At 40.6% G+C, this 71,603-nt stretch overlaps 3 protein-coding genes across 4 annotated transcripts; 1 reads left to right on the plus strand and 2 right to left on the minus strand.

The window, feature by feature from the left end:
• Window positions 1-1,485: 1,485 nt before the first annotated feature.
• On the minus strand, window positions 1,486-2,989 carry Utp3 (UTP3, small subunit (SSU) processome component, homolog (S. cerevisiae)). Its single transcript, XM_005392784.2, has one exon. It carries the CDS (start codon window positions 2,973-2,975, stop codon window positions 1,551-1,553), a length of 1,425 nt encoding a protein of 474 aa, XP_005392841.1. The 5' UTR covers window positions 2,976-2,989; the 3' UTR covers window positions 1,486-1,550.
• On the plus strand, window positions 2,957-32,166 carry Jchain (joining chain of multimeric IgA and IgM). 2 transcript variants are annotated; one of them, XM_005392783.2, is made up of 5 exons: window positions 2,957-3,156; window positions 7,777-7,855; window positions 27,648-27,774; window positions 29,855-29,935; window positions 30,592-32,166. In XM_005392783.2, exons 1-5 carry the CDS (start codon window positions 3,052-3,054, stop codon window positions 30,800-30,802), a joined length of 603 nt encoding a protein of 200 aa, XP_005392840.1. In that variant the 5' UTR covers window positions 2,957-3,051; the 3' UTR covers window positions 30,803-32,166. The 2 variants fall into 2 exon arrangements, with proteins under 2 accessions (XP_005392840.1, XP_005392838.2); XM_005392781.2 differs by lacking the exons at window positions 2,957-3,156; window positions 7,777-7,855 and adding an exon at window positions 24,239-24,465.
• A 9,654-nt stretch (window positions 32,167-41,820) lies between these two features.
• On the minus strand, window positions 41,821-56,029 carry Enam (enamelin). Its single transcript, XM_013518491.1, has 8 exons — window positions 55,961-56,029; window positions 54,716-54,784; window positions 54,549-54,593; window positions 53,830-53,871; window positions 52,102-52,362; window positions 50,502-50,564; window positions 47,806-47,859; window positions 41,821-44,640 (listed from the first exon to the last, which is right to left on the minus strand). The coding sequence occupies exons 1-8, from the start codon at window positions 56,012-56,014 to the stop codon at window positions 41,821-41,823; spliced, it is 3,408 nt and encodes a 1,135-aa protein (XP_013373945.1). The 5' UTR covers window positions 56,015-56,029.
• Window positions 56,030-71,603: the final 15,574 nt, after the last annotated feature.

A 71,603-nucleotide genomic window follows, 5' to 3' on the forward strand; every position in this document is an offset into this window, starting at 1 on the left:
GCCTCTCAAGGGTAAAAGACAATGCAACTCAGAGTAACTCAAAAACACCCTGGTATCTGGGCATGGTGACGCATGCATGCAATCCCAGCACTTGGGAGCCCGAGGCAGGATGGTTGCAGGTTCAAGACCAGCCTGGGCTACATAGTGAGCTCAAGCCCTGTCTCAAAAAAACCCGAAAACACCCTGGTGAGTAACTCTGAAATCTGTGTTTTTTCTACTTTTATCAGAAAAGGAAGTATGGGATTGGACTCTAAAGTTAGAAAGGCTGGGTTGAGATTCTCCCTCTGTTACTTAATAGCTAGGTGACTGGTCAAGTTCATTCTCTTTGCCACAATTTCCTCATCTTCAAAATGTGGACAATAGAATACCACATAGGGTTGTCAGGAATAAGGAAACAAGTAGAAACAAGGTACTCAGAGTAGTAAGCACTTGAGGCTTTCACTTCCAACCTACTTCTTTAAGAAAACCAAAAACAACTGGCCACATGTGCTACTCTGAGGAAGCAGCTGTACACCAGGGATGAAGAGAATAGATGCTCTTCATTTATTAAGTCAGTTTGGGTTCAAATCCCAAGCAGGTGTCCCTCAGAAAGTTAACCTCCTAGAGCTTCACCTCATCTGTGACACACAGAACAGTTCCAGCTCATATTACAGGTGAGATGACGTGACTTGGAGCTGGTACATGGCGAGTGTTGGTAACTGTTAACTACTGATCATCCTGCATCGCTAGCAGTTACAGCACATTTAATGAGCAAGCAGTGGCAGAGCTAAGAGTCTTGTTCTTTCCTTCACCAGTCCTCTTGTTTTTCTTCCTTGGCATCATCCTAAATATTTTAAAATTAATTATCAACATTTCCCTCAACATAGGGACTAGACTAACTGCAAGGAAAATGCACTTTTGTTACCTCTTGAAGCTGCCACTTAATCTTTTAAAAGTTCTAGCAAATTGCAAACCACCAGCGCAGAAAGAGAAGCACAATTTTTGCCTTATTTATCACACGCAGGACTGTTAGAAAATATTCACAATTGGTATAATTAAGGCACTATTTTTCCTTTTTCTACTTGTAATCAAAGTTCTTCTTTATTCCTAAACTTTTACCACAAAATATATAAAATCCACCTCAACATTAGACTCATGGATTAGTAAGTATCCTGTCCAAGTAGTAGGTAAATATATGGCAGAACTATTTTTATAGACTATCTTACATATTGCCCAAGGTTAAAAAGTTACTTGTTAACTACTGTTAACCACAAGTGCTTCAGTTCCATTGAAACACTCCACAATTAACTGAGTGGGAAACTTCCCCAGGCTAATACTTAACAAAACAATGCACAACTTTTTCAGCATCATCTTTCCCCAGTCATCTCCACACTGCTCCCACAATTCTTAATGACTTTAATATCAACTAAAGACTTTAATATCAACATAAATTAAGCAGTAACCCCCCCACGTGAATATTTAAACTTAATGTATTAACACAATCACTTTAGTTAAAAACAAAAATTTATTAATCTAACATGATTGACAAAAACCTTAATTAAGCAAATACTTTACTTAAGCTTAATGCTCTTTTTAACTCCTGCACGGATGCCTGATAATTCACCACTATAACGTTGCTCTTCTCTTCGAACTTCACGAACCTGGCCTCTTCTTCGAATTTTGGCTCTTCTGAACTTCTCCCTATGTTTCACTCTGGGATTGCGATCAATCTTTTTTCTCCTAGGTGTGAGTCCCCTATTTTTAGCAATCTGATAGGTAATGGCTCTCTTGGAATTCTGATCTTCAAGAGCCTGTTCTTCAGCGCTGGTTTCTTCTTTCTTTCTCTTTAACTTTTGCCTGTCCTCTGTTTCTTTATAGTATTTCAGCGCAGCTTCTTTATCAAAATCTGAATCATCAGAGAGATTTCCAGAAACAGAAGTCTCTGAAGCAGACTTTGGTTTGGCTTTGGTGAGTTTTGATTTGGGGTTCAGTTCTTTCTTTACAGCACAATTCTTAAGTGTAAGTAGATGTCGAATTTCAGAAGACAGCTTCTGATCCACAACTGACAGCTTGTTGATCAGATTTCGGTAGGTAACAAGCCTTTCTATGACAGGATGTCCATGTGCGGGGACTCTCCTAGCTTTCAGGATCAAATAAAAACTGATGTTGGAACAATAGTTCAAGTACAGATTATACTTGGTCCTCAGGTATTGGCTTCCTTTGCCGGGTGGAATGATTCCTTGCTCAACCAACTCTAAGAGTGGCTCTAGCTCATCTTTCACTTCTCTTAACTTGACTTTTAGATCCTCTATCAGCTCCAAGAGCTCTGGTGATTCCTTTCGCAGCATCTTCAGTTTCTCTTTCACTGAAACTTTTGCCAAATCCTTCACGACCCGTGTCTCAGCCTCTTCTGCCTGAGGCACGGGTTTTGCAAAGGCCTCCACCCAGGCGACTCCAAAGTCCTCCTCTTGCAGGGCTTGGGCTAGGCGCCGCTGAATGATCTGCGCCTCCTCCTCTTCCTCTCGCTCCTCCTCCTCTACTTCTTGTTGAGTCTGCCGGCCTCGGGATTTGGAGCCATAGTCCGTGTCGTAGTAAAGTTTCTTCCTCTGACCCCAAGACAAACTGGGGTCCACAGAGGCCTCAGCCTCACTCTGCACGGAGCTCCCGCCGTCGTCATCATCATCGCCATCCTCCTCCTCCTCCTCCTCCTCCCCCGAACTCTCTCCGTCTTCCTCTTCATCGTCAACATCTAGGGCTAGCACCTCCTCCTCGCCGTCCTCTTCCTCCCCGCTCTCTACCTCGCTCCAGCCCTTGGCCAAGGCTGCCCGGGCTCGTGCCTCATGGAAGTCATCTACCTCATCCTGGTAGTAGCTGGAGTCCCCGGGTGAGGGTGGCCCACCTAAATCGTCTTCATTTTCGTCTGCCGCGGTGCGACCTCCTCCGGCTTGCACAGCTGCCCACCGCGCGGCTCCACGCCGCCGGGATCTGCCCACCATGGCTCACACACCGCCTCGGCTTCTGCAGCGACGCAGGATTCGGCCACTTCTGAACAAACAGTAAGAACCACGCGAGATGGCGAGTGCCCAGGCAGCTACAGAGACTTCCACTTCCTTCCTGGGCGAGGGGCGGGACTTCCGTTTTTGGCTCTTTTCTTTTGGCTGTGCCCCTTTTCTGCTCGTGAGTTCCGGCGAATTAAAATCTCTCCCTGTGGGAACAACAGGATAAGAAATTGGGTTCCGGTAGGGTATGGTGGCGCACGCCTGTCATCCCAGCGCTCGGGAGGTTGAAGCAGGATTACTGCGAGTTCGAGGCTAGTCTGGGCTCCATAGTGAGTGCAAGACCAGCCTGCGCTACGCGGCGAGTCCCTGTCTAAAAAAAAAGAAAAAAAAAAAAAAAAAAAAAAAAAAGAAATTGCGTGCTGCAGAACTCTGTCGCGAGATTTCCGTTCTCTCGCGCGCGAGCCCGGAGGCCGGAAGTGAGTCAGCCCGCGAGGCGAGTCGCTGCACCCACAGAGGGCGCTGTCCGCGCGCTGGGCGTCTGCGCGCGATTGCGTGTGGGCGGCCCGCAGCATGAGGTTGGCGAGCGAGTGAGGGAGCGGCCGTGTTTTCTCTTCGTCTGACGGCGTGGAAGTTAGGTGGTTTGCTCTCTGGTTTCTCCGCCGTAAGCCGCAGACGCCGTGTCCGGAGCAGCCCCGGGGGAGGCCCGGGCCCGGTGGCTCCGTCTGTGGAGTGAGCTCCGGCCGCCCGCGCCCAGGGCTTCCTCCCCGGTCCGGGTCCGAGCGCCAGTCCCTCGGCTCCCCGCAGCGCTGGCGGGCCCCTGCCTGCACGTAGGCTGCGCTGCTGGCGGTCTGTTCAGCCGGATCTGCCGAGTGGACGGGTGTTGCGCGTACCCCATCTGATTGCGTCTTAGGTGCTGTCTCAAGCCCAGTGAGTGGTGACGCCCGAGGCAGCAGCCCTCTCCGCGGGAGATAACCTGGCTAGAGCGGGGTTTAGGAACCGTTAATCACAACTTTGATTTGGGACACAAGGAAGCAGACCGGGGCAATCACGCTAGCGAATCTGGCACGGAAACCAGGGACATCCTCTGGGGACTGAACCGAGGCCCTTTGCACTGCGCTACATCCCCAGTATTTTTTATTTTGTGACGGTCGTACTAAGTTGCCCCAGCTAGCCTTGAACTTGGGAACCTCCTGCCTCAGCCTCCCGGACTTTGCCTCTTTAATGTGAATGAATTTCAGACCTTTTCCAGAGGAGAGAGTGAAAAATCGAAAAGCACAGATTACTACTGTATATTTAAGGAAGAAAAGTGATAATAAGAGAAGAACTAGTTACGCTGGTCTTAACATGTATTAGTAGAGGTTTGAAAGGACTGCCCTGTAATCTTGGTTTAAGTTTTGGTTTCCGGACACTGCATGTAGGTTCAAAGTTAGTGTTATGACACTCAAGTGTAGGAAGTTGGAAGCTGAACTCTTTGCTCAAATTAATGGTGACATGACATCTTTACAGAAGTCAAGAATATAATACACATTTTCAGAAAAGTAATGTGAACTAAGCAGTATTTTAAAAGTGCTTAAAGGTGTCTTAAGCATTTAAAAACCTTTATGAAATTTTAGAGAATACAATTTTCTTTGGAGACAGGGTCTCCCAATGTACTTGAGGCCGACCTCGAACTCACTGTGTAGCCCAGGTTGCCCTTGAACTGGTAGTCCTGCCTCAGCCTCTTGAATGCTGGGATTACAGTTGTGCACCACCACACCCAGCTTTAGCAAATACAGTTCAATGAATAAAAAGGTGTAGGTAAAAATCTACATCCTTACGGTAAGTGTGAAATAATAAAATCATTGCAGTGCTGGGTATTGGACCCAGGGATGCTCTACTGCAGAGTTACAGTGCCTGTCAGCCCAGCACTCAGGAGGTTGAAGTAGGAGATATGAGATATTATTATTTTGAGATACGGTCTTGCCCATTTGCCCAGGCCCATAAGTATGTAAGATTTGCTCATCTCTCTATGGTGTTGGTATTGTAGGCTGGGGTGTAGCTCATAAGCAGAGTATTTTCCTAGCATGAACAAGGCTCTGGGTTCAATCCGCAGCCCTACAGAAAACCCCCAAAACCCTACCAAAACAAACAATGTTTTATCTAGGATGGGACTGTAATTATACTCTTACTTTAACTGTCCTACATTTTTCTTATATCTAAACATGACTTTATTTAGGCATATAAAGCAAATACTAGTTGCTATAGATAAGTTAGGAAACTTTTAAATGGGAGTGATAATAACACAATATCATTAATAATACATAGTTTAAATATTATATTCCCTATTTAGGGTTTCAGTAGTTCGTGAATATTCAGAGTGCTATATTCTAACATTCAAAGATACTTTTAGCTAAAGAATACTTTAAAAGTCAGTTATTCAATTCCAACAGCTTCACCATGCCCTTCCTAAGCCTAATGTTAGAATTATTTACCATTTAGGTAAGGAACTTTTGAAAATTTGTGTTTCTAAACTGAGCACGGTGGTGCACACCTGTAATCCCAGCACTTGGGAGGAGGATCGCTGTGAGTTCAAGGCCAGCCTAGCAAGACCCTGTCTCCATATACGAAAAAAACAAACCCCAAACCATACTGAGTTTGCAGGGAAAAAAAGGAATAAAAACGAACATTTGACATTGAAGTGTTATATTTGTGGCAACTACAGTTTATCATTAATTGAATCTTTAGTACATTATTTTGGTATCTGGCTCATAAGCTAGCAAGCTACACATAATGAGGACCATCAGGCCTTCTTTATACCCTAAGCCATGTAGGGAATTTTCTTTTTCTTCTTCTTTTTTTTTTTGGTAGGGAATTTTCTTACTGTGGAAAACAGTTCTGTGACACACTGGGTGATACTAAGGTACTTCCTCCAGGTGTGTGTTCTGGCGGTTGAAAGTGTCCCACCAGATTTGTTTAAACATCTCTATTTCTTCCTGAAATACTGAAGCAATAATATTTAATGATCGCTAGCATTAAGAGAGGTTTCTTCGTTTGTTTTGGTGTTTTGAGACAGGTTGTTGCTGTGTAGTTGAGGCTGGCTTTAAACTCACTGTGTAGCCCAGGATGGCCTCCAGCTCACAGTGATCCTCCTGCCTCAGCCTCCTATGTATGCCATACCATGTTTGGCAATAGTGGTTATAGGTACCAGGAAATGTCATAAACTCTAGAAAATCTGCCTTTGAAAAAGTTACTAATCTCTGACTGAGGAAACAAGTGCAGAGGCCTTAAAAGAGATGATAAAACTGTTATGTGGTGGAACTCGATTTGAACCCAGTCTCTCTCCAGCATCTATGCTGTGTTATAACTACTGCACTATGCTGGTTTTCGATCATTCCCTTAATGGGTCTCCTTACTTTTGGTGTCTGGCACATTTGATATGGTGTCATCTGGATACATCTTCCAGGATACTATTTCTGTCACCCTATGCTGCTTCAAACTTTCAGTGATTACCATTTCTACCAAAAGCTGTCACAGCATACATCACCCGCTAACTCCTGGCTCCAAACACCCCTCCCAGCCATGCCTTTCATCAGTCCTGCAAAACCAGCATTCCAGTTCGAGTGTTCTACTACTCTTCTTCTTCTTCTGGGTACTGGGAATTGAACTCAGGCCCTTGTACCTGTTAGGCAAATGTTTCAACGCTGAGTTGCTTTCCTGGCTATTTATTTATTTATTATTTTTATGCTATCAGAGATTGAGTCCAGGGGTGCGCTGCTACTGAGCTACATCCCCAGCCCTTTTAATTCTTTTAATTTGGTGGGGAGTTTTTTTGTTTGTATTTTTGGCTGTTATAACAGTAACAAACTGGACTCTTGAATAGCTAGTCATAGCTGGATACCACTTTTAAATATTTTTCTGAAATTTCTCTTCAAGACACACCAAGTCTTGTCAGTCATGTAGACATCAAAAAACATGGCCAGATTTGTACTTTATTAATTTATGCTACCTCAGTGAATATATTTGAATGACTATGTGGACAATTTGATTATAAAGAAATAGATTAAAAAATAGGCTTATTCTAAGAATAGCAATAGATAGGACCACTCATGTCTATATATATATATCAGTTGTTGCTGGGCATGGTGGCACACATCTGTAATGCCAGCACTCGGGAGGCTGAGGCAGGAGGATTGTGGCGAATTTGAGACCAGCCTGGGCCGTAAAGGGAGCTCAAGACTAGCCTGAACTGCATAGTGAGACTGTCTCAAAAAGACAAAAAAAAAGTAGAAATATATATAGATATCTACACATACACACACACATACACACATATCAGTTATGTATAACTGCCTAAGTTATGTTGTTCAGATAGTGATTTTTTTCTCACTCTGGTGCCCACAGTCAATTTCTTACTCAGATTGCAAAGTGTACGGTTTCTAAGACAGGTACTAGGCAGCAATCTAGATGAATGCTGTATGTTGCTATACTCAGTGTAGCATATGTTTCTGTACTACAGCATTTCAAAGCAGTAGCCTTTAACAGTACATTGTCTCTTGAGCTTCTGTACTATTCAACGTAGGGTTTTAAATTTTATGTATGTATATATGTATTTATGTAGGTGTTTTTGAGACAGGGTCTTGCTACATAATTCAGGCTGGTCTTAAACTCACTGTGTATCCTAGTCAAACTTGCAGTGACCTTCCTGCCTCAGCCTCCGAAGTGATAGGATTACAAGTGTGCACTACCACATGTGGCAGGATTTTAAATTTTAAAATTCAAAGTAATGAATGCCTAAAACATGAAATACTTACATTACCAGATCTCGTGGAAGAGAAGAGACAACCACGGGCCTGTGTGCTGGCTCGCCCTCCAGCAGGGTCACGAGGAAGACACTGCAGGTAATTTAACTGGCAGTATTTTCCCTTTTCTTTGTAGCTTGTAAACTCATGGTGTTTCTTAATACAACAAACAAACATGAAATGTTTAATGTACTATTACTGTGAATTTAAACTAATAGTTGAATACATGTTTACTTTTTATTTGAGCATTACAAACTAGGATAACTTGAAAAGAATTATGAAAGGAATAAAATCATAATGTACTGCAAACATGTACTAATAAAGACTTAAAAATACTATAGCTTTTTAATTGCTTAGTGAGTTATAGTAAATAATAATTTGGTATGAAAATAATAATAGGAAAATGTATTTTTAGTGTTAAAACATACTTGGACAATATAATCACAGAAACTCAGTGAACTATTTATTGGTACAAAAACGAAAGATGGATTATTTTTAGATGTAAGAAAGAAAATGGAAGAGATGAAGTATAGTTGCCATCTGCTTTCATTTCTGTTAGAAACCACTTACTCTGAGACCAACACGTATTTAGCTTTTTTTGCAAATAAGGTCCATATCTATTTTAAGCCACACACACACACACAGAAAATCCTAGAAGTGATTTGAAAGCAAGATATGAAACATTTACTGAAATATATTGTAAATATTTGAACCTTTATAAGCATATACTTAAAATATGTCTTGGTTTGGTAGCCTGAATTACAAAAGGAAGAATTTAATGAAAATGGATTGAAACTCTAATCCAAATGAAAACTGTATAATAATTTTCTAGACATTATTTTGATCACAAGACACATGTATAATTATAAATAAAATAGTAACCTGTTGGTAGGCACAGCTTTAGTGGTGAAGGCTCAGGTAAATTGTTTTTCTTTAGTCCTCCCGCATTCTTTATAGAATAAAGTACTTAGCTCTTAGCCCAGTGTTCAGAAGCAGCCTTTATCTAGCTGTAACTTATTTTTCCAGTTGCTTTCCTGCCACTTTTCTTCTTGAAGTCTACATTCTAGCCAAACTGAAATATCATTCTTCATCTCTCCTTTTTTTGAGACAGAGTCTTGCTATGTGTTCTAGGCTGACCTTAAACTCACTATGTAGCCCAGGCTGGCCTTGAACTTGCAGCAGTCACCCTGCCTCAGCCTCTTGAGTGCTGGCATTATAGATGTACACCACCATGTCTGACTTCATCTCTTTCTGAGATTTCTTTCTCTGGCCTAAGCTTGGGCTGCTCCCTCTCTCATTCTTACATGGCTTTCTAGGCCCAGCCGAAAGGACATTTCTCCAGGCTGTTTTCTCTGATACACTTATTCCCATCAATATCTGCTCTCCCTGACCTCCTCCTGGGTTAGGCGTTTCTAAACCTTTTCTCCATCATGTCAAGACTTGCCACCTGATATAAGACCATTCTTTGTAAACCTTAAAATGTCTAATATAGTTACTTATGTATGGTAAATACTGACAGATAACTAATCAAATAATGAATTAAATTGAACCTGGTAAATTTCAATAAGGTATTAGAAGTTACTAAAACAATCTAAGAAAAAAAATAAAAAATAAAACAACCTAAGAATTTAGTGAGCTGTTTGCAAAATAGCATACTGCATTGAGGGATAAATGAAACTTTATGCTAAGAGCAAAGGGGAACCTTTGGAGAGTTTTGGACAGGAAAAGATAGGATAAATAATTGAAGGATGCAGAAGTGTGGGTAGAAAGTTACTGTGAGAAATCCCACATTAAAACCCAATATTTTGTAAAATTAATAGACACTAATAGAAATTTTTTTAAAAAGAGCATGGTGTTACTGTGAGATCATTACAGTCATGAGGGATGAATTTTAATGTGTCAACTAGGACCCTGCAAATAAGGATATGAGAAGCATACAGATTAGGAGCTACTTCTTTTTGTGTGTGTGACTGAACTCAGGACCCTCACACTGACCTACATTCCCAGGCCTGATATTTTATTTTATTTTTTTTTATTTTTTATTTTTTTTGGTTTTTCTCCGGTACCAGGAACTGAACTCACGACCTTGCGCTTGCCAGGCAGGCGCTTTGCCGCTGAGCTAAATCCCCAGCCCCAGGCCTGATATTTTAACTAAAGACAAAGATTTGGGGTTATGTTCCTTAATTAGCTAGTACACATGAACTAGTAGACCAGAAGAATTACATATTTCCTGCTTATAGAACTTAGCTATTTCTGTGTTAGTCAGCTTTTACTACTCTAACAAAACAACCGAGATAACCTAAAAGAGAGAAGTTTTACTGACTCCCAGTTTGTGAGGCTGCAACCCGTGATGGCGTGGACCACTGCATGTGGGCCTGGGGTGAGGCGGCATGTCCTGACAGGAGCATGTGTGGGAGTGCCAGGGGCTGCCCTACCTGGCTGCAAAACTTCCCAGGGCCCACCACCTCCCACAGTGCCTGGGCTAGGGAAGAAGTCTTTAATTGAGTACTTTTGGGGGACATGTAGTCAAACCATAACACTCTCCATGGGCCAGATGAAGATGACTTCATAAGTAAGTGCAACTACATGCAATTAAATACATAAACCCATTCAAGTTTTAGATTTCTAACTCTGTGAAACTAAATGATGGAAAACTGCTGACCAGAAAATACCTCTACATTAAGCCTCCATGTCTACATGAGTCGCAACTTCTCATACCCCAAAGTGTTAATTGAATCTGGGTTTTCTGTACTCCTTACTGCCAGTAGCACTGATGATTTCTGTGGTATTCATCTTGTGCAGGTCCTGTGTTATATCCTCTCAGTCCATTATCGTAGTAACTTCTCACAGCATGCCTATAGGAAAGGCACCATCATTGTCCTGTTTTTACAGGCAAGACTCAAATGTGAAGTGATTGGCCTTAGGCACTTGGAACCGTGAGAGCCCAAGTCAATCTCGCTGTGAGGACGATTTTCTGAATCATTGTATTACACTGTCACCTTGGTTTTATTTTATGAGCAAATTTCTGCTTTGACATGGATTACAAAAACTGAAACCCTTAGATTTACAAACTAAGATTATGTAGAGACATAGTATCAGTTTTAACCAACATGATGGCAGAAGGATAGGTGAATTAATTGGGCATAGTGGCACACACTTATAATCCTAACACTAGCAAGGCTGAAGCAGGATGATTGTGAGTTCGGGGCCAGCCTGGAATGTATAGAGTGACTGTGTCTCAAAAAAAAAGTTAAAGTATATTATGCACAGTTACAGAGTCCCCACAATGAATAGATCATTATGTATGTAGAACATGTACCAATAAAATTAATTTTAAAAATAAGCTTAAAAGAACCCTGAACAAAACAAAAATAGGTGAATTGAGGAGCAATCGGTCATTGCTCCAGTTTTGTTTTGGGGCTAATGCAGTAGGTGTGTTCAGAGTGTAGGCAAAAAACATAAAGCATAGTGAGAGATAGTTATTCAAAGATTGGTCTGTTAGTCCTTCATTGAATAATTTTGGGTGATTTAGTCTTAGCATTTTCTTCTGTGATTTTAATAAAAATTGTTTATTTACTGGAAGTTAACTTCTTTCAGTTCATTTTTGTCTGCCTTGATTGTCATATCAGAGCATTACTTCATGCCACGATTTCAGTGCATAGCATTTAAAATAAGTGACTACATGCATGAGATTTGCTTTCACATACATAGAAATAGTATTCCAATATTATATTGGAAAACTTACATTGCTTATGAGTAGAATTGGATGAAGTTATTAGTAACCAAGTATGTATACCAGTCATTTATAAAAACTCACTACAACAATCTCATATAATAATGCTAAATTTATACCCATGTAACATTTTAGTTTTGCATAGCACACAGTAACTCACTGGGTGTAAAGCTCTGTGTATTGAAACATGCAATGTATGTAGTCTCTGGACGTGCATCAGTGTCCTGAAATTGATCTCACTGATGGTCATATTTTCTCTTAACTGCAAATTGTCAGTGCTGTTGTAGTCTCTACCTAGACCATATCGGTCTTTTTTTGCCTGACTTCTAGTCATCTTTCACTCATAGCCTTGATATCCTTTCCTTGCGGCTTTCCTTGACGCTGCCTCCTCCTACCCCGACCCTGTACATCATACTTCATTGTCAGAAAAATATTATAATTATTAACCTGTGTTTTCATCTGATCAAAGGTCATATGTGTTTCATTCACTTGCATTCCTGTTATGTAGAGTAAGTGCCAATGTGTATTTGTTGAATTAAAAAATAAGTGAGTGAAAAAAACATCTGCGTTGAGGACAAGGAAAGCTGCCTGACCCTTACAGACCATATTACATGTTTGCTATAATGGCAACTTTATTTTGTCTTGAAGAAATACATGGTTGCCCTTATTGTACAAGGAAATTATGAGTCAACAGATGGATGTCTTACTTTCCTTTTGGAGCTGTAATAAATTACCACAAACTTAGTGCTTAAAACACAACATACTGTACTCATTATCCTTAGACATCTGATGTGGTCTTTGAGTTAAAATCAAGGTATCTGCAGGGCCGTGCTCCTTCTGGAGTCTCTGAGGGAGCGTGTTTCCAGGGCCTAGAAGAGGGGCCACATTACCTGCTCATGGCCCCTTCCTTCCCCTCCCAAGCCAGCTGTGCAGGATCTTTGCATCCCTCTCACTGTCTCCCTTTATGTTTAAGGACCTTGGTCGTTAGATTGGACTCCCATGAGTAAACCTGGATAAGCACCAGTGAAAGTCAGTGTGATTCCATCTGCAGCCTTCGTTTTTCCTGGCCATGTGATATAAGATGTTCACAGACTCTGAGGACTGAGACATCTTTATGGGTCGTTATTCTGCCTACCTTCATAGCTCCACTTTCATGTCAGTTTAAATAAACTTGCTATCTTTTCTCCATCTAAAAGGTGCTGAAATAATACTTTGTTTACGTACCAGTACTCATCAGTGTTGTGTATGCATTGTAGTCATGCCATTTTATAAATGAAAGGAAAAGAGATTTTCACTAGCTTTGCGAAGCCCCGTTGACCCCAGGCAGTCCGGGCTCTGGAGGCCTTGCTGTTGGGACCCTGGGAGGACCGAGTCCATGCTGTCTGCAGACGCAGTTACAGTCCTGTCCAGTGCTTAGGAATCACCGAGTATCCAGGACAAGGGGCTTACACTTTCTCCTTTCTCCTTATCATTAAAATGGGGTTTGAATGGCACGTCCTGTGTAAACACTTTAAATAGAAACATTCGAACAAGAACACATTTATTTTCTCACCTGTTTTCCCAAATACATCTTACTAGTTTTGGTCTCTTTTTGTGGTGGCAGTGGGGACAGAACCCTGTGCTCGCCCACTCGCAGCGCAGGCCCCGCTGTGGAGCCGCGCCCCTCAGGCTTACCAGTAGCTCCCCTTCCCGAGTGTCACTCAGTATTCTTTGCAACCCCCTCTGCACTCTACAAAGTGTAGGTTAGAAGTGGGGGGCATACAGGAAGGTGCCGGGCTGTAGATGAGCTTGCCACTCTGTATGGCTGTGGAGAGCCAAAGTGAGCTGGTGGGGCCGAGGGGGCCTGGCGGGGGACTCCACGGGTGACTCAGCACGGCTCACTAGAACCAGTTTTAAAGATTTTAGGATTCTGACAAGAATTGAAGTAAAGAAAGTTAAGTTTATGGTAAGAAAAATAATAAAAAGACTGAAACAGGAATTAGCGAATCATACCTTAAAGGAAAAAGAAAGCAGATATATTTGACTGGAGCAGAGGCCTCTCCCAAAAATAGATCCCAAGTTTCCCTGTATCAGAGAGGGAGCAGACCACTGGGAGTCCGGAGCTCAAGGGCCTGGGTTAAGGCGACAGAGGGGTTTTCTGAGAATCTTGTTTGTTACTGTGTTTCAGAGAAATTTTCCTGCCGTCTAAACAGGTTTCCTTCAGGTGAGGCTTTGGGAGTGGGCCGTGTGTAAATGAGGACCTGACAGAAAGTGTGGTGGGGAGGGCGCTGCGTGTGGGCAAACAACGACAGCAGCATCCCAAATAGCACTTTTGAAAAGGCCGCCGCAGGTGCACGGTTATTTAAAGCAGACCACAGCACAGGTGCGCTTCCCCTGCAAACACCTAACCACGGAAGCCTGCCTGTGAGTCTTCACGGAGAGTTGTGCCAGAGAGAATTCAGCTTTATGTTTGTCTTATTTTTTTAATTTTTAGAAAGACTGTGGGATCTGGTTTCTTCCTCATGTTTTGAATACTTTTTAACTTCAGTGTTGGCCACCTGATATTTCACTTATACTGTACTGTGATTGGGTTAAGATCAACATGACAGGCTGTACGTGCAAGAACCAAAATATGCAGGGTTAAAAAATGCCACTTAGAAGAAATTTGTAACTGGGTGTGGTGGCACATCCCAGCACTCAGGAGGCTGAACCAGGAGGATTGCCTAAAGCTCAAGGCCGGCCTATGCTACATGTGAGTTCAAGGCTGGCTTGAACTACACAGCCAGACCCTGTCTCAAGAACAAAAAAAAAACAAACCAAATTTCTCCATATAGGTGGGGAAGTATAATAGCTTTTAGTGCAGTAAAATGGACTACAACATAGGCCAAGGATCAACATTTAACTTTAGAATGACTAAGATTGACGTAGAATGACAAAAATAGCCTGGTGTGGTGGTACGCACCTGTAATCCCAGCACTCACCTCATTGCCTGGAAGGCCAGCCTGGGCTACAGGATGAGAACCTGTCTCAAAACACACCCTCCAAAAATTTCAAAATAGATTTTAACTTGTACAATTTAAATAGAGAAAAAAGTTCCTCATATATAAGTCCACAGCGTCGTCTACTATGGCTCCCTCTTTCCCTCCTGGGTCCGAGAGTTTTCCACCATGCCATGAGCAGGCCCCACTCTCCCCGCCCTGCCTTTGCTTCGTTCCCTCTCTTAGAACAGTATCTTTGTGGCTTGGGCTCGGCAGACTTCCAAATGAGTTTGGTTTGCTTCACGTGGCCCCTGCCTGGTACCCAGAGCCTGTAGGGCTTTAACTGGGAGGAGGCGCTATTCTCTGAGGGTGCCCAGGGTAAGCATAGCAGCCTGAGAAGCGGAGGACTTCCAAAGCTAGACGAGGGAGGGAGGAAGCAAAATAGAGGGCAGAGAGTCTGAAAACGAGGAGGCCAGTCCCCTGCTGCCGGCTTGGGTGGTGTGGAGCTCAGCTCGCCCGGCCGCGTGCAGGGGCCGGGGCTGCGGCAGTTCAGCGGGGAGAGCGTGGTCTGTTCGAAGCCGCTGCATCTGTGTCAGGTTGGGCCGGGTGGCGTGGACTCTGGCCGCCTGGCCTTCTCCGCCCGTTTCAAGGCCCTTCTCTGTCTCGTGCTCTCAGCACTGTGCTTTGTCTCCCTCCCAGCAGCTGGCCCAGATGTAAAGTATTATCCAGTGTGCTTGCTGGCCTTGCCTCCCATCTAACTGACCTCTGGGAAAGCCGGACCTGGATGGGCATTGCTGTATGGGGCATCAAGAGCGTGATGGTCAGCTAATGAGAGTGCAGCGCCAATACCAAGTCTGCAGTGAACGCCTCCTGAAAAATAGAAAAAGAGAAACCAAATCCCCATTTAGTAAGAGAGACAGGGTCTCATCATGTAGCCCCAGCTGGCCTCAAACTTGCTGCGATCAGATCGTCCTGCCTCAGCCTTCTGAGTGCTGGGATTACAGGAGTACAGCACCATGCCCATTGGGAAATAATTTTTTATATAATAGTACATGAGGTAAACCTAAACAGAGGCTTTATGTCAACCTGTGCCAACATAGTGGACAACTACTTCAAAGATAAAAATTCTATTTCAAATCAGTACATAAGATATACATGTGACCAAAAAGGAACACAAAGTATTGATAGTGACTCAGTTGTTTCTAACTTATTCTGAATATACAAATTGTGGAGGATAACACATCCAACATCCATAGCCTGCTACTGTTTCAGAAGTGAAATGTCACAAATACAGTTGCAGTTGCTTACGTACTCCTTCATGGTATTGGCTCCTCTTTAAGTTTGTGCTGGCTGGTCCTGGCCGAGTCACCCCTGCTGCTGTAGGGCTGGCAGCAGCACCTGCAGGATGAGTGGAGGTTCCGCCAGGGGCAGGATGGTGGGGCGATTGCCAGGCAGGTGGGCCCGTCTCACTCTCCTAGAGGAGCGGCTCTTCTGCCCTTCCTTAGTCTTCCTGTACAGGACTGATTTGTGAAACTGTAGGTAATTTGGGAACTTTTAGTTTGTTTAATACTGAACTTAAATATGTGTCTAGTACACACAATGATTTTTTGCCTTCACATGCTTTGCCTTGTTTAATTTCTCTTGAAGATCATTCTTGATGTGATCGTCTCTTGACAGATCTTCCCTCTAGTGCTAATAGAATATTCTCTCTGTTTATTTCTCAGGGTTGATTCAATAGTTGGCTAGGAATTGTAGCAAAGATATAGGGGCCAGAGCTCGAGTATATCTAGGGAAATTACAAATGCTGTGTTGCTGATGATCCTTTAACATATTTTTTACAAGTGTTGCTTTTTGTATAGAAATCTCTGATACTACATATCTTCCTGTGGGAATGTCAGGGCATTCTGGGTTTCCAAGCTTGTTACATGCTCTTAAGGATAAAAGTAAACATAGAGTTCCACTGTGATAGGCTGGAAATTTGTCAGATACAGAATTTTTATCTTAAATATATATTTTACAGTCTCTGTTAATATTTTTTCCTCCTTGAAATCAAGAGATTGTGGAATTTTTCATATGAAAGAAAGGAAAATGAAAGGAGGTAGCTTACAGAGATGTCAGAACTGTTGCTTCTCTTTTCACATTTTTCTCAATTTTATTTTAAATTTTTAGCGTGTCCCCTTTCAGTTCTAGTTTTCATGAGCACGTTTGCTGTGCGCAGTAAGCACAGTCCTTGTGGGGCTGGTGCTGGTGCACAGTATGTATGAGCTTTTTGTTCCCTTTGCTCCCCTCCCTCCCCACTCCCTGCATCTCTTTGTCCCCTTCTTTTTCACAAAAGATGTGTCTCCCTTTTTCCTGTTATCTGTCTTTTATTTTGCTCTTTGTTCAGAGTTTAGGTTTCTCATATAAGAGGAACCATGTGATATTTAAACTTGTGAGTCTGATTTATTTCGCTTAACATTTGTTCTCAAGGTGCGTCCATTTTCCTAGAAACGACTCAGGTTTATCCTTCTTTATGGCAGAGCAGTGCGCCATTTGGTTTGTACTGGTTATAACGATTAATGGTTCATTTTGGATGGCTCACAACGTGCCTGTAGCATACAGTACTTTGATCATTTCCACCTTCCTGTAACCCCTTGCTCTACCTTCTCCCTAGTTCACATTTTGTTTTACAATATCTTTTTTTTTTTTCCTGGTTCACATTTTGTTTTAATACGTTTATTCAGATCATCTCTCTCCCTATTACCTACCCTCACACCCCACCCTTCTCGGTCGCTCCTCTCCTCTCATCTAACCCTCTGCGTTCTACTTCCCGCCATCTTGCTTAGGGTTCCCGTGTTGGGAGAACGTGTGATGTTTGTCTTTCTGACTCTGGCTTCTTTTGTCCATCACAGGGGTCCACTGTTGTCCTGCACATGACGCAGTGCTGTTCTCCTTCATGGCCAGGCAGGCTCCGCAGTGTGGATCCACACGTTTTCCTCACCCTCTCACCGTCGGTGTGCGTGATTCACTTTCACGTCACTTATCGCTTGTAATGCCAGAGCTTTTTGCTGTGTATAGTTAGAACCTCACGCACAAATGCGTAATTCTCCTTGGGTAGCACTTTTGGGGACATTGAGAAGTTGCTTCTAAAATCTACAGGTTTTTAGATTATTTGGAATTTATAGGTTGACTTTTAATTCAAGGTTTAGCATGAACTTAATTTTTTTTTCCAATTTTTTAAAACTGATTGGGTAAGTCTATTCATTACCTAAACTTGTTTTTGTTTTCAGGTTTAAGGAAAAATGAGAAATATGCATTACTACAGTAAATGGGAAATTTAATCCATTAAAAGCAAGGGCAAAAGATTTCAGCCACATTTTAGATTTAAAGCCAAGAATGCTATTAAAAAATTTCTTCTAAATGTTTACACGGCAAAATGCCAGGCTGCTATTAAGGATCTTTTTTGTATTAGAAGACATTAAATGGAAAAAATCACATGGTATTATAGAGGCTAAATGAGACATTGAGTTATTTATTGTTTATCTTTGTGTGTGGTGCTCCCTGGCCAGGACCTTGTGCATGCTAGGCAGGCCCTCTACCACTGCACTACATCCCCAGCCTGAGAAGTGGATTTTTGTAAGTACTCACGCTAAGGGTGAAATGGAGAATTTCAATCTGTGCAATAGTATGAGTGTTGGGTTAACTTGAAATGAGTTACTGTACCAAAAATGTGCTTACTAATGGGCTGTTGTTAGTTGATACATAGGGCTTCAGATGTGTGGCCCTGAAATCTGTCTTAAACACTAGCCCACTGAACATTTCTCTCAGTGACTTAAAGAGACCAGATGGAACGTGTGTCAAGATGCAGACATTGTGAACCAGAGAGAATAACGAGTGTCTTGAGTTCGAGAATCCAGATTCAAAGAGAACCTGGAAGATTGTGTTGTTGGGCTGAGGTTAACAATCTAAAACTTAGGGACCCAGATTCTGTTTAAGTATGAAATGTGGGGAAGTCATCATTTTATAGAAACACTTTTAAGAAGGGCACTTTAGAATCAAGGGCAATGGCTCATGTGTGTGGTCCCAGCTACTCAGAAGGTTGAGATGAGAAGATCAGAAGCTCAAGGTCAGCGTGGGCAGTTTAGAGATGCTGTCTGAAAGTAAAATATAAAACAAAATTAACAAACTGATGCTATGCCACAGCACTAGAACATTTGCCTAGCATATGTAAGATCCTGTGTTCAACCCCTAATGCTGCAAGAAGAGAAAAAGGGGGGCTTTTTAGTTGATTTTTACATTTAATTGAAGTCAGTTGTGTAGCATAGCTAGTGAAGCATAAATCCTAACCTAACTGCAGTCATTTTGTTCAATAAAGCTGCAGTCATTCAGTTCTCCACCACTGAACTCAGCTAAATCGTATGATTTGTTGTCAAATTGAAACTTCTGTGAATGTGCTAAAAACTTTTTTGCTACATACAACTGTGCTCACCACAAGATACCCATTGTCCCATAACCTTCAGCAAAAGCTTACCTTGTTCTTGTAACTTCTATTTGCCACCTTATAAATAAGATAAGCTCCCTGTAATCAACACCTCCGACTTTGGAGATTACTCCTCTGCGGTCCACTGGCATCGATAAAATTTCCTTTCTTATTCTGAGTTCCTGGCTACTGTTGATTCCATTTTCCCCGCAACACTACCAAAAAAGAGACATTGTCATTTTAGGTGGACAATTTTGCTGTGCTTTGTATTGGTGATTACTGATCGAATAACACGATTTGTATATATATGTGCGTATTATACTTTAAGAGGGACATTGACAAGATAAGCCTATGTAAAGAAGAGACCAATAACTATTAGAGGATTTAAACTCAGAGGCAGTTTTCTTGTAAAAATAAGACAGTGACTAGTGCTGGACTGGTCAGGATGACTGGAACTGCGGAGGCTCTGTCTGAGGCAGTGCTGCTTGACTTGAGCCTTGAAGGTGGTAAGGGGCCGGTCGTGCGAGGGAGTGGAAGGTGTTCCCGGCAGAGAACAGGAAGTAGAAAGCGCAAAGGGCCCAGCGGAAGTAGATGAAGGCTGGTGAGTGAAAGGGAGAATTGTGAGTGACCAGGTAGGATGAGTTTGAGTTGATTCCCTTTTTTTTTCTGAGACAGGGTCTTGTAGTTCATGTTGGTCTTGAACTCACTTTGTAGCCCAGGCTGTCCTCAAACTCACAGAGATCTGCCTGCCTCAGCCTTCTGAGGGCTGGGATTACAGGCACGTGCCCTCACGCCCGGCAAGTTGATTCTCAATGTGATCAAGTGTCATGTGATTTACTTTTTGAACAGATCACTTTGCTAGTAGCAGAAGACTTGATGCAAGGAATAGTTTAATATATTATAAACGTGAAATCGTTTCTCTCCCAATTATTACTTCCAAGTTATTATTACTAAAAATTTTTTCTTCTCGACAAAATTTTAAGGAGGTTCCATATTTTTTCATAATTCCAATTTTAGTATTTTTGCTGCCAAAGTAAGAACTATTTTTTCATAATTAAAAGTCTTGCTTATTTGCTATTATCTTAAAATTGTTATAAAAAGCCTAATTTTGAAAAGTCTAGTTCTGTCTAAAAACTTTTATCTCAAACTTTTAATTTCAAGTGTCTGTCTTCCAGTTCTAAACAAAATAGAATAACAGAGACCAGATTTACCTTCCCATATGAAACAGGATAAAAAACTGACAGGCATCCTGCAATTCTAGCACTCTGAGGCATGGTAGTGCAAGCCTGTAATCCCAGCACTTGGGAGGCTGAGGCGGGAGGATTACCGTGAGTTCTGGCCAGCCTGAGCTAAAGAGGAAGTTCAAGGTCAGCCTAAAGTATACAGCAAGATGCTGTCTCAAAAACCCCAAGAAAAGAAAAAAGAAGAGCAAATAGAAACCAAGCAAGCAAGCCTGGATATATAGCTCAGAGCAAAGGCCCTTGTTCAATCCCCAGTAGTGCAAAAACAAAACTAAACTTGGCCAAATTTATGAAGTAGTAGTTGTTTTCAAGACGTTAGGAACAGAGAACAGTGATTTCTGAGAGACAGGAATGAAACAAGGAGCCAACTACTGTTGGTCCATCTGCTGCCGTAGGGGTTCTAGGTCATAGCATCACTGGTGAATTCCGCCGAGGGTTTAAGGAAAAAATCATATGAATTCCACATAAACTCTCCCAGGAAGTTAGAGAGGAGGAAATACTTCTAAACCATTCTTCTGGGTCAGCATGATTGTAATAAAAAACTGGTCAAAGACGCGACAAGAAAAGAACATTGTAAACCAATATCCCTCAAGAATGCAAAAGCAGAAATTCAAAATAAAGTTTTAGTAAATCATATCCTGCAATTTATCTTCAATATTACATCATGATTAAGTGGAGTTTATCCTGGGAATAAAAGGTCAGTTTAACATTTAAAAATCAATACTGGAAAAGAAAAAATCAATAAAGGAAAAATCAATACTAGCTGGGTATGGTGGCACATGCCTATAATTCCAGCACTTGGGAGGCAGGAAGATTGTCATGAATTCAAGGCCACCCTGGGCTACAGAGTTCAAAGCCAGGCTGAATGAACTGCATAGCAGAACACTGTCTCAAAAAAAAAAAAAAAATTCCAGGAAAAAAAAGGAAAACTATATGGTCGTTTCAAAACAGAGAAAAAGATATGGAAAAATCCAGTATCTGATAAAAACTTCCAGCAGACTAGGAATAAAAGAGAACATCCTCAACTTAAAAAAGGGTATCTTCCTCACTTTACAGACAAGGGGACATAAGCAGAGAAGCTAAGTGGTTTGTCTAGTGTCACACAACTAGAGCAAGACCTGGGAGATAAACCTAGAGTCCTTCCTCTTAATCATTATGTCACAGTGCTTCTCAGTATTTCCTTCTTTCAGAGCCCCTGATCTATTTGAATGATTTTCATAAAATTCTTCCTCTCTTGGTTTGGGAAGGAAAGTACCCTGCCCCTACTCCCGCAAGGGTGAAGGTGGGGCAGCTCTCATTACAATGTCAGCCCTCCTGCTGACACTTCCCTTGCCCTGCTAGTCTCCTGTACTGGAGCTGGGGGTGTCGGAGTGGCGGGTGGTGGTTGATGGAAGTCAGTTCTCTCTTCCCGCTTTTGAAACTGAGGAAGAATTCTCTGGCTCTCTTTAGTTGTTTGGTCAACTCTGTGCCCTGGCCCCCAACTCCGGGGGAAAGGAAGTTACTTTTTATTAGAGACTGTTGTAATCTGGGACAGAGGATGGTGCTTGGGGTGGGGTGGTAGTGAAAAGAGAATCGATGAATTTGGGGTGTATTGTGGAGATAAAGCCAACAGGTTGTGGTGCTGGATTAGATATGGGGGAGAAGAAAAAAGGAGTCAAAGCAGAAGATTTTGGCTTGAGCAGCCAGGTGGATGGAGGTGTCCTTTACTGAGATGGGACAGATTTGAGATGAAGTATGGGAGCGTGAGCATGGGTTGGTCGTCAATGGTACTATTTTACATGGTTAAGTTTTAGTTACCTGTTGACAAGTAGAGATAAAAAATAGAAAGTTGGATATAGGAGTTTAAAGCTCAGTGGGCAAATACAAGGCTAGACCTATGTATTTAAAGCCGTGGGATAAAATAAAATTAAATAGGATGAGAGCAAAGAGAAGGCTGAGTTAAGCCTTCCTTCCTTCAATATTCAGAGAAAGAGTCAGCAAGTCGGAGGACCCCAGGGAGGAGGAGGGAAGCACAGGGAGCATGTTCTCGCTGTCCCGAGAGGTACAGTCCTGTCACGGTTTGAGTGTCCTCAGGGAGTCAGCATCCAGCTGGCTCAGCTGTTTTCAAATAAATGCTGAACTTAGGATGTCTGTTGTATTAAAAATAGAAACAAACTTTCAGCAAACTATAAAGTTGAGACTAAATTATCTCTTTAAGATCTCTTTTATCTAGGTGAGCCTATCACTGAAAATTTTTTTTGTACCTGGAATCAAACTCAGAACTTTGTGCTTGCCAGGCAGGCACTGTGCTGCTGAGCCATATCCCCAGCCCTGTCACTAAAATTCTTATCCCATGAATCTTAAATATGAATGTAGAAAGAGAAACCATTTCTTGGTGAAGAATTTGGAACACATAGCTAAGTTCTCAGTCATACTTACCTCATGTAACTGGAACGGGAGATGAAAAACTGGGATACTCACATGTGCACACACACTTATTCATGCTGAAAAGAATGATAGAATTTACCAATAGCACAGATTTGTAAACATAAGTAGAAACTTCAGCTGACTCTTTAAAAGTAGTGAGCCTACTTTTAAAACATTATTAATGTCTTGCTCTTTCGTAAATAGTTAAGGCTGGTTACCCACCCCCATCCCTTCCCCTGGCTGGTCTGCTGCCTTTGAAACTTGAATGTCCCATGTACATCAGATTCTAATGTCTAGTGTACATGATTATCAGGTAACTTGCTGCTATTTATGTATTATTAATTGTGAGACTAGGGGTTGAACCCAGGGCCTTTGCATTGAGGTACATCCCCAGCTCTAATTTTATTTTGACATAAGTTCTTGCCCAGTCACTAAATTGCCCAGAGTGGAACTGAACTTGTGATCATCCTGCCTCAGTCTTCCAGAGTGCTGAGATTATAGGTATGCGCCACCTTTTTCTCATACATAAAATTGTTCACATGATTCCAGCTTTTTTTTTTTTTTTGTACCAGGAATCAAACTCAGGACCTTGCACTTGCCAGGCAGGCACTTGTGCCACTGAGCTATATCCCCGGCCCCCCAGCATATTTTTCTTAGATGCAAGTAGTTTCTAAATCCTATTGATAATAGAAGTTAAAGTGAGAATAAACTTTGATGGTGTAGTAGGTAGTATTTCACATTCTACTACCTGGTACTTTGTTCTTGCTAGATTTTAAATACATATTTTTAAAGGAATATAATTATGTGTGAGCCATAATACTCTGTCTCTTTGGTTTTGCCATTTCTACACCTCTAGCTTACCTGATTGTGACCCTGAAGTATATTTATAACCTCTTAAATTCTAGGAGGCCCTTTAAAAATTAGAGCTAAGAACCAAAAGTAACACTGATATGGGGTTGTTACATATAAATGTAACCAACATATTCTTGGAGATAAGAGAAAAATTCTAGCATGTTGGAGAGGGGCTAGGGAGCAGCTATGCAAAAGCTCAATTTTTTAAAAAATGACATTAATCAAGTGAAAAAATTTAAACAAAAATACTTTTGTGGTTCAATTTTCTGTGCAGGCATCTCAAATAAAAATCATCTCATGACTTTACAATTCTGAAAGGTATTACTAGACGGGAAAACACAGATCTGCCTTAATGCTGTGAAATTAAAATGTGGAGCTGATCCATTCAGTATCCACCAGTATCCACCAGTTTCTAATTCTAACATGTTTGAGCTTTATAAAATTACTGTAACAAGAGTATAGATATCTAGGTGTGATATCTTAGTTAATTAAGCCTAGTAGAAAAAATTGGCTCAAGATACAGTCGCAACTTTAAAGCCCTTTCATTTAAAGGGTTTCATTCCCTTTCCTTCACTTTATTTATTGTTCCCGCCACAACAAATATGAGACTTTTGATTTGAGGATTAATATGAATATATGTAGATAATAAACTTGAGAATCCCTATCTAAACATTCTTATTGGGCTCCTGAGTTGACATTATTATTGGTTTTCTGGTTTATACATTTCTGGAGCATAAATGCAAAATAAAAAATGGTTGCATGAAATCAGGGCTTTTGGGGATGCTTTAGAATGAGGTACTTTAAATATGAATCATACTCTTTTTCCACTGTGGCCTTTAAAGTTCAGCATTCAACCGCAGTTGTGATTGTTTTGAGTTTGTTAGTTGCCTGGTGTGTTATTTTAAGAAAGCAGAAGCACCATCATTTGCACACTCGGAGATCACACACCTTACCCCTGACTTTGTGGCTCCAGTTTTTCAAAAGAAGTGAAGCCAAGATGAAGAACCGTATGCTTTTCTGGGGAGTCCTGGCCATTTTTGTTAAGGCTGTTCTTGTAACAGGTATGTGGCATTTATAAAATGAGCTCGGATAAAAGGAAAGATGTAGCGCAGATCCGTTTTTCTGATGTAAAGATTTATGTTTAGTCCTTGGTTGCCCAGCTAGCCCGCTACTTCTAACATGCTGGAATCTTTATTTTGTCAGTGCTATTTACACAGACAAGACTCAATGTTATTCTTCTTCTTCTTCCTTGTCTCATAGTTGTTTGTCTATTACAAACCTACAAAATGGGAAAATAGGTATTTTTGGCTAACTTACAGCCACACTTGTGTGAATGTCCATATATCTTAAAATTGGTAATGTGGTCTTGTCTCTTAAATTAATATTCGAGACAAGTGAAGTAATAATTACTGTAATAGGATATAGAAAGCACTGAGATTTATTTCCCCAGAAAGACTGGTATTATTCCTAACAACTTTTCTAGCTCTGAGCCCACAGGTATATTTAATGACCCTTCCATAATGTTTAATCACATTGTCTATGATTTAATAGTTGTATATCTGACTTTTTTGTTTATTGACCTTTCACACATCCGTTTGAAAATGGGTATGTTCTGAATATAGAAATGCATGCAGTGTTAAATAATTTTCATCTAGAAGGCATGAATTAATAGTGATATAATTCATCTGAATTGTTATTAATACTTAATGAACCTGTTCTTATTTTTAGACAGAGCAGAACTACAATTAAGAATAGTCATTATATATATTTTTACTAATAGCATCAAGAATAATGTTTTAATAATATTTAAAGATAAAAATTTTAGTGGTGAAATAATTTACCCAGGGTCACACAGCAGCAAGCGGTAAGGAGAATCTGGGCAAAATTACCCTGTAGTTGATACTCTTAACTTCTACCCTAAACTACCATTTTTTTTTGCTGGGCATGGTGGCACATGCCTATAATCCTAGCATTGGGGAGGCTGAGGTAGAAGGATCTCTAAGAGTTTGATGCCAACCTGGGCGCACAGTGTGTTCAAGGCCAATTTAGAATGCAAAGCAAGAGTCTGTCTCAAAAAAACGAAAACAAGCCGGGTGTGGTGGTGCATGCCTGTAATGCCAGCACACGGGAGGCTGAGGCAGGAGGATTGTTGCAAGTTCAAGGCCAGCCTGAGCTGCATAGCGAGACCCTGTCTCAAGCACCCCCCCAAAAAAAACCAGAAAACAAAAGATACCAAAAAAAGGAACCATCTTTCAATAAACTCATTCTGGTCATATCTACCACGCATTGTTATGTAATTCTCTTTCTTTCTGTCTGGGGATTGAATTCAGGTCCTTCACGCTGAGCTGCATCCCCTTTTCCCTTTTTGAGATAAGGTGTTGCTAAATTGCTCAGGCTGTTCTTGAATTGCAATTCTCTCATCCTGCCTCCCAGAGTGCTGGGATTACGGGTATGCACCATGTGCTTTACTTCTATTTTTTTATTTGAATGAATTAAATTAAATTTAACAAGTGTTTACTGAGTACCTACTATGTCCCAGATACTCTTGGACTAAAGTAAGGCAAATCCCTAATAGCAGATTTATTAGGAAAAATGAAGACTGTAGGTAAGAGAATGTTTAAGTCCTGGTGAGTAGAGAGTATTTGTATATTTTTTAGTAGATGTATTAGCTTGTCTAATATTTTTACATACCAATAGTTATCATAAGTTCTTCCTAGATTTCTATTAAGGAAATACATTGTATTTCATAATAGAATATAGATTTTTTCATTTAATATTCAATAATCAAGTCATTTACTTGACTCTTAGGTTGTATTTTTTGATCAGGCATTACATACTCATTTATATTTCACTGAGAAAAACCCTGAAGAGTTATGAATATAGAAGTAGGGAAGATGACCCCACTGGAATTACTTTACTCTTTTCACAGTGCTTTAAGAGGTGTGCCATTGTCCTGAATTGCCTTCTTCAGTATCATACAGAGCTGTGTCAGAAGATTTATTGAGAACTTTGAATAATGACTTAATTATTACAAAGTGCTTTGGTTACAGTGATCTTAAAGTATTTTTGTAATGGCTCTTATCATTAGACTGAAATATTGCAATTAGGTTCTCTCTGCTCTGGGAATCACCTTGGGAATAATTAGATTTCCAGTTACAGTGATCAATCTTTTCTTTTTATTTAAAAAAATTATTTTTTGAGACAGAGTCTTGCTATGTATTTCAGGCTGGCTTTGAACTCACTATGTAGTTCACTTTGCCCTTGAACTTAGATTGATATCTATCTCAACCATTTAACCATTATAACTTGATTTCATGTACTAAATTTTTTTTAATTTGAGGCTGAATGGGATGAATTTTTAAGTACCACATAGCTAAGATTATAATAAAAAGATTTTTGACATCATAGCATCATTAAATAATACTGTTATTAACTCAAGTATCTGTTAAGTCCAGTAAGAAATTTTCTTTGTTTGACCCTTACAATACTAATCAGACCTTTCTGTGTAATACTTAAATTAGACAATAAATATTGACATTCAGAGTTAAGGTTTTAATTGTTACCTGTGTATTCATTTATTCATTACTTCTATATGCTGATGTATTATATTAAATTGAACCTATACCTCACAATCATTTCTAAACTATTTTTGCTAATTTATAGCATTTTTTCAACTATACATATAAAAAATAGCTAATGCTGTTTAAATTTTTTGTTCCCTTTTGAATTAATGCTTTGGTTAGGGAAAACTCTGGAGTTTAGTTTTCTCTCTGACCTTGGCATTTGGCACCGGTTTTTACAAAGCTACATCATTCACAGAGCTGTGCCCCTGTTGGAGCTATTAGAAGAAAACCAGAATTCTTTCAACCCAGGTTTTCATAGAGCAATCCAACAAAAAAAAGAGAAGGGCTACGGGTTTAGTTCAATGGCACAGCACCTGCCTGGAAAGCATGAGGTTCTGAGTTTGATTCTTGGTACCCACTCCAAAAAAAAAAAAAAGGAAACTCCTTCTCGGCTGCATTTGGATTTCTTTCACTAAGTGAGAGTCCACTTAGCTGTTTTAGACCGGCAAAGAAAACAAATGGGAAAAGCTGGAACTGATGAATCATAAATTCCCATCATGCAGTACATAATTTCATAAAAAATAAATTTTTTCTGCAGACAGGAAAGACAGATGAACTCATCACAAAATACATAAATTGACTTTGGTTCCCTTTTCTCATAACATGTTTTATCTTTGAAGCCCAAGATGAAGAGAAAAAGACCATCCTTGCCGACAATAAGTGCCAGTGTGCCCGGGTTAGTTCCAGGGTCATCCGCTCCCCCGAAAACCCTAATGAGGACATCGTGGAGAGATACATCCGAATTATGTATGTGTGACATTCCATAGTTCTTTTCCCCCACTGTAAGCAGAGATACTTCTGTTATTAAGCATTATTTAAATGTAATGCCTGTATCTTTATGCCCCTTCTTGATGTGGGGCACCTTACATGAGGTTGAATCTTGTTAATGACCTTGAGACAATTTTGTAGGAGTTGAAGGCAGGAATAAAAGTGTTCCAGATACCCTAAAAACGGACAGCTAGATCAAATTGTAGTAAAGCTTGTGGTGCAGTCATCACGATCCCCTGTTTAGGTGGAGTAATTTCAGTTAAATAAAATTTTTCAGTTGTCCTTGATCAGTTCAGACTGAAGCTTCAGGTAACACTAAGAGTCTTATTTTGTACCATCTGTGGTCTACTGAGTATTTTACACTACGTTCAGATGTCTGCATAAAGCCAAGACAGTCTGATCAAATTGGATAGTTTGACTCGGTCTTCACATATGGCCTGGACTTGAGCTAGTCATTTCATTTCTGACATAATCTAGAGTTACATCCTATGCAGCTCTTATTCAGCAGCAAGAATACTAGCAGTAATTGCAAAATAAGATTTATATTGGCCCCAATCAGTAATAAATTTTCCTTGTTAAATACTCCTACATTAGTAGTTTTCCACCAACCAAATATCTCTCATACAGAGAGAACACAGGATTCAACCTCATTCAATTAATGGGATAGGGATAATGCGTTTAAGAATTTTGTTTCAGGTTCTGTTTGGGTCACTTACGAGCTATGTGCTCTTATTTTCGTTAATACATGTTTGTAGTACATATTGGTCACATTCATCATGGGGAGTTGGTACATGTACATAACACATCTCAATTCTTTTTATGTCCCCTGCCTTGGCTCTCTTCCCATTTGCAAAAGATAAGCAAATTAGTTATCTATTCTAAACTTCATCATCTTTAAATAGGGGCAGATAGTGCCTACTTCGTAGGGTTATTGTGAGAATACTGATTCCATTTAAAGCTTGTATAGTTCCTGGCACATATTAAAATATTTACTTTCATTTATTTTTAATATTTGCTTTTGTTTATTAATCTAATCCATGTGCCACTTATCAGTATACCACTATACTGCTTGGAACCCTTTGGGTGGTTTTCCCAGTATTGTTCTGAGAATATATTACAAACTTCCAGCTTAACCTACAAAGCTTGCCATAACTTCTCAAGTCCATTGCTACTTTTATGTTATGTTTGAAAATCCAGCAACCCTGTGGCGTCTTTTGTTTCCTCACATTCATGGTACTTTCTTCCACTTCTGTGTTTATGATTACTGGTTCCTCTGTTTGAAGAAATTTTTCGCCTACTTCTTTCAGCCTGGTTCATGTTTCATTTCCTTCAGCTTTATTACTTAATTGTATGAATTTGGGAAGGTCATTAATCTCTCTCATTCATAATTTGCATATCTTTAAAATGTAGTTAATCATATATGCCTGTCTCTTCATTCTACTGGTATTGAACATACTCCACATCACGTTTCTATCTAGGCGCTGGGAATACATAAATATTTTTGCCTCAAAGAATTTATGTACTCTAGGAGAGCAAACATTCTGTAGCAAGCCGCTGTGATCAGGCATTTTCTGTAATAAGTATAGCTGAGCTTTAGTGAGACTGTGTGTGGAACATTTGTTGGGGAGGGGATAGGATCAAGATAATCATCACAAAAGGGTTTGGCAAGGTTTTCTAGATGTTTCGAGGTTTATACTGAGTGGGAAATACCTAAAGTATAGAAAGTGACTGCTAAAAACTGAGTAATCATACTGTGGTACCTCCGTTCACGAATTTGGTTCTTTCCACGATTCTGGTCACAAACTGAGACGCAGGAGAACCGAATCAGATTCCGTGGTTAGGTTCAGTGTTGCCCTTGTGGGGAGGTTTCCCTGGGTTCTCATCGGTTTGCAGTCAGAATATGGAGACAATTGAGTTTGTGAACCAAAGCACCATTGTATTACTAGAGTGCTTAGATGTAGAGACTCTACCGTTCCAATTCAATAGCACTGTTTCAGCAGTATACTTGTATCAGAAATAATATCTGTATTCCATTATTTTTCTTTGTTTCTATTTTTAGTGTTCCTGTGAACAACAGGGAGAATATCTCTGATCCCACCTCACCACGGAGAACCCAGTTTGTGTACCATTTGTCTGACCTGTAAGAGATTTTTCTTTCATACTAATAGATATGTGGAAGCTAATACCTTTTAACTGACCTTGTTAGTCAGAATGCTTCTGAAAATATGTTGGCATATAAACATTGACAAGTCTCTGAACTTTTGAATACATTCTTGTGTTATTAATATCACGATTGATGGAACTGTGACAGATAAAAGATAGCAATACATCTATTCTAAAGAAGAAACTAGTGTCATTGATACAGGAAGGGTCATTTTATATTACTAGCTCAGTAAATGGATTTCAGTTCATAAATATGCAAATGTTTCTTTGGAAATGATAGAGTCCAATATCAAATAGTTTCGAAAAATATTCTTGTCGCCATAAATAACTCACTTAAACGAACTATATAGTTGGAAATAAACCTAATACCATAGAAGTTTCTGTATGGTGTGGGTAAAACAATCAAATCATCATGTCATTATATAGCTTACTGTCAACTAATTTTATGTATTAAAGGGTGAAAAGTCTCCTAAGCTGTTCTGTATGATAGAAATGATTAGATCCAAAAGAAGTCATCTTTTATTACAGGTCAGGGTTGCACGAGTTAACTGATTTTAAATAGAAATGTGTAGTCACTCATACTTTGTTACAGCATTTAATGTGAATTACTAGTGTGTGTCCTTTCCTTTTCAGCTGTAAAAAATGTGATCCTGTAGAAGTGGAGCTGAATAATCAGGTAGTTACTGCCACACAGAGCAACCTCTGTGAGGAAGACGGTGAGCCAGAGACCTGCTATGCTTACAACAGGAACAAGTGCTACACAGCTGTGGTCCCACTTACATACGGCGGCGAGACCAAGCCAGTGAAAGTGGCCCTGACCCCCGACTCCTGCTATGCTGATTAGCCCCGGTCTTCCCTGCTTGGGCATCTGTCTTGAGAGGCTCTCCATTTCATTCAGACAGTTAGCATATTCACGCCAGTGAATTTTAAGCCAAATTTTAAAATATTTAGATAATGCAAGACTCACTTCCCCATAAAAATGTAAAGTTTTTACGCATTTGGTAATTTCTTCTCAAACCTAAATATTAAAATTGGTCAATTATTGTGCTTGTCAGAGGGGTATGCTTCCCTAAGGTCATAGTTTTTAGCATTTAAAAAAATAAGACAAAGAAAATAAAACTCAAAGTGTAAAAACCTGGAGACATAATTAAATGTCCTTTTTTTTTTTGCTGTGCTTTGTTTTGGAGAGCCAGAGCTTTTGCATATTCTGTGCCATTCTTCTTTAAAAAAATTTCACTGTGTAGAGAAAATATATGTGTAAACATAGGTCAGTTATATATCTTCATTAGAAAAATGATCAATGGAGAACATGTTCTGGAACTGTGTACAAAATTATTAAAAATGTAATCTTTAATATTTATGAAACCAATTTGCTGAAAATGATGTAATTAAAACATAACTGAAAAGACACATTTTGACATAATACACAGACCTGGCAGAAGAACTTGCTTTTTTGGTAAAATTTTTTTCAGCAATCAAGTTAGTGTAAGAAATTCCCATTGGAAATCATCTTTGTTGCAACTGAATCTAATGAAATGTTTTTTTAAAATATGCGTTCTCTAACACAGTTTAAACAATTAAATAGATTCATAAGCATATACCTGTGTGAAATAATTTATTAGAAAAAATTCTGTGTTTACTTTCTTTTTTTCTTTTTATGTTAACTTTCTGGGAAGTGAACCAGGGCCTTGGGCATGCTAGGCAAACCCACGACCACTGGGCTATATCCCCATCCCCTTAACTTTCATATGTATAAATTGAATATAATTTGTTATTGGTGAACAATTTGTAACAGCAATGAAATTATGCATTAGTCACTAAATTCATATCTTTATATATTTGACCATTTTACATCCAAAATTAAATAAAAAGGCAAGGTCTTCATGACACATAAATCTTTATGGAAGAAAGCAAAGGCTAGTTGACATATATCTGAAGGTACTTCAGAAAGTAAATGCTGACTCTTGATTTAAAATCGTAGGGGAATATTGGGTAAAAATCAGTTTCCGTGAGGCATTCTTCTGTTTCCTTTTTAAAAAGAATGGTAGCCATTTTGAGTAACCTCTGTGTTTATAATTATTACTCAGCTTTTCTTTAGGCGTAAGTTAGGATACTCTCTGTACATCAGTAAGAATTAATAGTTTTGGTATATGAAGTATGGTTGAAAAATTTGGTGAATGCTTAAATAAAAAAACTACTTCCATAAAAGACACATTGTCATTGATCCCCTCTTTGAACACACTCATCCTATTATTCTTGGTACTTTCTGAAGTAATTCTAGAAGTCCTCTTTTTTTCTTTCATCATTCTTTCTTCCTTTCATTCTGTCTCCTTTTTTTTTTTTCTTTGAGACAGAGTTTTGCTATGTAGTTCAGGCTGGCCTTGAACTCACAATGCAGCCCAAGCTGGCCTTGAACTTGGCAATCCTTCTGCCTCAGCCTCCCAAGTGCTGGGATTACAGGCGTGAGCCATCATGCCCATCTAGAAGTTTGTTTTTCATGAGTGGCTCACTTGTGCTTACTGGACTTTAGTTGTGCTGTTGTGGCTGCCTCAGTGTCCTGAATGCACTGGAAACATTTATTGTTCGTGGTTGTTTTGACTTTGAGGAGGAGACAGAGCTCACACTGTGCCAGATCTGGCGGCTAAGGAGGCGAGGGCACAGCGTCATGTTTGTGGGAGCCGCCCTGCTGTTGGATGCCACTCAGCAGCAGCAGCCACACTTTTCATCACATGCTGCGAGGACTCGGGCTCCAGAGCTGCCTCAGACAGTGGCAAGAGTGACAGTGTGTGTGAAGTGAGGCTGCCTTTGAGGGGGAATGATGGCCATGTGTCTTTTACTGCGCTAGTTTCTGTTTTAATTCAAACATTCACCATATACAGTATGTGCACTAAAAATGCCTCCATTCTTGACCGACCGTTTGTCTAGCGTGTGGCCTTTCAAGTCTTTGGGTTTCAGTTAGTAAGTACTTGTTGACTATTAATCTCTTGCACAAAACCCATCCGTGCTGATTGCACTGGCGAGTGCCTCAAGAAAGCCCCCTCTCCCTCTCACGCCTTAGAATGCTGCTCAGTTGTAGCTGTCTCTGGGAGACCCATCCTGCCCATTTGGAAATTTCATTTCTTTTTTTTTTTGAAATGGGCACAATATGTAGCCCAGGCTGGCCTCAAACTCACAGTAATCCTCCTGGCTCAGGCTCCCGAGTACTGGGATTACAGGTGCATGCCACCACACCTGGCTAAAATTTCTTTTTTTTTGGTTTTTCTCCGGTACCGGGAACCAAACTCACGACCTTGCGCTTGCCAGGCAGGCGCTTTGCCGCTGAGCTAAATCCCCAGCCCCCAAATTTCTTTAATTTTAAATTTAAATAGAAGTTCCCTTTATTCCTTTATCTCCATTTATTCTCTCCATGTCTGTGCCAACCTCAGGGAAACTTTATCATTGCGTACTTATCATGTTATGTTTTATCTCTCCATGAGAGTGTAATGTCTGGTGTTATATTGCTAGCACCTAGAACAATATCTGCCGCAGAGAGGTGCTCAATACATATTTATCAAATGAATGAACATGAGTAAAGCTTAGTTAAAGAAACAATACATATGTACATAAAGACTTGTAATTTTTGGCAGAGATTGATAAAAGCGAAGAAATAGGCTCCAAAGGGCAATGAGACTGCTTCTGAAGAAGTCCCTCTACTCCCGCTCCATCCTCGCCTGAATGTTTTGTGTAACCAACAGGAAAATTTTTTGGTACCTTTTTGTAGATTGATGTATGAAAGACCCTTATTCTGGCATTATTACCTTGTTAAGTGCCAGCTAAAGTTCAGTTAAATTGTAAGAGCATTATACTGTGTTAATTTATGACTAGGTGCTAGGCACCAGTCTAAGTGCTTTGTTCCAGAGCAGCTGGGGACCCTCCCATGAGAGTTCATGAAGAAGGATTAAAGGCTCCCTGCTAGCTTCGTTCACGGACTTGCTGTGTGAGTGGGACACTCAGCAGGAGCACACTAAGGATTCACGTGCAAGGCGCCTCTTTCTTCTTAGCAGGAAGGATAACAGGCCTGTGGCTCCAGTACTCACCACTGTGTTTATGTGACGCCACGATGCCAAGGGGCTGCTTTGGCAAAGGGGATTCGGAGTGGCGGGAATGCCAAGACCAGCCTCTGGGAGACTCGGTCTTCTGGCTGGTCACTGACTTGGGGCTCTCTTCTGACCTCCCTGAACATTTCTTGGCACTGTGTCACTGTCAGATGTTACCTGCCCACCTTCTTCCTCTCTCCTCCCTGAGGTCGGCCTTCGTAGCCTTCCCCCCTCTTTGACACCTTCCCAGTTTTCCCTCACAGCTGTTTTCCTAATCTTTATACCTCTAATCTCAGCTTGGAGTCTGTTTCTGCAGAGCCTGGGTTGATATTACAGCCAATTGTGATTATTTGATTTGATGATGATGATACTGAGCATTCTTCACATGCCAGGTAATTTATTTGCACAATGAGTTTTGATTATTCTCTCATATTGTAAATGTGCAGATGAATCAGTGGGTAAGTGGCAGCTGGGCTCACGACCTTGTCCAGTAACTGGCAATGAAAAGTCTAAGTCACTCTGCTATACATTAGCAAATACCAGTCGAGTCTCTTAATCATGTCCACTGTATCATATAAGCTATTTTCTTGTGGTTTATGTGGCATTTTGAGGTTAATGCAACCAAATCATTCACCTATCATTAAGTCTGTTACAATTTTTGTACTTGATATCTGCTCTTTTTAATTTTTTTTTGATGGGGCCTCATATGCGCAGTGGCCTTGCCACTCAGTGACCCACTGAGTGATCAGTGATCCACTGATCCACTTGCCTTGAACTCACGGTGATCCACAGCCTCCCAAGCACTGAGAACTCACAGTGATCCGCTTGAACTCAGCCTCCCAAGCACTGAGATTACAGGCACGCACTGTCATGCCTGGCTTGCTGTTTTTAATTTAAAGTAGATGGATGAGATTTTAAAAAGGCATAAACAGGTACTGTTGGTGAGGATTGTTTTTCTTCTGCATAGTTCTTGACAAATTAGCTATTTGCCCAAGGGAACACACTCAGCACTAGCAGGACGGAAATTGTGTGGTTTAGCAATTAGAGTCGTGCTGCTTGGTGCTGGGCTCCTAGACGCCGACAGATCAAGCACAGCCTAAGGCCGTTGTTACTCTAATGGTTTACGTGACTTGAACATAGTGACACTTTTGCAGTCACGAGTCTGCAGAGGTGAGCACACTCGTGCACAGCCCTGATACACTCTGGCCTGGAGGCAGAGGACAGGCAAATTAGTTTTAGGGTGCCTTGCCAGGTCTCGGCTGCAGGGTAGCAGTGTATGGAATCTAACGGGTAAATCTGTGGCCCAGCCTGGAGTCCAGACTCAAAGAGACTGCCACTGGCACGTTAGTGAAATATGAGATTGTTTCCTCATTTAAAAAATAGAAGTAAGCCCGGTGTGGTGCTGCACGGCTGTAATCCCAGCACTTGGGAGGCTGAGGCGGGAAGATTGTTTTTGAGTTTGAGACCAGCCTGGGCTACAAAGTGAACTCAAGGCCAGCCTTAACTGCATAATGAAACCCTGTCTCAAAAAGACAAAAAAAAAAAAAAAAAAAAAGAAGGGAAAATCATGTCCTAAATTTTCACCCAGATAAGGACGCATCCTGAATGCGCATAGATCTGTTTGTAGGTCATTCAGCACAGCGGTTACAGGAGTCAGCAGTGCTCAAAGGGCTGTCTTTGGTTCTTCTCCGTGTCAGGGCAACACAGCCATGAGAAATGCGTGTGGATATGAACTTAATGACTCCTGCACTCCAGAGGCGAGAGGAAGCTGGACTTGTTAAGGCACCTCTGCGCCCGCCCTCGAATGCTGACTGAGTCATTCTGCGGGGCAGGTGGAGAATCGCAGTTCTCCCGCGGTTCCAGGTTCTGCAGCTTGGAGTTGGGCACCAGGGCTTTAGAATGACAAACCTTTACTTCCATCTAGTGGTTCAATTATGAAATGCAGCGAATGCATTTCTAACCTGCATGGTTTTATTTAATCCTTGTTAACACCCTATGAAAAAAAGTACTATGTTCATTTTACAAATAATAAAATTTGCCACATGCCTGTAATCTCAGCTCTCGGGAGGCTGAGGCAGGAGGATCGCCTGAGTTTGAGGCCAGCCTGGGTAACACAATGAGACTCTATCTCAAAAAACAAAACAAAACAAAACAAAACAAAACAAAACAAAACAAAACAAAACTGGGATGTGAAGAGTGCTAACCTGCTTAAAGTTTTGCAAGTTGCACATGGAGAACTAATAATTGGGCCCAAGACTGTAAAAACTGGTACTCTCATGTCTGAACATGTGTTCTGACTGTCTTCCTCAGTAATTCTACTTCTGAGGAAATAACCAGAAACACCGACAGAGAAGAGCAAGCACATATTTATCACATTATTATGATAGTGAAAGTTCATAAGGAGCCATGAGTCCATCCTAAATGGAATGTTAATATTGATCTACTTCAGAATATTTTACAGACAACAAACATGAAATTTAAAAATATTTTTAATTTTGTAGAAGTTGTTTATACAATATGAAGAGAAAATGAAAGATATTGAATAAAAGAGCCGGGTGTGGTAGTACACACCTGTAATCCCAGCCCTCGGGAGGCTGAGGCAGGAGGATAGCCTGAGTTTGAGGCCAGCCTAGACTGCACAGTAAGACCTTGACTCAGAAAAAAAAAGGAATAACTTTAAGGAGAACTCCCCTATCCCATACTTTCAGGAGAAAAGACAAGAAAAGACTAGGGAAATAGGCCAAAATATTTTTATTTGTTTCCCTTTACTTTCCAGTATTTTTCAAATATTCTACAGTGTATGTTACATAATTTAGGTTAGCTATTATTAAAAATTTTAATCAACCATGTTAATTTTTAAGAGACTAAAATTTTACCTATTTACATATATATTAAGGAGAAAGTAATGTTTCCTTAGTGTCTACTCTGCACCCAGCACAGTTCTAATTGCTATGAAGGACATGTAGGAAGAGTGGTTTGACTTCTGAGGACTTTTCCTACTGCTGTAGGCAAAACTCACGTGGGGAAGAGTCAGTACATGCTGCAAGACAAAGGGTCGATTACTGATCAGAGATGCCCGTGAGCTGTCTGGGAGGCCGGACGTCGGGACTGGGATGATCCTGGGGAAGACGTTACCTGAATAGGGTTCTCACAGACGGAAGTGGAGCATTTGAGAGCTGCGTGAACCAGGCAGGCCGACTGGAAAAGCAGGTGTGCCTGGAGGGAGAGGCACCACCAACCCAGACCCTCTTTTTTTGGGTTCTCTATCAAGTCCTTCGTCCTGTGCCCCACTCATCCATACCCTCTCAAGTTGGTGACACCAGCTTTTTTAGTGGCTAAGACCTTTCTGTCCCTTTCTAGTGAGTGGGAAGTAGCCTAGCACTTTGCCACCCAAGCTTGGTCCACCAGCTGGTCGAATCATCATCACCTAGAGCATGTTGATGCTGCAGAACAGTGGGCCCCAAACCAGACCCGCCCAATTAAAACCTGCATTTTAACAGGATTCATAAGCACACTAAAACTTGAGCAGTGCTGATGTGGGTGTAAAACAGTCAAAAAATGGCCTGGGCCCTGGTTAAAGGAGGCAGTTGCCGATGTGTTTAACAGCTAAGGGGCTGATGAGGTCCTCCACTCACAACATTTTCCTTCCCTGACTACTTCACGGTTAGCCTCACGCATGGTGGACTACCTGCGAGGACTCCTATTGGTCAGCACTTGAGGGAACATCTGTTTACCAGACTTAACCATCGCACCTCCCTTCCCTCCACGGTGTATAGAGTGAGACGCGGTCGCTCGGGTCAGCGCGGCGGCGACCGAAGGCTCTGATGAGGGGCGGAAGGGGAGCTGCAGGGTTTCAGCCAAGGCCGCGCGCGTGAACAGCAGCTCAGAGGCCGACAGCCTCAAGTATCTCAGTTTTGTGTGTTGAATTACGGCTCCGTTTCCTCCCTGTTTCTTTGCAAGGTTCTCTGCTCCTGGGGAAATGTGCTTGTTAGCAGCAGAATTGTGTTTCTAAGTCAAACTGACTGCGGATTGCCAGTGAGAGAGCACGGTCCGGCGCTGTGACAGGACTTGGGCGAGATGCAGAGGCACGAAGCCCAGGAGGACAAAGCCAGATGCTCCGGAGGCCCGCGCTGGGAATCGGCGAGAAGCTGCCCTCCCTCGGCTGCCGCTTTCCTCTGAGCTTCAGGGGGCTTGTGGCCTGAGTCACAGGGAGACCGCCGAGGATGTGCGAAGCAGGGACAGAGCAGCTGATTGTAAATACAACGTTTCTTGTTTCCTTTTTGGTTCTTGGAAATGAACTTTGGTTTCCTGAGGGGAAGACGAGTGGTTTTTGGGTTCTCCAGTCATGACAGGACACGGATCCAGGCGGGAAGAGGAAACACATGGGGGACGCATGTCTGCACAAGGAGGAAAAGGCGCTCCAAGTTCTGCTCGGAGATGCGTGAAGTGACACCGTGGCGTGAGCGGCTGAAGTGAGGCGTGCGCCCGCGTCTGCAGCCGGCGGGAGAACCTGCGTGTTGGTAGTGGCAGGCTCCTCCTCAGGCCTTTGACTGCACCCCGCACTTCTCACCTCGCCCCCTGCTTGGGGAGAGAGGGCGAAGTTCTCCTCCGGCAGCGGCTGCCGGCCTCCAGGGTCACCGGTTACAGCCGGGAGAGGCGGGATGCAGGGACGCGTTAGCCTGGCTGCATTATCTTGTGTGTGGAGTCCTCAGACAGTATACTCTTCTTTATTTCCTTTATACAATAAAGGTTTTAAGCGGTCATTTTATAATCTGCCAGGCACAGGACCTTGACACAGAAGTGAGGCAGCAGTGACCGGAGGGGGCTGGCGCCTCCTGCCTCTGCTGTGTGGACCTGAACTTCAGTCGGACCTGCAGGCTAGGAGTGATTCACGAGGTGCAGAGTGAGGGATCCCTTCAAAGTGAGGAGCTCAGCTCTCGCGTCCGGGAGTGCAGGGCGTCCTGTGCTGGCCAGGTGAGCAGCTGTTTTCTGCGGGGACGTCTCTCTCTCTCTCTCTGTCTCTCTCTCTCTCTTTCCTCTATGCACTCACATTCAAGAGATTTTTTTTTTTTTTAATCACGCAGGGCTTTTCACATTTTACCTTACAGATGTCTCAGATGATAATTTAAACAGCAGTATCTCATAGATGTACATGTATCAACTGCCAAAACAACTATGTAACCCAAGCACTTTGGTGAAAGTAAAGTGAATATTTTTTAGTGAAAGTATTCACATTGAGATTTCCAAAAAATTATTTGAAAAAAACAGTGAAATATAATAGTGTAGTTTTATTTTGAGGTCTTTCTTTTTTTTTTTTTTTTTTTTTTTTCTCCGGTACCGGGAACGAACTCACGACCTTGCACTTGCCAGGCAGGTGCTTTTGCCGCTGAGCTAAATCCCCAGCCCCTGAGGTCTTTCTTTTTCTTTCTTTCTTTCTTTCTTTCTTTCTTTCTTTCTTTCTTTCTTTCTTTCTTTCTTTCTTTCTTTCTTTCTTTCTCTTTCTTTCCCTCTTTCTCTCTTTCTTTCTCTCTTTCTCTCTTTCTCTCTCTCTTTCTCTCGACAGGGCCTCACCATATAGTTTAGGTCAGTTTTGAACTCACTATGTAGCCCAGGCTGGCCATGAACTCACAACAATCCTCCTGCATCAGCCTCTAAGAGCTGGGATTACAGGCATGTGCCACCACATCCAGTCTGAGGGGGTAGTTGTTAAAAGAGTTTTATATAGAATAAGTTAATCATTTTTCAATGTGTGAGCAAAGTAAAAAACTGGTGGGGTGGGTGGGAGGAATTCCAGCAACCAGTGCCCAGAGAATCTGCAGTTCTGTGATGCACATGAGGTTGAGCTATGCAGCTGTGTTGGTGGTGTCTATCCTGCAGCCCACACATCTCCCCTGCAGAAAAGCAGACCGCAGTGCACTGTTTTCATGTCACCTCTGAAAGCTCATTCAAAAATCAGTCAATAAATATTTATTGAGTACCTTCTATGGTCAAGACACTATGGGAGACACTTTAGAAGATTCAAAGGGAAAGTTTCTTTTCTCAGGGAGTTTTCAACATTGTATTTCCTCAAAATTCCGAGCTCTTCTGTTTATGAAATCTGTCCAGTGAAATTTTCTCCAAAGAAACTCCTCAAACTTAGAAGATAACTTTGTAGGTAATTTTGAGAATTGTACCCTTCTAGCAAGCAGTATCCAGATAATAGGCCAAAATGCCTTTAATAATAATAAAAATAATAATACAACACAGATGCATTCTAAGCAAGGCAATGTAGAAATATCTACTTTACAAAATAATTTACACTATTTAATCAAGATATCAAGAAACTGTGTCTGTGAATAATTCTACAATGACATGAAAAATAAGCATATTAGTCATAGTACATACCAGTAGAATCACTTATACTGAACTAGTAGAGAAAATTAAACTTTGAGTGCTTTATCTGCATAAGATGGTGTTTCCCAAAATGTTCGCTAGAAATTCTGCAGATCAAGAATTGGTAATGGGGTGTGGTAAGTCCTAGTCTTCTGTTCTGGTGCTCAGCCCCAGGTGACATTTCTTCAGTTCTTCCTTCCTTCCTCCCTCAGCCTTTTTCTGTGGGCTGCTAGCTCTAGAAACCAGTTTGCCTTTCCTTCTCCTAGAGTATGTCCCTCTAACTGAGCTGCCTACCTGCTAGATCATGAGGAAATTAAGAACAAAAGTAGGGAACAGTGTCTATTTGTTAGAAAATTTATTATACAATGGTAGTTTGGCTAGGCCAAGAGACAAATCTAGGTAGAATTTAGAGTACATATAAAAAGGGGAAAACAACATGCTGTTTTAAGGTACAAAAGTGGTGTAGTAGAAAAAAGAAATTGAAGGGATGAAAGGAGTCTGAGAACAGGGATTAATTGGCAAATGATACATTAAGAGACAACAGAAGCTGGGTGTTGTGGTGCACACCTGTGATCCCAGCACTCTGGAGGCTGAGGCAGAAGGATCACCACATTTTCAAGGCCAGCCTGGGTTACATAGTGAGTTCAAGGCCAGCCTGAACTACATAGTGAGACCTTGTCTCAACAAACAAAACAGAACAAAATAAAAAAGACAACAGAAAAGTAGAAAGAAACGAAGTAGGCAGAAAGGAAGACATGTGGAGGAGGTGAGCATAAAGAACTAATGATAGTTAAAGATAGCTAGCTTCGTATGTAGGAAATGATAATGAGAAAGATGAAAAGTAGAAAGCTAAATATAGAATGGGTGAGGGAAAAAGAAAAGAAGGAAGGAAAAAGGGAGGAAATGGTAAAGCTAGGCAATGAAGTAAAAAAATTCTGAGAGAATTTAACTAGGAAATAAACCTCCTAGAAACCCAACATAAGGAAAAATAATGTACAGTGCATCAGGATTATAGTGATGGGTAGATATCCGTCCACAAAATGGAAAGTTCATCTGCCTTTCAGATGTGCAAAATCAGATAAGTTTGCAAGTCGGGAACCTTGAGGGAAAAAGGAGGAATCAGCAAGCAAAAGGAAACTAACCCAGACAAGTGACTTCCACGTTTCAAGGCAGGGTGGTCATGGCCGCCATGCTTTTTCTGAGGTCTGCACTGATTTGTGACAACACTGGGTCCAGCCATCCCCACAGGCCTAGTCTCATTAACTCCACCTGGGCCACTATTCCTACTGCTGGGCGGGGGACGTAGGATCACCGAGAAGGTCATACATTAATTAAGTCTTGGGGAAAAAGTTTGGGAAGGATGGGTATAGAATATTATTTTCCTTTCTCTGACGATGCTTGATTGAAATAATCCCTAGGCCTGAATTAGTAAGCAGTCCTGTGGATCAGTCCCTCTTTGAAAAGATTCAAATGGAGTATGTTCATCAGCATTAAGTTGGTCAACACTTATACTTCTAAATGGCTCCCTAGTAGCTAATGCAACAAATGTGTTAGGGTTTTCAGTAGGCATAGTTAGCTCCCCGTCAGATGGGCCTTGTCTTCCATTGCTAGATGGAGTTCCAGTGTTAGAAGACTGAAGCTTTGTTAATTGGGAGCCAAAGCATGGTACCTGCAGGATGCTAGGTGGTCTTTCTTGCTGCCTCTCCCCCTCCTTTCTTTGGGTTTCCTTTTGGATTTCTTGTGGCTTGGGGCTTGCATCAGTTGTACCAATAACAAGCTGCTCAGGAGTAAGGTCAACAGTTCTTTCCTTGAGACGGTTGCCTTCTAAAATTTGTTCCAGAACATTCTTCCCATCTCCTCCAAGATCATTTTTGAGACAAGGTGTGTTCTTTGATTGAGGAGAGCTGGCTTCGGGAAAGGATCTAATTCCCACTTGATCCCGCTGATTCTTCACAGAGCATGGTGTGTCCTTCAGAGTGGACACATCATCTCTAAAAGTGCTGGGCCTTTGGCTTTCCCCGGGAAGTTTCTTCTCTGAGCTATTTCTTTGGCCAGGTAGGATGCTTACTGGGGAGACAACAGGTCTTACGTGCTTGGTATGACTACTCTCCGTATAGGTGGGATTGGTGTTTGGATTGTCTCCTGGTAGGAGACTGTAGGCTGGCGTATAGACTTGGAGAGCTAGTGGATTCTCGTGGGGCCCTGCAGAGCTACCAATGCAGCAAGAACCTCTTGGGCCTTGGTGAAATAAATGTGCTTCTGTGTGACCCGATGGGTAACTTTGAGGCATTAAGTCTAGGAAAGACAAATGTTGTCTCTCTGGTGAATTTAACCTAGTTATTTGCACATCATAGTTCAAATTCTCACCTTCGTGCCAAGTTGGATTGTTCTGGAGCCCAACTGAAGGGTTACTGGAATAGGGATAGTTCTCTTTCTGGTTTGGTAGACTAACTTCCTGTACGTTTGTTGCTTGCTCCCAGTAATTTCTGTTAGAATATGGCTCACTTTCCTGCTGCCCCTGTGCTGGAATCCTGTTGTCCCAGGAGTTCCATGAAGGAAAGAACGTGCTTTCTTCTTGTTGGACGGCATTATTGACGTAATAGCCTCTGCTCTCCTCAGGCGGTGATACTGTGGGACTTGGGCTGTTCGAGGGGAAAGTCTCATCTAGGCTCCAGGGATAAAATTCACTGTAAGGAGATTCTTCTCTGGGCTTTGATGGGTTATCCAAGGAATAGGGGAGGTATTCCTTTGGTAGATTTGAGGTGTATTGCTCACCATCGTAGTGCCTAATCAGTGGTCTTCCATTAAAGCTGAACTCTTCCTCACCCCATCTACTTCGTCCTGGAAAAGGCTCATCTCCAGTTGGGTCAGGTGGGTCCTCTTCATTATACTTGACTGTCTCTTTTTTGTCTGCACTCTTCAAAGGGTACTGAGGGATTTTCGGTTGCCCCATGGTATTGGGAGGATCAACTCTCTTACCCCATGTATTGCTTCCAGTGTATGGTGAGTTTTCTCTGGGATAATAGGGGTTATATTCATGGTGGAAAACACTTCCTCCGGAGCCAGGGGGAAGACGAGGTAAATGTTTGTCCTGTTTCCCAGGATCTTCCTTGAAGGGTGGAGGAATTTCTTGGTGACTCCATGTACTTCTTCCAGCAGGAAAATGTTCTCTTTTAGGAGAGGGGATTATGTCAGGATAGAGAGGTGGATGTGTACTGTGCTTTAATTCAGGCTGCTTAGTTTGTGTTTCATATGGGATTCTTTTTGGCTCTAAAGCAATCCCTTTGGGAAAGTTCTGGCTTTGGGTTTGTGTATTAGAATTTGTCACTCTTCTGGTTTCTCCTCTTGAGTAATAGGAGTTTTCATGTTGATTAACAGAATTAAAGTTTGGCTCTGGCATGTTACCCTCAGGGCGAGGCCACCCATAATTTGGTTTATTAACTCTGTAATGTTGAGAGTTTCTCCAGGAGCCTGATGTATCCTTTGTAGGACTGACTGTTCTTTCTTTTTGACTTGGTGACTTTTCCTTTGGATTTTGGGTCTTTTCACTGCGGCCAACAGTACCTAGCTTGGGACTCATTGGAGTAACATTGGTTCCCACAAAGGGTTTGTTTGGCCCCTGAAGCTTTCTTCTGAAGTTTGCTGGATTTCCCGCATAGTTGGGGTAATTGACTCTGGAAGTGGGGGTGTAAGCTTTGCGATAAGTTGGATTTTGGGGGCCAACTGCTTGTTTGCCTTCCCAAGCAAAGGAGTTTCCCTGAGGACCTCTTTGACCTGGCTGATTTCGGTAAGAAGGTCCAGACTGTCTTCGCCCAGTAGCAGTACCTGTGGGGTTTGATTGTCTTCCTGAAGGAGAATTTCTGATGTTAGGCTTTGGATAAATTCCATAAATATTTGGCTGACTTGGTTTCCATGGAATTTGATTTCTGGGTACTACTTGGCCTGAGAAATTAACTGTAGGAAGTGGAAAGATCCCATTTGGAGCTGTAGGGTTGTTCCCAGTATTCAGCCCAGGAACATTGGTTAGTGTTGGGCTGGTGTCATTTTTGCCTTGAATTCCTGGTTGGGTAGAATTAGTCTCAGGTACTGTTGAATTAGCTGAGGGTTCTGATGGTGGGTCTTCTGGTTTAGGAGGATCTTCTTCTTTAGGTTTTTCATAGTCTTCAAACATCTCTTCTGAATAATAAGGACGACCCCCAAAACCAGGGTATCCAAAAAATCCAAAATAAGGATTCTGTAGGAAAGAAGATGGAAAGTTGTAATTTTTCTTTGTTCCCTACCATAGTGTGTTGCTTGGAATTTTTTAATGTAATAGGGAAATCTTATCAGCCATGTGCTTCTTTTAACACCATTGGCTGTGCTTTCTTGAAATTCGATGTCTCCATGGTTTCTGTGATCTTATACCCTTGGTTTTCTCTTCTGGTGCTGTTTTGGACCAATTGGTCTACATCTTAAATCTGAGGATTTAAATTTGTTATTTATAAATTTATGAAATTTTACTTTTTGTTCCACCCTCTGGCCTCCTCATTTCTCTGTTCTCACTTTGCACACCTGCTTTGAACAACCTGTGGCATGCCTATACTTTCTGTCCGGTATGTGCTAATGACCCAAAAGGGCATATCTGCATCCCATGATATTGTCTCCTGAGGGTGAGGCCCAAGGCTGCTCCACTAAAGAGCTCACTGGGCTCATCTCTACCAAAATCCCTTCTCTAATATTCTATACCTAAGAAACAGTCACCAGTATCAGCTCAGTCACCACTATCAACCCAGGTTTCCACTTTCTCCCTTGTTTCCCACTGTGTGAGGTACTGGGACACTGTGATGTTTTTACTCAAAATTTTTACATAGAAAAATCAAGTGGGCAAATCCCAGGAAAATAAGCAACTGAAACTGGTGAGATGTTGTTTCTGAGAGGAATTCCAGTGCTGCTGTGGCATTTGGGTGGAGAGGTGGCAGTCAGGCTGTCCTGAGGGCCGAGTCAGGTGTGCCCCAGGACAAGTGTGGTGGGGGACAGGATGGTTGTGAAGAAGCCTCCGCTTTCATCCTCTCTTCTTTTATCCCCTTCACTCCTGAGCCCTTGCCATAGTTTCTTACTGGATAATTTCTATTCTGGCTTTTCTCTCACTGTGCCTTTCAGTATGTACTGAACCCTCCTTACCTTACAGGATAAATTCTAAACCTTTTAGCATAGCACAGAAAACCTTATAGTGTAGTGCTGAACAGGGGGCTCCAGGCAGACATGCATTTAAATCCCTGTTCCTGATCTGGTACCAGTACTATGACTCTTGACCAACTTCAGGTTATTCATTAATTTGTAATGCAGAGATAATAAAATAGTATCCACCTGTAGCTTGACATGATGGTCAAATGAGACAGAATACTGCACACACCTCCATTTGGAACTTGGTTAAGTGCTAGGAAGTGTTACACGTGATGTAATAATAATCATTATTATTAGTGATAACTGTTATATTCAGCCTTTTGCAGTTGCAGCTTATAGCTGCTCAGAACTGCCCTGAGTACTCCGTTCTCTGTGCAGCCCCGTGCCTTGCTCAGAGCTTCTTCACACCCATCCTGTGCCCCTGCACACTCATCCCTGGGGCACACTTGACCATCCCTCAGGACAGCCTGACTGCCACCTCTCTGCCCCGAATTCCGCAGCAGCACTGGGCTCCAGCACACATTCCTGTCGGAAACAACATCTCACTGAGTCCAGTTGCTTATTTTCCTGGTATTTGCTCACTTGATTTTGCTATGTGAAAATTTTGAGTAAAAACATCACAGTTTTCCAGTACCTCACACAGTGGGAAATGCTTAATGCATTTTTGTTTAATGAATGATTTAATATTCATAAGCTCTGCCTGTCAAGTTTTAGACATTCGTAAGGCATTTAGGTCATTTGGATGTTTTTTAAAAAACAAGTGCAATCTATAGGAAAAATATTTTAAAATCTCTATTTGTAGCTGGGGAGGATGAAACAGGAGGGTGAGTAGATGTCTCTAATGTCACACTGGGAATCTGGCACCCCACCCCTCCACCCCAAAAGGGATATAGACAAAGGGATATAACATGATGCCTATGTTAACTGCTTGGCTTATTTTGTCTACTTTCTCATGTTTGTGAAAGTTTGAAGTGTCAGATTCTAGGTTAGATTCCACATAATTATGTGAATTGTTTATTTGGGGTTGTTTCATAATGATATTTTTGGAAAGCATCTTGTACCATTATTGACAGAATGATCTTCCTTGTCATTATTTTAAGAGCACACCAATTCCCTTCCCCTACCAAGCTATTGGTGTCTGCATTTCACAAAGCACATAGCACATATTTAGGGAAAAAGGAAGTAAGCTCCAGGCTAGGGTGATGCACCACAACTGCTAAAATGATTTTTTGGTGATGTAGTAGCAGACTTTTTCAGGTTTTTTTTTTTTTGGTACTAGGTAATTGAATCCAGAAGCTCACACCAAGTTGTTGTCTGAGCCCTTTCAAGTGTACTTTTTTTGTTTGTTTGTTTTTTTTCTCTACCGGGAACTGAACTCTTGACCTTGAGCTTGCCAGGCAGGCGCTCTGACGCTGAGCTAAATCCCCAGCCCAGCCTGAGCCCTTTCTATTTTTGTTTTGAGACAAAATAAAATCTTACCAAGTTGCTTAGGCTGTCATCAAACTTGCCATCCTCCTGCTCACCCTCCTGAGCAGCTGGATTACCAGCATGCACCACCATACAAGGTGCAGTACTAAAATTAATGAACTAATTAGTTAATAATTCTTTGTTTTGTTTTGTTGAGGATCTCACTGTGTGTAGTTCAGGCTGGCCTTAACTATGCAGCTCAGGCTGGCTTTGAACTTTTGGTGATCGTGCTCCTCTGCCTGCTGGGTGATGGGATTGCAGGTGTGAGCCGTGACGCCTGGCTTGAGTGCTAGAATATTTTAAGGGTATGTCACTCAGTGACACACATTTGATTGTTCCTTAGTGTGATGTAGTAAAAGGCCACTACACAAGACATCAAATAGACTGAGTTCTGGGTCCATTTTATCCTTTAACTGACTAGGTGAAATTGAGTAGTACTTTATCTTCTGCAGGCTTCAATTTATATGTTCAATAAAGGAATTAGATGTTTTTAAAATTCCCTTCTGAGGGAAGCATTCAAAAATGCTCTTAACTTGTTTCTCTGCATATCGCTGTCTAAAGCACGTGAGAGACATCTTTCAGTCCTTGTGGAGCAGCAGTGATGAATCACTGGCTTGATTTGTCTCCCTTTTCCTTTGCTAAGGCTTAGGAGCTTGAGATATGGAAGGTTCACGTGCTGGTTTTTAACTTTCCTATTAGACACTGATCACACAGCAGAGGCTAACAGACTGTCATTCCTCGTGGGAATTGCAGCTTTGCTTGTGCTTACCCCTCCATCTTCATTGCTGAGTGGTGGGCGTCCATAACCAGGGGGTGGCATCCTCTGGAAGGTGAAAAACACAGTGAACACAAGAGAAAACTGCTCTCTAGCTGCCATTTGCAAGACTGAGGATGTATTAAATGAACTCAAGTTAGGAACTGAGTGTTAGTACTCTGAGCTTTTAGCTTCTGAGTCACTAACTCTCACTATCTAACTATTAAGTGTTTGACCTGTCAGTGAATATCGGTAAACATGAAGGCTTCAGCTAGGTCCTGGATTGTCCTACTCGAAATACCCTGGGTGGCTGAATCTCTTATTTGGTCCACCCTTTACCTCCTGCAGGCATACCATCACTCCCATCCCCACCACAGAGAGGGAAGGAGAAGAGGGGGGAGATTGATTTGAGTGATATTAGAATTCAAGCACCCGTATTAGAACCTCTAATAACAGAGATTAAACAATGATGTTATTTTTAGAATGCTTGCTTCACATGTGAGGTCAATTTTTCTAATAATATTTGGAGGGTGAGTTTCTACTCAGACTGTTACAAAGAGGGAGGGCTTAGAAAATCAGTTTTGTTCCCATAGACATTCTTTTAAAAAAATCATCTTTAAAAATTATAATTATTATGCATATTAATTGAACATATTGATGGGTTTCGCTGTGACCTTTCCATCCATGCATATATGGATGTTGTGCTTTTGCTGTGCCCCTCTTCTGACTGCCTTTGCATAACCTCTCCTCTCTCCTTCTTTCCTCCAGTCCTCTTTTACCTTTCTTTTGTGGTTCCTTTACTACCTTCAAGTCATCTTTTAAAATTTTACTTTATTCTAGCTTCCACATGTAAGAAAAAAATGTAATACTTATCTTTCTGGACTTAAATTATTTTACTTAACGTGATCACCTCTAGTTCCATTTGCCCACAAACGACATTTTGTTCTTCTTTATGGCTATATAGTACTTCCTTATATCTAGATACCATATTTTCCTTGTCTATTGATCTGTGGACAGGCACAAGGCTGATTCTATTGTGTGGCTACAGTGAACAATGCTGCAGTAAACATGGTGCGCTGGTGTCTTGTATGGATGCTGACTGTTCCCTTGCGTATGTATCCAAGTGTGCTACTGGATCATATGGTCCTTCTACTTTTAGTTTTTGGGGAAGGGGATTTAGCTCAGTGGCAAAGTGCCTGCCTGGCAAGCGCAAGGTCGTGAGTTCGGTTCCCGGTACCGGAGAAAAACCAAAAAAAAAAAAAAAAGCAGAGCCCCTGGACTACCTGTTTATATCCTTCAGAGAAGCTCTGCTTATGAAGCTTTTGGGGAAGCTGCATGCTGTTTCTATAGTCCTGCTGCTGTAGAATTTACTTTCTCACCAACGATGTATAAAGATTCTTCTTTTCCTATATTATTAACAGAATTTTTTTTTGATAATAGCCATTTTGAGTGGAGTGATGGTAGAGTCTCATTATAGTTTTGATTTGCATTTCTCTAATGGCTAAAGGTGTTGAGTGTTTTTTTCCATATATTTATTGTCTACTTGAACTTCTTTTTTGGAGAAATGTCTGCTCAGATTATTTGTCTCTTTCTGGATTGGATTATTTGCTCTTTGTTGTTAAGTTTTTTGATATGCACATGTTTCTTTTTTATTTTATTTTATTTTTTTATTTTAAAGAGAGTAGTACATGAGAAACAAATAAAAAAATACAACAGTAGCAGCATAGCAGTATCATGAACATAAACAAATCAAAGCAAGAACATTCAAAGTGATACAGGGTCTCAAGACAAATTAATACAAATCATGATATATATATATTTTTATAAATTTTCAAGTTCTGTGTAGATGAGATTCATGTTATTCCAACATGACAGTCATGCTGCTTTAAAATTCTTTACCCAGAACTGCCTTAGTTTCCTTAAATCAATATGGCTGTAAAAGGAAGTTACTCTTTTTTTTTTTTTTTTTTTTGGTACTGGGAATCGAACTCAGGACCTTGCACTTGCCAGGCAGGTGTTGTGCCACTGAGCTACATCCCCGGCCCACAAGTCACTCTTTTAAGGACAAAAATAATAAGGAACTCTTACTCTGTGAAATTAATTGCTCCCTGTTGGTAAGAAGCCCTTTTTGTTCTAGAGTTGTAGACAAGAATTACCTACGCTAAGGCTGAACAAACAGTTGTCAATTATTTCTTGATGTTGTTTTAGGTTTTTTTTTTAATAGACCATGACTGGCCTTTACTATTTTTTTTAGTTCAGATAGTTTGCCATTTCTTTTTTCAGTGCCTATAATACTATTTCAATATTGTTTTAGTTTAATAGTTTTAAACTTTGAGAATTCTTTTATAAGTATTATTTTGCAAGATTATTTTCTGTGGTGAGAAACATTAAGGTGTCATGGAATGGTCTTAGTCTAATAATATCTGACTTTATGGTTTTCCAACTTCATTTTGTTTTAATTTTCCCATTACATTAAATGAGAATAAGTGTTGTATTCATAGGAGATTTAGGTTGTTTCTCTGCCACAGTTCAGTCTGAAAGGGAAATGCAGAAAACTCTTCATTTTTTGTATGATCACTGCTGTGATGTATTTGTTTCCTACTCTCCTGATTGGTGTAGGGCATTCCACTACAGTGTGTGAACATGTATTAACTTAAGGTATAATATACTAAAATAATTTTATATTGCTAGTATGAAAAAAAACTTCTTACCTGTGGAATTGGCCATGGGGGTTGTTGAAAGGGAAATAGTCCATTGTTGAATGGTGGGAATGGCTAGAGAGAAAGAATTAGAGTTATAGGAAAGTGAGAAAAATAATCACAATATGAAATGAACTAAATATAGTTATTTGAAACTTGGTCTACATTTCCTTTTGCATTAAATTCTCCCCCCTCTCCTTATGTGTGTGTGTGTGTTAAAGGCAGAGGAGATAATAATTACCATTATTGAACAGTTATTTTTAAGCACCATGCTGAGTGTTTTTTATTGTTAAATTGAGTACTCAGGTAACCATGAAAGACATGTTCTATTATTATTCCCATTTTACTCAAGAATCTGAGCAGCGAAGTCATCATTTGCTCAAAATCTCATGACTAGGGAGTGACTGAAATCAGGATTCAAACCCAGGGGTATCTTTTTATTGGATTTTGTATTTCCTGTACCTATCATTGCATGCAATGACAAATGACAAAATGACAGTAGTTTTGAAGCTTCACAGAGGTGAGACGAGGTCTTGAGGAACCATTGATATATATTGCTTTATATCGGGACTACACTTACGTCATTCTGAAGTGATAGAAACAATGCAAATTTCAGAACAGCTGTTTAAACTGTCAAAACAGAGATCTAGAAAGGACTTAGAGACCAGTCAGTTCATTACTGGAGATATCATTGTCTAGGAAGGTGAAGTGACTTGCCCATCACAATAAACTGATAAGGCTGGGGATAGTACTTAAGGCTTTGTTTGTTTGTTTGTTTCTTTCTTCTTTTTTGTCTTTTTGAGATAGGGTCTTGCTATGCAGTTCAGGCTGGCCTTGAGCTCACTTTATAGCCCAGGCTGGTCTCAAACTTGTAACGATCCTCCTGCCTCACCCTCCCAAGTGCTGGTCTTACAGGTGTTTCTTTTCTTTCTTCCTTCTTTTCTTTCCTTCCTTCCCCTCTTTCTTTCTTTCCCTTTCTTTCTTTTTCTTTTTTAATTTTTTTGGGTTTTTGAGGCAGGGTCTCACCATGTAGTTTCAGGCTTGCCATGAACTCTCTATGTAGCCCAGGCTGGCCTCAAACTTGGGACAATCCTCCTGCCTCAGCTTCCCAAGTTCTGGGACTACAGGTGTTATGCCACTCTGCCCAGTGTGACTTTGTTTCTTGACTCTTACACTTACTGTCACTTTGTTGTAATGTATTGGCTCCATATTTTAAAAATATCTTTTTTTGTGTATGTGAGGGACTGAGGGATTGAACTCAGAGTCTTCACACTAAGCCACATCTCCAACCCTTTAAAGATTTATTTTGAGAGAGAATCTCACTAAGTCTAAGTCACGTAGGTTGGGTCAAACTTGTGATCCTCCTGCTTCAGCCTCTGAAAATTCTAGGCATGGACCACCATGTCCAGTAAAAGGGTCTTCTTTAAAGTGATATTTAGGTAATTTTTAACCAGAGAAGGCTAGAATCAACTTGCCAGGCAGTTTTGGATAAATGTCAAACTAAATATGTACTGCATTTTGCAGGAAGCCTGTGTGCAGAGTGGCCAGGGCCTCCAAACCCCTTTTTAGCCTTTTCATGATTCTGACTTGGGATTTCCCAGGTAAGCCTCACCTGTGGGGGCTGGGTGTCCGCCTTGCCCTTGGGTGGGTCTTGTGGTGGCTGATTTAAAGGCTGCTTTTCTGGTGGCTTCTGGGGCTGAGTCTGGTTGGGCTTCTGGGTCTCCTGGGTTGGGTCAGTCTTGGTCTGGTGTTGGGGTCCTGGGGGGTTCTGCCACCCACTGGGTAGTGGCTGGGGCCACATGGGGGGCATCGGGTACTGTGGGTATGGCGGAGGGATTTGGTAACCATTTCCGTAAGGGCCCATAGGTCCCATCTGAAAGAACAGCAAAAACAGTGACATGGCTTTCAGGCAGAGTTTCAGACTCCACACCCTCTAAACCCAGCCAAGAAGCTTAAAAATCTTGTGGAACTTGATTCAGCAATAGAACTTTAAGTGTTGCTTCTAAAATGAACTTCAATCTTCTAGAAAACTAACCTAACCAAAAGGCACAATTCAGTAAGAAATTTCAGTTTAAGAATATGATGATTTCTAACTCTGAAATCTGACTCAAGTAAGAAGTGTACTAGGATAGGTTACAGGGAATTTGATGTCAAATTGAAAACTCATGTGACTGGTTACCAAGCTGGATAAAGAGAAGAAAAAAATAAAAAGAAGGTAAAGGATGTAATACTGTAAAGCAAAATAGAAAACAAAACAAAAAAGGACAAAAAACAAAAACAAAACAGAAGAAAAGAGAAAGAGTAAAACTTGCTTTATATATACCCTTACAATGCTCCTGTGCTTCTGGGCCACAGGTGGATCCTCATTAACTGTGCTTTTATCATCAGGATCTCCACAATTACAAAGTTGGACAGAGTAGCAAAAGTAGTTGTAATTTGAAAATTAATGCATTGACCTCAGTATAACAATGTCAATCTCCATTTAAACATTTCCTCTGAGATTTAATGCGAGTCTGTCTCTAATCCTCATGAATTAGTCTCTATTTGTTGGATGATTGCTCACAACACAGTGTAGTGCAAAGGTTCTGAGAATTAAGATTCATGATATTATGAAAATTAAATTGGTGAAAATGTCAACCCATTGTCAAAGGCACTGAAAGCAAAAAGAGGGTCTGAAAAAGTCGGGCCAATCGGAAGTTAAGGAAGAGAATATTGGAAATGATGATTTTAGGCAAGAGTTTTCAAGTGAGAATGGCTTTATTCAAATGAAAAGGATTAAGAGAAAATTGTTGAAATCTCTCTTCTCCCCAGTGGCTGTCACGATCATGTTGCACAAGTCAGAAGTGGCATATTGTGTTACTGAGCTATCATAAAATTACACAGAAAGAGCCAACTGACACTGGATTCATGTATTAACTTTTTCTAAGAATTAGTGGTGAAAGAATAAGCAATCTTCCAAAATAATAAATAAAATTACCTTTCAAAATAATAAATAAGATTACCTCTTTAGTAGTATTTATTGTACTATTTTTGTTGTCATTACTTGTGGAACTGTCCTCTGTGATCTTTTCCCAGAATCAATTTTTCTTGGATATAAATAATCCTTGTAATTAATAAGTGCTTTTGATTTATAGGAAAAGAATACTAGTAATGAATAAGGAGAAAATTTGGTGTGAGGGGACAAGTGAAATGATTTTCTGTCCTGGAATCTTTTATAATGATTATATTGTAATTTAAACACCTGGATGGCTACTGTCTCTGCTACCTAAAACAAATGTTACAGTGTAGCTCTCTGGATGTAGACAAGAAATCCTCAGAAATAATATAAAGAAGAACTTACAGGTGGGGGATGCATATAGTTGAATTGACCGTAGCGCATCATCTGCAATGAAAAGAATTCATTAATGTGACCTAGTGTGAAAATTTTTTCAGTTGACGGGTGATCAGGAATAAAGTTGAATTTCTGACTTTAAGGCAGGGAGTCATAATGTCTTTTAGTAGTTATACATGGTTGTATAATAAGTATGCCTTTAAAAATTTCTGGGTATTTTTATATCAGAATTTTATTTTGAGAAGAATCAACATAGAATAATAAAAAAATCAAGCCTACTTTGAAGTTTTGAATATTCTGTTCTCGAGCTCAAGATTTGAGAGCAAGATAATTCTGCGATAAGATGATTCTTTCTGATATGTGTTGAATTTGGCTAATGATCCCTTGTATGAGTTACATAAAAGATATCCGTATGCTTAAGCATCTACCTTCTAACATATGGTACAAGTGGCTAGTTTTGCTAGCCTGACAAAGTTAGCCAAGAAGCTAGGATCAACTCAGTTTTAAGATGAATCCACATTTTATGAAAAGCAATATTGAAGCACACAGGTAGGATCATGCCCGAAGAAACTACTTTACCTTGTTCAGGACTTTCAAATCTTTCTGACTTTACCGCTTTTATTAGAAATCTCACGTATCGGAAATTTTGTCAGTATACTCATCTTTCATGATCTTCTATGGTAGAATAGACTCTGGAAAACGTCTCCCCTGATCCTGAACATACATACCTCCTCACTTTTGCTGCTAAAGCCAGGCATTCGGGGCATGTACATCTGGAACTGAGAGAACACAGTGACAAGTGAAGGCCTCAGCTGAAACAAGCCCCACTATTGTTCCCAGGCCGCACGACAACACAACACGAAGGACGAAGGCTTAACGGTTAAGAAATACTCACTGGCATGGCAGCAGAACTACCAAACAGACCTAGAAATACCAAGAGGATCTTCATTTTTCCATTTGGTACCTAGAATAAAAAACTGAATGTTATTTTTGGACTACAAGATAACTATATTTAGGGCACACTGCAGTTACTTAGCCTGCTCACCTAGACAGGAGCGCACAGAAACACAAGGTGCCTACTGCTATTTTCAGTGGTAAGAGACTGTTACTACATAGTACTATTCTGAGCTGCCTAAAGAATCAGATTAAAAAGGAAGGATGAGAGGGAGGGAGGGAAGGAGGGACAGACAGAGGAAGGGAAAGACAGTAGGGGAGATGATGCTTGAGAAAATCATGGCACTAAAATGTGGAATTTAGAAATTAGGAGGTTACCTGAAAAACAAGAATATTTATGACTTTGAGTTCTAGGTGGCAAGTTAGTTTACAAAGGCATAGAAATATCCAGCTACATTCACTGTATGGAATAATCACAGTTTTAATGAGTGCACATTCCAAAATTAGGACTTTATACTACTTTTTAAGATGTTAAAGACAACATGGCATTATAGAGGAGTTAACTTGTATTCTAATCAGATGGAAAAATCAGTTTTCCTTCTTTCTTCTATATTATTATTATTATTGTTAGTATAATTTTATTTTTAAAATCACTTCTGTTCTGGTTAGGACAATAAGAAATATCAATAAATATTAATTTATTTCTTTGGTAACTAAATAATAGCTAAAGCTAGTGTGTGTAATATAGGTTACAATAGCACAAGAAAGCTAGAAAATAGAATGCTGCTGTAGGTTTACCCTTCTAACTATTTCTAAGATTATGAGTCAAGATTTTGAGGAACTTTGGATGTTTAATTTCTCTCCCGACAATTCATCAATTTTATCTCTATTGGGGCTGTCACACCCATTCTTGATCACTTTGCATACTCATGAAAGATGATGTGACTTTATTTTACAAACACTCATTATCAAATGTCACTTATTTTCTCTTTTATAAAATTAGTATATTATCTCAGATGACTTTTAAGATCTCTTCTACCTCTAAAAGTACATGACTAGATAAAAGTTTATGATTGTTTTTCAAATTGAAAATAGTCTTCAATGATGGCTAGTTCTCATTCACCTCTAAACATCGGTACAATTTAGTTCTTCTGACACACTAAAAAATGTTTTGTCCACTCAACTATACTTCTGACAATATTTAGTTTGATAGACTAGACACTGAAAAATAAATGAGAATACTCACCAAGTTATATAACTTAGGAAAAGAAGCTCCCTTTCTGCACTGAAGCAGCAGCATTTTTTCACCAAAACTTTCATAAGCCTTTGGGGAGAAATGCAGATTTATCATGAGGACCTTAAATACAAGAAAGGGAACAAATAAATGGAACAAATAGCGAAGCATCACCGTTGAGCTGGTGCACATCATGCTGGTCATTTCATCCGAGCATACCTTTATTAGAGGGTCCTCAACATCAACATTAATCTTCTTTGCTTTAAGATTAGGATGAAAGCTAAATCAGAGAGAAAACGACATAGGCATTGTATTTTGAGATACTTCCAGTGCAATGTTGACAAAACCTCACATCTTTATGGAGAAATGTGAAAAGATACTTAAAGGAAGTCTAAGTAGTTTGGAAGAAAACCTATGAGAAAAACAAACATACTAAATAAACCAAGAGTTTAAACTCTTATCAAATTAGTCTACAAAAATGTTTATACAACCAAAATTAAGGAATGCAGTAAGGAAATCACTCAATATCTACAAATTAAGTTCATTATTTGATACTCTGTATTTAATGTTAATAATTTCTAATACTCACCCAATGCTGGTTAGAAGCTGAAATATATAAGATTTTTTTTACTTCAACTTTGTTAGTCTGTCTTTGAAATAGATTCTTAATGGTCTGTAGTGGAAGCAACTACAAATTGCTGAAGTCAGGGAGAGCCAAGGAGCAAGATACATTTATTTCTTAATAACAAAACAGAAATTCTTCATGAAGATGTGATATTGAGTACCAAAAAGGCATAAAATAAAAAGATTCCTCCTTGTCAGAACGCTTGGCATAGCAAGATCACATTTAAGCACTGTTGTAGACATGTACAACCAATCAGCTTTGAGGAAAACGGTTTTGCCATCACAAGAGTTTAAGGTAAACACACACACATACACACGCTCACACACTCACACAGGAAGATTCAATGTAAAATTTATAATGTGTTATTACAGGAGCTGTCAAATCAAGTCTCTTATTATGTGTAATAACAGTTTGGGAAAATGAGCTTACAGCAGTAAGATTTAAAAGATGCTTTCCTTGTGAATTTGGGTTTGAAGTATAGAGAGTTCATTTATACAAATATATTTGGGGAACAAAGGTGGATATTAACTACATACTATTGTCGTAAATCATTGGCCATCATCAAAAGACAGAACAATATATTTAATTTAACCTATTTAGTTAATACATTGTTAATATGTAATCAAAATAAATCAGAACATTATAGCTGTGACCAATTTAGTGGCTTGATTTTGTTTGTATTAGATGAAGCCAGTAGGACTTTATTCCTTTAAAAAGTCAAATATAAGTCATTTACTGGGGATTTAAATTTTTTTTATTTTAAAAATAAAAGGAGGAAAACATTAACAGACAGACAACATTTTACAAAATAGCAAAAGAACAGTACAGACAATACAGAGTTACAAACAAAGTGGTAGGAAAGTAACAATGCTTGTTGTATTACATATTGATATCTTCAAAGTGGTTTCTCATGAAAACAGATAGAGACATGCAATACTGATCAATCAAGGACACATTCACAGTTTCATTCAGCAAAGAAATAGAAGACAGTAGAACAACTACATTAACTATCCTGTATATACATACATAAAAAACTTCTCCTTCTTTCCCTTCTCTTTTCCCACATCCCAATTGCCCTTTACCCTTGAGTGTTTTCCTATCATTTCACAATGTCTATCATACCTCCTAGTTTAAATTAACTCTTTCAGGTTTTACACGAATGAAACAATGTGGTGCTTGCACATGTATGTCTGATTTATTTCACTTATGAGTATGGTCTCTAGTTGTGACCATTTACCTATAAAAGCCTCAAGTTTATCTTTCAGGATTTATATTTTTGAAGACCTGGGTAAAATGGGGAGTGAATTATCAACTATTCATGATAATCCAGTCTTATGAAAGCAGGAATGGAGAAATTCACTACAGGGGTTAGATTACAAATATTTTTCTGCAGTCTGACTTTTCACTGAAAGATTACACTTCTAAATAAATCCAACTATTCTTTTCACTGACACGAGAAGCTTTGTTGTCTTGGCTGAGGTTTGATTCTCCTGTTCTCTTATGGCTCCAAGAGAGAGGATAGTTGTCATCATGATGTTTACCTACTTGACTGCTGGCATTTAAACACTGACAGTGATTGAATGGGTTCTACTTAGTGTGATTTCGTACAGAAATTTATCCAGTGGTTGCATGTGGCACACAAAGGTCTATGTCTTTCATCTTGGACCAAGTAACACTGTATTCATTAGCCTACTTGGTCCCCAACTTTAGTTGCAAAAAGAATAAAATTTGCTAGAATAATCATTTTTAAATTAAGCTAAAATACTGAAAAAGTCTGTGTATCAAACGTATGAAAAACTATGTCTATTTCAACATCTGACTACCTTTATCTTATTTTGTGGAAATTAAATAGCACTTATAATACTGTGTGTGCACTGAGATGGACTTGCCAGTGACAGGATACCTGAAGAGGGCCGTGTGCTTGGAGGCGAACTGAGGCTTGTGCTGGGGGACGCAATGTCTATGCTATTCACACAGAGGGTGGGGTTTTGTTCTTGGCTTTAGCATACATGGGTGATAAGGAGTTGCCACTAAGCCTCCTTTTGGTTGCTTTCTCTACTTCTTGTTCTTTCTGCCACAGGGAGGTTAGTGGTCACAAAATAAACTATATTTCTTCTTCTTTTTTAAAAATTTATTTTAAAGAGAAATGAACAAAAACAAAATAACAAAAACAAAGACATAGCACAACATGAAAATAATAAAAACAATACAGAATTTCAGAACAAGATGATAGGAAATTAACAATGGTTGTTATATTACATATTGTTATCTTCAAAGTGGTTGCACAGATAATGAAATCTAGGCATGTAAGATTGATCAAACAATTAAACATTAACTGTTCCTTTCAGCAAACCAATAGAACTTAATAGTAGAGGAAGGAAAGTGTGTATATGTGTACACAAGATAGCTAAGGTAATAAACTATATTTCTAAAATCCAGGCAATGTGTTTCAGTGAGTGATGGATTGAGAAGTATACTGGATTGAGAAAATGACTCAATTTTCTTCTTTAAAGAAAAACTAAAGGAGTATTCAACTATATACCATATATATATTTTTTATTTTAAAGAGTAAAAGAAGGATAACAATAATGGGGGGGGGGCTTACCAAATTACAGACAAAGTGGTAGGAAATTATCAATGGTTATTGTTTTACATATTGTTATCTACAAGATAGTTTCTCAGGAAAACAAATAGACAAATAGTGAGTTACAGACAAAAGAGGTAGGAGATTATCAAGAGTTGTTGTACTCTACTTAGGTATCTTCAAAAGAAAATAAATAGAACTATACACAAGTGACCTATTGAATAATCATTAACTATTTTCAATGGTTGTTGTAGGAAACACATAATAGTAAACTTGCATCCATTTATGAAATAGGATAGGAACAATACAAACATTGCAGAGTTATGGATAGATTAGTAGGAAAATATCAATGACTGCTGTAATACATGTTGGTATCTTAGAAGTGGTTTCTCAGGAAGACAGAGATAGGCAAGAAGGATCTAACAAGTAGTTACAGCCTAAGGGTTGTCAAAAATCAAGGGACCCATCTGGGGCCAAAGCCATTTTTTGTAGCGTTTTCTCTCCAGCCTCCCATCGCATTGGGACCCCACAACCAGTTAGTGTCCTCTCCCCAAATGTCAGCACAGGTGGCAGGAATCCTGCTGCAGCCTTCTCTGGAGCTCCACCACAGCCTGTACTGTCAGGGGAAGAATGGCTTCCAGGGAGTCTCCACAGGTATTGTGCAAGGTCCTCCTGGTTTACAGCTTCCGAGCGGCTCTTATGACCCCAGTCCACAGGACCTCTGACTCCTCGGGCTTAGTCTGCATTCTCATGTTCTCCGTCCGAGTCCTTGTTCAGCAGCTGCTCCTTTGCTGACTCTAGACCTTTCTGGTTCTCAATGGCAGGAGCAAGAGTGGCCCATTGTATAGCATGTATCCCAGGGGTTTCTCCATGTTTGAATGATTCACACACGTCCATAGGTGGGCATCTGCAGCTGGTGCATGATGGGCCAATTGTGTCATTATTTCTCTGTGTCATGATAGTTCTCAATTGAGCAGCGGCGGCCGGCCTGAAGGCTGGTGCGCAACAGCGCTCTCGGCCGCACAGCTTCCCGTGTGCCTGGGGGCCCTCCCTCCAGGGGCCTACGAGACAGGGAGCAAGCTACCGGTTGGAAGACCGGCGCTCCCCACCCCTGTATACCATATTTTGAAGCCGTCCCTCTGTGACTTTTCCCCATTTACTCCAATCATCACTTCTTATTTTATAAGTTCTTTTCCTCTTCAGTTACCTCTGTTTGTGAACATGTTTTATGATTTGATTTTTCAGTTTTCTAAAGTGTATCTCTTTGTTGCTTTCCCTTTGTTCACCTTCTCATCCATAAATAAAGCTTTTGAACCTGGGCTCTGTGAACTCAAGACATCTTATTAAGAATTTGTGCATTGTGTTGCCTCTCCCCTGCCCCTGGCTTGAAGTGAAACACATCTTTCTAGCGTCTGTGTCCTCTACTTTGCTTTGAATGTTGCGGCCCTCCCACTGATTGAGATTTTAAGTCAGTAGCAGTACTATTTCTCCCTCTTAGATATGGTACAAAGAGGCTGGGTGTTGAACTACCAGATCTGAGTTTAAACTTCCACAAATTATCCAACTGTTCACTTAATGCTCAGTAAAATGGAAGTAATGTAACTTTCTCCATAAGTTTCTTCTGATGCTCACATGAAATATACACAAAATGCCTGCTATCTAGCAGAGGACTGTCAGTAACTAACTGATCAATACATCAAGGTACTTTTATTGCTTGATTAGTTATTTATTTTGGTACTGTGGTGTAGGAACCAAGCCCTTCAAACTGAGCTATATTCCCAGCCATTTTTTAAAATTTTGAGACAGGCTTTTGCTAGGTTGCCAAATTGCCCAGGCTAGGCATAAAATTGTTGATTTCTCTGCCTCAACCTCCTGAAGTGATGCAATTAAAAGGAAGATACTTTCATAGTTTTACATTATATCTTCTATTGTTTATTAATCATTCAACAGTAATAAATAAAGTCATAGTTGTCAGAGAAAATAGATCCTTTTCTGAGCAAAGGTGTTGAGCTGAAGTTCTGTAGATTATTACCATGGAGCGCTCCAATGCCACAGGGTCACTGAATGAAGACTCTGAGACAAAGTCCTTCAGCCTCCGTAGTGGAGCCAAATAGTATCTCAGCATTGCAGCTTCTCTGAGACCATCCCCACAGCATCTTCTCATGCCCTGAGTGTGAGACTCTCCTCTAATAAAAAAACAAGGAAACCCAGTTTAATGTCCCATGGAGTGAGTGATTAATGTTTTATACAGTTCTTGAGTGCTCTTGATGTGCAAACAAAGCCTGCTTTACAGCCGTTCACCCTGCACAGGCTATTAGGAGAGGAAACTTTCTGACTTAGGACTCAGGAGTGGGTCCAAATTCTGGTTCCCATGACTTACTTGTTTTACAATTTTGGCCAAGTGATTTAGTCTCTCTAAGCCTCAGCTTTCTCATTTATAAAATGGGAGGGAACAAAATAGTATACTTTTTATGGTTTGTTGAAAATTTAATGAGGTAATTCTTTTAAGGGTCTAAGTGTTATATATAAATAAATAGATAAATAAGCACTACATATTATTATTAGAGCTTTCTCAGTTGCTTTATTACTGACCACTGACATATTTTCTAAAGATTTTTGAGGAGTGTTTCTCCTCATTGTGCTTATTTATTCATTTAGAAAGAAAGATAGAACAAACAAAAAACCTCCAAAAGCACAACTAAGCACCAACCTAAACAGAATAGAGAAAAGGAAACAGGGTCTTAAAGTTTATCCAATTTTGCCAAATTCAAATCTGGCGTTTGGTCTGCAGATAGGAAAGTGACCTGGCGGAGACAGGGAGTAGTGTTGGTGGGTGATTGCCTGGACCACCGTCAAGGTGAGTTCATTTCTGCAAGCTCTGAGCCATCAGAACTCTCTTATACATCTTCAAGGTCAGTGTTTCAAACTTTGGAATCAAAGAGGACTGTCTCGTTCTCCATCTTCCCTCTTCTTAAGTAGAAAACGTAACCCAGTGGTTAAGAACAGTGGCCTCGGGGCTGGAAGTACGTGTGCTTACAGTAGCATTTGACTCAGTGTTTCCTTACGGGTTAAGTTTTTGTTTTTCTTCTTAAACTTCATGTAAACTGTTGTACTGTCATCATACAAGTAGTATCTTATATTTGATCATTTTTCATAATTTTCTTACAGTTTATTTTCTCTTTTCTATAAAATGAGCCATGTAACATGCTGTTACCATGTAACATGCTTATTACTCTGACTGCCAGGAAACACAGGGCTAAATTTGATGTTTAAATAACAGTGGATGCAGCTTATGTGAGGCCTAAACAAATAAAAATGTAAGGGATCTTTTTAAGAAAAAGAATATGCCGGGCTTGGTATCACATATCTGTAATCCTACACTCTGAAAGGCTGAGGCAGGATGATTGCAAGTCCAAACCCAGCCTGAACAACTTAGCCAGACCCTGTCTCAAAATAAAAAAATAAAATTAACAAAAAGAGTGGGCTTATGTAGCTCAGTGCAAAGGACTTGGGTTCAGTCTTCAGTACTGAAAAAATGAAGCAAAGCAACAAAGCCAAAACAAACAAACAAATAAACAAAAAATTAAGTACAAACTACATTAGGTACAAAAGCAAATATTTATTTTGTTTTGACAAGAAATTTCAATTTTAAAAGGTGACAAATAGTACAAACACTCAATATTTAGAAGAACAATTTGCTGTTTTTTCTACTGCTTGATGCATTTCAAGCCTTATTTTCTGTCTACTGCCTGTATGGTTCTAGTAGCAGTTGCCAGTGACACATTTAGATAAAAACATGATTCTTTGATCCTATCCCTTTGGATCACTTCCACAGGAGTAAGTACTGAGAGTTAGGCAGGGGAGGGAGGAACACTCCTGGAGGCTGTTCTTACATTAGCAATCATTTAATTACGTACAGACTTGACTGAGAGTTATATAAATAATATTCTATTAAACCCAAACTACATGTCTCCCTATGTCAGCTTCCTTAAAATGCCCCTGGTTTTTCCAACATCATTTGACTGTAGAGAGGCGTTATGGGAGGAACACTGGAGCGGAAAGAGATAGCAGACTTAGCCAAGTGTGGATGAATTGTATAAAGGCTCCTGATCACATGCGCTCATTGCCCGAGCCCCTCTTTGGTGTCCGAAAGGCTGGAGGTCAGTCCTTTCAGGCGACTCTGCCTCAGACCCTGCACTGAATCTGCCGGTGAACTCCCTTTTGTTTGTGCCTGCCTTGAAATTTTATTCATCTTGTTCCCTTCTCTTGCTGTGAACTATCATAAAAACATTTTGCAGATAGATAGATATAAACAATTTAATTAATAAACTAAAATAGCAACAGTGAGCCCTGCCTAAACACCATTCTCTTACAATGAAAGCTCCTTGGGATATATAATGATCATAACTTCATTCACTCAGTGCTAGAGCTGTGCTAAGTGCTTTAGATGACTTAGTGTTTAAAAGCCCCCCCCCCCATGTTAGGTACCATTATCCCCAACTGACACTTTACTGTTGAAAATATGGACTCTTAATAAAGTTAAACAATTTGCTCAATGGTAAGTGGTGGAATGGGGATTTGAACTCAGATCTGCTAGTGGTTAGCCAGTCACTGTAGATAGCATAGACAAAGGCAGAATGTATGTTTTACCTATCAATCAGGACTCAAGAATCAGAATTCCTTTCTGAAAGGTGAAGGGGCGTATAGACTTATGTGAAATGGGTTTATAAATTTTCAATTCCAAATACTGACACAACTTAAGATTTTTTTTTAGAAGTCCAGTTGCATGAAAGGGGGACAAATTTACCTGTCTTGAAAATAGAAGGATGTACTTTGGTACTGGAAATATAGCACATGTCAGGCAGGATGAATCAACTCTCAAATAAACAGTTGGAGCCGACTACATAATTGAGTAAGTTAAAGCTTTTTGAGCTTGTTACGTCACTTCTTGCTAGACACCATCTAATCACTTTTTCAGAGGTGTTAGCAGCTACGTGGACAGGCAGCATCTACAGTCAGGTGATGCACACATTTCAGTCCCTTTTTCTGAACAGGTCAGTGAGCACAGGGACTGTTTGTGACTTGTGTATTATATGGGCTGAGTTCTCTCTCCCACTGGTCGTCGCCCAAATTCATCCACTCCTTCACAGAGAATGGCACATTTTCTTTTCCTCACAACTGTAAGCAGGAGGCACTTAACATGCGTGGAAACTGAGGCTCTATACTACTCTGTGACAAGCATGGGCTCGGAAGCAGAGTGTGGATTTGCATCCAGATCTATTTGCATCCATTTCCTACACGCCCGAAAGCTTTCATCCCAGGGCAAGGCACACACCAGCGTGAGGAGCAGCGCTGATCAGGGCACTGGAGTCAGTAGCTGGGGGATGTGGTCGGCAGCAGCTTCCTGATGTCTAGGCATAGGCCCAGGTTGGTTCTTTTGTCTTCCCCTGAAGAGAGGATTGTTCTGAGCCCACCAACAGCTCAATACTTGTTCTAAATCCAAAAAAGTATGAACATAGCACAATTTAGCATTCAAGAAATAATTAACTGGAGAAGACTGGGTTTCTAAAACTGGACTTTTTTTGGAGACATTATGTAGTTCAGTCTGGCCCTGAACTCACAGTGGCCCCGCTGTCTCAGCCTCCCAAGTGCTGGGATTGTATGCATGTACCAGCATGCCTGGCTGGACATTTTTCTTTGTTTTTTTGTTTTTTTTAAAGTAGATTTTGCATTAGATTTTTCCCTGAGAGAAGAGAGAACATACACTTTTAGTTTTTAAAGAATTCATTTCTAAATAAGTAGAAGACTCCACCATGAAGGGGAAAACTTCTGTGAATCATAGAAACTCAGTCAGGAGAGAACGTGAGGTCATCAACCGTCCTCAGCACCTCTCTTCTGGCATGCTCAGGTAAACCCTGTTAGCTCTGCCCTCAGAACGGATCCAGCGCATCTCCACCTCTGTGGGACATTGTTGCCACCGTCCACACCTCTGCTTCTTGCCTCTCTTCAGTTTACTCTCAAACCAGCACCTAACGAGACTTTAAAAACACAAGCCAGACCATGATGCCCCTCCAAGGCTCATCACGAAGGATTTGAAGCAGTCTCGGCAGTTTCCCCAGGGCGCTCTGCACTGGCTCCGGCCTCTCTGTTATCCAGCTCCTGCAACTCTCCCCTCCCAGCTCCCCGTCCTCCACTGCCTCTCCTTTACAGAGAGATGTGTTCATTTTCCCAGGGTCTCCATTGTAGTAGTTATAGTCAGAGTTGAGGGAATTGACTTTGAGTGAATTTCACTGCATAACACCTTGTTTTGTGCTCTTATTATTTTGCGGTACTGATGCTAAATACATGGACTAACGCAGGCTAGGCAAGCACTCTACCACTGAGCTACATTCCCAGCACTTTAAAACAGTTTTTAAAAACATTTTTGAGACAGAGTATAGCAGTGTTGCTTGGATTGGTATCAAACCTATAATCCTGCCTCAGCCTCCTGAGTGCTGGAATTAGAGCTGTGTGCCGCTGTGCCTGGCTGCTTTGAGTACTGTACTTCTAAATAATTGATATCACGGTCTGTGTAGGGGATTCAATGTACTAAGTAGCAATGGTTTGAGAAGTAGAAAGGCAGAGAGAGGGAGATAGAATGAGAGTGAGAGTGTCACACACATATGTACACACACAGAGTGAGGAAGAGAAGAGAGAGACAAGAGAACAGACACAGGGGATAGAAGGGCCCTGTCTGGATTTGAGCCTCTAGCTGTTTCCCACACCCGCACACAGCTTCCAGGCCTTCCTGCTCCTACCTGGGTTCATTTCCCAAGTCACAGTCCTATAACACTCTCGCTTGCCGTAGGAGTGTTTTCACATCCTAGTGAAATCGGGCATGGAGTCTGGGTTAGCGTTCCTGCTTCTCCACTGTGCCGCTCTGTGACTAAGAAGGTGTCGGCATGTGGAGCGGTTAGCACCGGTGCCAGGCTGCAGACCCTTCAGTCAGGGAACTCCAGGCTGGCTTCTAATTGTGGGCCCTGCGTTTCACTCTGTGCGAACATAAGCAAACACTTTAGTTCAGTATTCAGTTAAAATAAAGTGTGTATTGGGCTAGCTTTTTTTCTAAGGACTTTTCAGTTTTAAAATCCCTGCATTCGAACATCACTTGGTCAGGGAGCGCTCCTTGCCCATCCCAACATCCCTTCTCCTCTTCTCTCAGCCTGCCTTAGCCTCCCCAGGGGTGTCAGACCTGACGCTGTACGACACTTGGTGTTCTGTTTACTTCTACTTCCTAATGCCTGGAGCAGTGTGTGCGCATGGCCTTCACTTGAATGTTTGTAGACTGAGTGTGGTTTCCAGGAGGGTGAGCTCTGTAACAACCCTCAGAACCAGCATGGAAGTATTCATGAAAACATATGCGTAGTACTAATAATTCCAGTACTGAAGAAGAAGGCAAATATCAGAATCTGCTGTTAGAAGGAAAATGATACGTCATAAATGTGGCTTGAAAGTAGCTCACTTGGCACATCTAGGCAGTAGGGAGATAGGAATGAAAGCCCCCAAGAGCCAAGCCAGGGCATTGGTATCTACCTGGATTTCTTTTCTTCTTCCACTTTTTCTGGTGTAAGCAGGAATTAGCTTGTTTCACATAGACGTGCCGTACTTTGTGTGTTTGGGAATCTGTGCTCCTTATTTCATGGAGGTTCCCCAGTCTTAGTCACGTGAAATGATGTTAAAAAATGTGCTAGACACATAACTCTAGGGTTGACCTTCTTTTAATGCCAGCTTTTTCAAGATACATCTTTAAATAGTACCCATGCATTTCTAGTTGGTGAATAAATTAGAATGTAATCCGCATTTACTCTGAAAGATCCACAGTCATTTCCTCGGCTGTGCTTGCGGCAGCTTATCTTTAAGTCATTATCCAACGGGTTGTTATGTGCATCTCTGGGTAGAAAACTGCTGAACCTCGGGGAAAGATGAAAGCTCAGGTGGGAGCTGAAGGCATCAGCAAAAGGCTTCCCGACAAACAGCTCATAATGATCATTTCTCAAGCTGGACCCTTTTGTTTCTAATGTCTGGCTTCTGTGAAGTGTGGTTGCTGCTGTTTCTACATTTCATCTAGTCTCTAATGTTTATGGAAGAAAGGTGTTGTCCGAACTTGTTTGGCCTCTCTGTTCTAAAGTGCAGTGCTGTCTGTGCGCTGTCATTTGACTGGTAGTCCCACGTTGTCTGCAGGAGTCAACCTGTAAGTGCTAAGCAGGTGAGGTGGGAGAGAAGCACACTTAAAAGACCAAAGCATTTATGAGCTTGAAACCTACTTTCCTGAAGAGAATATATCAAGTTCTAATAACATTTAGATACCAAGTCTGGGTCAGTTTGAATATTTGCTTCCTATAATGCAATATCACTAGTGGGAAGCTACAATGATTAGATCAGGATTTCTTAACCTTAGATCTAAAGAAGGACTGCCTTGTCTGAGTAATCACTGAAATGGTAAGCAGAATTTTGTGTTTTTTCCCATTTACTCTTCCAGAATGGTGACTCATGGCTTTCATTGGATTCTCCAAACCAAACCAAAACAAACAAAAGCAAACAACTGCTGTGTAGGGTCTGTGTGGGGCGTACTGAATGGAAATCTGGAGGCCTGGGTTCTTTAGTCTCCAAAAGCAACTAAAACTTGGAAAAAAGACCTCTCTCTCTCTGTCTTTGTTTTTGTCTTTGTCTCTACCTCTCTTTTTCTCTCTCTCTTGCTGTGTGTTTTTTTAGAGACAGAATTTTCCATGTAGCTCAGGCTAGCTTTGAATTCAAAGATGATTGCCTTTGCACCACTGGAAGGTGTGATATACCAGACACTCTGGTGATGTTATGTTGACCTGTCTAGGTTCACTCTGCCTTCCTCCACCCAGAAGGCCCCAGAAAACACTCCATCACTAAGGCATTAAGAAATTAAGAGTTTGGAAGGAGAAATTTTGTATGTATGTATACACAGGATAGTTAACATAGTTGATCTACTGTCTTCTACTTCTTTGCTGAACGAAACTGTGAATGAGTCCTTGATTGATCAATATTCCATGTCTCTATTTGTTTTCATGAGAAACCACTTTGAAGATATCAATATGTAATACAACAAGCATTGTTACTTTCCTACCACTTTGTTTGTAACTCTGTATGGTTTGTACTGTTCTTTTGCTATTTTGTAAAATGTTGCCTGTCTATTAATGTTTTCCTCCTTTTATTTTTAAAATAAAAAAAAGAAATTAAGAGTTTGTGGTTTCATTTGCTGTAGGCCAGATATAACAAAGGATGCTGCTTAGGAATCTCAATGGAAAAATAGGTGTCAGCAATAGTAGAGGCCAGATAGTAGTGCTGCAAGGAAGATGCAGTGAATGGAATAAGCCATAGAATGGAATGCTAATCAGGATGCTGGGACCAGCAGTGTTCTGTAATGATTGTTCATTGATCATAGGACTCTAGAAAAAAAACAACAACAGATGGACATCTTATGAAGATACTGCTTGATGTAAACATTCCAGATTTACTTAACTGAAAGCAGCATGGTGGGATTCATGGTTTCTTCTTTGGCTTCTAGACCTAGGGCGCCTTAATTGGGTGACACTAGATCTCTCTGACGAAGGATCTTGCAATATATATCTTCCCAAAGCTTTTTATGAAGGCACCTGCAGCAGTTTACTAGGGAGACTGTGGGGCCTGGTGGAGGAAGTGCAATACCCACAGTTTCTGGGGTTATTACACAGTGGTTCTGAGCCAGAAAGTCCCTTATAATTTATTAATTAATGCTTATAGAAATCAGATGAAAGCTGGAACCTTGGTCCATACCCATCTAACAGTGAGTCTGATGGCTTTATTATGTGATACTTCCCCTAGTCTCAGAATGTATCATGAGAATAGTTAAACAAATTAATTGGCAGGATCCCACAAGACTCCTACACTGTTAGAATGCATGATATAGTAGGAAGTGTCAGCTGGAAGCCCCTAGAACTGCACTCTGGGGAAGTGCAGAGATCAGTGTCACCAATGATGTCTTGAGACATACAAGGAAGATACCCTACTACTTCTCCATTGACATTACCTGTTTGGCTGATGCAAAGACTAAATGGCCCTTGGGGTGTTACAGTGGATTGTTGCAAACTCAGTCAGGTGGTGTTGACAGCTGCACAATTATTTCCGTACATGGTCACTTTTTTTTTTCAGATGTGGTAACTTTTGTGGGCACACAAAATACAACACAGGGCATTTAGTGTGAAGGTATTTATCTGGTAGATGATTTCTTTCTATTCTAGTCAGTATGAAAATTCAGAAGCAGTTTACTCTTAAGAGACAGGAACAATACCAGCTTATAATATTTTGCCCCAGGACCATGTCACCTGTCCTACCAGCTGTTAGACTATAGTCCTGAGTGTCCTTGACCACCTTTGTATTCCATAGGATGCCATGACTAAGACTCTGAAGTCACAATGCAACAGAATTTGATTAACATGAAACAAGTCACAGGGTGGAACACAAATACTGCACAGGTCCATGGGTGTGGGGGTCTAGGAATCTAATGCATATCAGGATAGCTAAAATTTTTTGGCAACTTTTTGCTTCTTGTGCTACCCTACACAAAAAGGCACACTGTTTTTGTACTTCTTTGTGACAGTATGAAACACATATCATATAACTTGAAAGGCTGAAAATTTTGAATAGGACCTGGAGCATGAAAGGGGTCTATGCTACAATATAAGCTTTGGGCTTTATGATCCAGAAGAAGCCCATGTATTGGAAGTATCTACAGCAGTATGTGACATGTAGCCAGGCCAGTGAGGAGAGTAACAGAAGAGATCTTTAGGGTTTTCTTTGTGAAAAGTAATTCATTTTGACAATTTCCTCTTGCCTCCATGGGTCCTGATAGAGACAGCATGCCTTACCACTGGAGGCTAAGTGGTTAATGCTATTTGAGTGACCCGGCATGGACTACGTGATATACACCCAATTTACTGAACCAGAAAAATGAACATAAACAATAGCAAAGGAAATTATTACATATGGTACCAGGAATTGTAGAAGCAACTGGTTCAGATGTCCATGTAATTCTTCTTTGTAAGTTTGATGACTTTTCCTCAGTCCACCGTATTTGTAATCACAGGAAGTCCTTTGTGAGTAGATTGCTAGATATCCAGGTCTGTCCTAGGTAGTACTAGTTCATACTGTTTTCCAGCATGTTGGTTAATGACATGCCCTTTCATTGTCAAAAGTGTCCCAGATAGTCGATTAAAAGGCTACCCTGCCTGTGACCAATTTATGGAGAGGAAAGAGTGTGTTTCTGGTTTGTGGATTTCTGTTTGGCGTTCAGGTATCAACTAGAAATGGCCAGTCAGTATACATCATTCAGTGAGCAGAATTTTAAATTAGGTATCTGGTTATCTATTTTGTGTGGGAAGGGAGATGACCTAAGAGATTGAGTTACTGACCTCAGGTTCTCTAGATTGACCACCTAATCAAGGATTTGGAAAGAATAAAATTGGAAGATTGGTGATAAGGAGGTATCAGGTTAATAATATTCCTTAGTTATTGCAGATTGATCAGGTCTGCAATCTCCCAAATGAGTATATGGTGAAGGCTAAACAACAAGAGGCACATGGAATGATTTCAGGGCTCCAGAAGGATCAAAACCCTCTCACAGAATTCAAGATTCTCTCGGGGCTAAGAACAAGACCTTCTCTGGGGGGTCCTGTATTTGTTTGGGTAACAGAAGAATGGAGGGGAGTACTCAAAAAGGGTGGAATCACTCATGGACTTCTCCAAGTAAGGTGTTAACTTAATCTGTAATAAGGATTAGGTTAACACCCCCAGGAATGAGATGCCTGAGGCTATAGTCTTTATCTAGTTGAGATTGGATCCAGGTGTCCTTGGCTGTGATCTTTTTTATCCTTTGAGAATTTCTGGCTTCATCCACCATTACAGGTTTTAGTAGGGATGAGTGACTCACAGAGGTTCACTTACTATGAGTCTACCATCCATTTCCAGACAAGGAGCCTAGGCCTTGGACAGATTCACAAGTGAACAAATTAATTTAAGTCCTACTCAGGGCTGCTTTGTAGTGGTCTCCATCAAGGAAGATCTAAAAAAGGTTGTTCAAGAAGACCTCTCTGAATGGGGCATGGTATAAAGATATTTATTTCTCATGTGTTTACATGCCTCATAGAGGGAAACTACAGGAGGAGAAATTCCCCATAATTAAGATAGTTCTGCTTATGGGTGACATTCAGCCTCTTTCCCTGACAGCGTTGGTGTCTGCTCAGTGTGCCAGTGTTCAGAAAGACTGTGGTGGCAAGGACAGAGGTCACTGAAGACTCTACAACATGCGATCCCTGCTCACCAAAATTGAGGTAGCTATTACTACTAGTTATCAAGTGCCCAGCCTACTAATAGCCAAAGTGAACTTTGAGCCGTGAGGTGGC

Source organism: Chinchilla lanigera, unplaced genomic scaffold, assembly GCF_000276665.1.
Source record: "Chinchilla lanigera isolate Chin_1 unplaced genomic scaffold, ChiLan1.0 scaffold00046, whole genome shotgun sequence".
In the NCBI taxonomy this organism is placed as follows: domain Eukaryota; kingdom Metazoa; phylum Chordata; class Mammalia; order Rodentia; family Chinchillidae; genus Chinchilla; species Chinchilla lanigera.

Excerpts from the sequence above, each read along its gene's own strand:
- Utp3 (XM_005392784.2), bottom strand. The coding sequence starts at position 2,975 with ATGGTGGGCAGATCCCGGCGGCGTGGAGCCGCGCGGTGGGCAGCTGTG.
- Jchain (XM_005392783.2), top strand. The coding sequence starts at position 3,052 with ATGGCGAGTGCCCAGGCAGCTACAGAGACTTCCACTTCCTTCCTGGGC. Across the intron at positions 3,157-7,776 it reads GCTGTGCCCCTTTTCTGCTC|ATCTCGTGGAAGAGAAGAGA; the intron begins GTGAGTTCCGGC and ends TTACATTACCAG. Across the intron at positions 27,775-29,854 it reads GAGAGATACATCCGAATTAT|TGTTCCTGTGAACAACAGGG; the intron begins GTATGTGTGACA and ends TTCTATTTTTAG.
- Enam (XM_013518491.1), bottom strand. The coding sequence starts at position 56,014 with ATGCTGCTGCTTCAGTGCAGAAAGGGAGCTTCTTTTCCTAAGTTATAT. Across the intron at positions 53,872-54,548 it reads TTAGCAGCAAAAGTGAGGAG|ATGATGCGCTACGGTCAATT; the intron begins GTATGTATGTTC and ends TTTTCATTGCAG. Across the intron at positions 44,641-47,805 it reads TCAGCAATGAAGATGGAGGG|AATCCTTATTTTGGATTTTT; the intron begins GTAAGCACAAGC and ends TCTTTCCTACAG.